The following is a 72,089-nucleotide window of genomic DNA, read 5'->3' as shown; positions in this document are numbered from 1 at the left end:
ATTAAACTAAGTAATGCATTCTTATAGGTATGTCAGTAAATTATTTCTGAAGTGATGAGCTTCACCATGGCATTGTCAAATAACCTACTTTCTCAAACTGGATATAAAATACTTAAGAAATGTTTAATAAAGTTATTGACATTAAAAAGAGCAAAAATAGATTGAATAATATCATGTGGTCATTTAAGCTAATTAATTAGGAGTAGTGAGCTTTGCCATGTGATCTGACTGATTTATGCTGAAGAGAGTTTACTTTACCTGCATGGCCAATTTTCATAAAAATTATGTTTGTTAGTTTTATTGAATTTGTAAATCCATTTTAAATAGTAACAGTGGCCCATGCTCATAGTATTGTCTTAAAAGACAATATAAGCTATTACTACTGAGAAAATAAGTACAGTCATGCCATTTATAATGCAAAAGTAGGAGCATGGCTGTCTTGACAAATACAATTTAATATTAATAAATTAAGTACAAATTTAATTTAAAATCAGTAGATTTTGCTTTATCAGCAACTTCACTAGTATTTAACAGATAACAGCCCATAGAACTGGAAAAGTTCAGTTTTCATTCCAACCCCAAGAAAGGCAATGCCAAAGAATGTTCAAACTACTACACAATTACACTCATGTTACAAGCTAGCAAATTAATGCTCAAAATTCTCCAGGTGAGGCTCAACAGCTCATGAACCAAGAACTTCCAGATGTTCGAGCTGGATTTAGAAAAGGCAGAAGAACCACAGGTCAAACTGCCAACCTCTGTTGAATCATCGAAAAAGCAAGAGAGCTCCAGAAAAAAATCTGCTTCTGCCTTATTGACTACACCAAAACATTTGACTGTGTGGATCACAACAAACTGTGGAAAATTCTTCAAGAGGTGAGAATACCAGACCACCTGACCTGCCCCCTGAGAAATCTATAGAGGTCAAGAAGCAACAGTTAGAGCTGGACATGGAACAATGGACAGGTTTCAAATTGGGAAAGGAGTACATCAAGTCTGTATATTGTCACCAGCTTATCTAACTTATATGCAGAGTACATCATGTGAAATGCCAGGCTGGATGAAACACAAGCTGGAATCAAGACTGCTAGGAGAAATATCAGTAACTTCAGATATGCAGATGACACCACCCTTATGGCAGAAAGTGAAGAGGAATTCAAGAGCCTCTTGATGAAGGTGAAAGAGGAGAGTGAAAAAGCTGGCTTAAAACTCAACATTCAAAAAACTAAGATCATGGCAGCCAGTCCCATCACTTCATGGCAAATAGATGGGGAAACAATGGAAACTGTGACAGACATTTTTGGGGGCTCCAAATTTACTGCAGATGGTGACTGCAGCCATGAAATTAAAAGAGGTTTGCTCCTTGGAAGAAAAGCTATGACTAACCTAGACAATTTTTGAAAAAGCTTTTTACTTTGCCATCAAAGGTTCATCTAGTTAAAGCTATGGTTTTTCCAGTAGTCATTATGAATATGAGAGTTTGACTATAAAGAAAGCTGAGCACTGAAGAATTGATGCTTTTGAACTGTGGTGTTGAAGAAGACTTTTGAGAGTCCCTTGAATTGCAAGGAGATCAAACCAGTCAATCCTAAAGGAAATCAATCCTGAATATACATTGGAAGGACTGAGTCTGGAGCTGAAACTCCTATAATTTGGCCACCTGATGGGAAGAACAGACTCATTGCAAAAGACCCTGATGCTGGGAAAGATTGAAGGCAGGAGGAGAAGGAGATGGAAGAGGATGAGATGGTTGGATGGCATCACTGATTCGATGGACATGAATTTGAGTAAGCTCTGGAAGTTGGTAATGGAGAGCGAAGTCTGGCGTGCTACAGTCCATGTGGTTGCAAAGAGTTGGACAGGATTGAGAGACTGAACTGAACAGAAGTTTTCAAATATATAAGTGCTTTTCCACTCAAAATTATACAGGGATTCTGTTTAAAATTAGGATAAAATGATTACTACAAAAAGAAAACATAAAAATAAAATGTCACTATGTATTTAGGTAAAGTGCACTTATATAATAAAATTAAAAAACTTCAAATTCACCACTACCAGCAACACTATATCTTAGTCAAAGAAATATAAAAGAAATCTAATCATTATAAATTATTTAGGAAAGGAAGTACAAAGACCAGATCCTCCTTGGAGCTGGGTAAATTAATCCCTCACTTTAGCATTTCCCAGATGATACCCAAGATTCCTTAAGTCTGAAATCAATTTGGGGGCCAGAGAAGGCAATGGCAACCCACTCCAGTATTCTTGCCTGGAGGATCCCAGGGACGGGGGAGCCTGGTGGGCTGCTTTCTGTGGGGTCGCACAGAGTCGGACAGGACTGAAGCGACTTAGCAGCAGTGGCAGCAATTTGGGGACATGACAATATGCCTGACAGCACAGTTGTTTAGGGAAACCCTTATTGTAACTTTGGTCAAAGTTATCCAGTGTAAGTTCACTTCTGTCAGTGATTGACCTCTATGGGGCAATCACCTATTTATAATTTGCCCAAAGCTGTGAGATTTCAAGAATAAAGATTAGCTTCATGTTCTTCTGAGTATAAAGAAAACAACCAAACCAGGGGATGGCTCCATTTTTGCTTATTCTACCAACATAGAGCACAGGGTAAGAAGTACATAAAACAAGCAACTTCAGATTCTATAAGGGCAATTTGAAGATTGATTGGGAGATCAGCCTTTGCTGAAGAATTTTAAATAAAGAAGATAAAATAGCAGGAAAGTAAAAGGAAGGTTTGATGTTCAATTTCTTAAAATGCACGTATAACATTTTTAAACATATACATAAAACAAGAGAAAATATAGGGCTTGGGCTTTGGAGCGTATCAAATCCTAACTTGGTCACTACCTGGCAGCATTTTATTTATTCTGTGTTTCACCAGCAAATTGGGAATAATAATTATGAAGTGGCCAAAATTAAAATATATTCTGTGAATATAAAAGACATATTTTCTGGCATGCTTGATGTCCTCAGTAAATAGTAGCTATAATTATTAAAACAGTAATATGATGAATACATGGGTTTCCCAGGTGGCTCAGTGGAAAAGAATCTGCCTGCCAAGCAGGCGAGGTGAATTCAGCCCCTGGGTTGGGAAGATCCCCTGAAGAAAGAGAAAGCAACCCACTCCAGTATTTACCTGGGAAACCCCATAGATAGAGGAGTCTTGCGGGCTACAGTCCATGGTGTTGTAGAGTCGGGCATGACTGAGCGACTCAGCAGCAGCAGCAGCAGCGTGATGAATGCATATACGCTTCAACCCACGAACTACCATCCCTTCATTTATTAAGAGTCCTCTTAAGTGCCACATACTTTGCTAGGCTTTGGGAATAGAGCAGTGGATAGGATGGCTTACCTCTGCTCTCTAGTGCTCAGAGTTAGCAAAGGAGAAATATTCAAAAAATATGTATTAACACAAAATTATATTTGCACAGCTATAAAATATCCTATAAGGAAAAAGAAATACAAGATATTCTTAGAGGCAGTAATAGAGAAATCAAAATGGAAGTATGCTCCAAGACCACATTCATTTGATTTGAACATTTTCTTAATTAAGTTTTTCCTGTTCAAGTCCCTCAGCAGTGAAAAAGTGACATTTGTGAATTATTTCTAGTTTAACTTTGTTCCCAATACTATATGTTATATCCAATATATTAAATTCCACATAACACATAATGTTTTAGAGGGAGGAATGTTTAAAACTGGCTGGATTTTTAGTTGTTTATAATCCCTAGACTGAAAAAGATAGAACTTTCTTTTATGAAAACATCTTGATTTTTTCTTTGTCTTTGTTATAGTAATGTTTTTGGCATTCTTATTGTTGGTGATGAGTTCACATGACTAATTTCCTTGGGTATGACTTTAGACCAGGGAAAAAAGTTTGAATTTGATCTGTATAACAAAGTGTTAGAAGCTCTAAAATTCCTTAAAGATAACATAGAATAAAACCTAGATGATTCTGAGTATAGAGATGACTTTTTAGAAATAACACCAAAGAGATGATCCATGAAATAAATTACTGGTTAACTGAAATTCATTAAAATTAAAAATGTTTGATCTGTGAGATACAATATTAAGAGAATGAGAGAACAAGTCACAGACTGGGAGACAATATTTATAAAAGTCACAGCTGACAAAGGACTGTTATACACAAAAGCAAAGAACCCTAGAAAGTCTTGAACTATTAATACTCTTATTGCTGAATAAAGATAAGCAAGCTCATTTAAAAATAGGCTGAAGATCTTAACATACACCTTACCAAAGAAGATATTCAGGTGGCAAATAAACATAGGAACAGATGCTTCACATCATATGTCATCAGGGAAATGCAAATTTAAACAACAATGAGATAATACTTCACACTATTAGAATGGCTAATATCTGGAATGCTAACAATACCAAATCCTGACAAGGATGTGCAGCAATAGCAACTCTGATTTACTGGTGGTGATAATACAAAATGGTATAGCCACTTTTGAAGAAAGTTTGGCGGTTTCTTACAAAATTCACCGTGCTGTTACTATATGATCCATGAAACATGTGCTCATTAAAACCTGCACATGAATATTTATAGCAACTTTATTCAGAATTGCCAAAACTGGGAGCATTCAAGGTATTCTTCAATAGGTGAACAGATAAATACACCATGGCACATCAGAGAGTGGAATATTATTCAGTGCTCAAAAAATCAAGCCATGAAAAGACATGGAGACAGCTCCAATATACATTACTAAATGGAAGAAGGAAATCTGAAATGGCTACATGCTGTATGATTCCAATTATATGAGTTTTGGAAAAGGCAAAACTATGGAGACAGTAAAAAAAGATCAGTGATTGCCAAGGGTTGGGGATAAACAGAGATGAATAAGTGTAACAGAAAGGAAAGCTATGACAAACCTAGACAGCATGTTTAAAAGCAGAGACATTACTTTGCCAACAAAGGTCTGTCTTGTCAAAGCTATGGCTTTCCCAGCAGTCATGAATGGATGGGAGAGTTGGACCATAAAATAAGCTGAGGGCTGAAGAACTGATGCTTTTCAACTGTGGTGTTAAACTCTGAGAGTCCCGTGGACTGCAAGGAGATCTGACCAGTCCATCCTAAAGGAAATCAGTCCTGAATATTCATTGGAAGGACTGATGCTGAAGCTGAAACTCCAATACTTTGGCCACTTGATGCGAAGAAGTGACTCATTGGAAAAGACCCTGATGCTGGGAAAGATTGAAGGCAGGAGGAGAAGGGGACAACAGAGGATGAGATGGTTGGATGGCATCACAGACTCAATGGACATGAGTTTGAGTAAGCTCTAGGAGTTGGTGATGGACAGGGAGTCCTGGTGTGCTGCAGTCCATGGGGTTGCAAAGAATTGGACACAACTGAGTGACTGAACTGAAGAGTGAACTGGTGATTAACATGTGTCAATATAGTTGTAAGAAATTTGCTAGTCTAGTGGGACAAGTTGATAAAGGGAAAGTCTATGTGATTGTAGAGCAGGTTGTATATGGGAAACCTCTGCATCTTCCTACTCTGAACCTAAAACTGTTCTAAAAAATTAAGTCTTAGAAGACTATGGCTAAGGCTAGGGCACTATCCAACTAGGAGTAAAAATTACCTTTAATTGGTTGCTTTTGATTCTCTTGATTCCCAATTGGTGTAATATACAGGTGGAACCCCATGCATATATGTATGAACATTCCTGTGATCCACTTGGGGAATTTTTGCTGAATGTACCATACATTTCACACATTTCATACTGTCTCACAGGGGAAGATAACTTTCCCCAGAAGGCATAGAATGCTTATGCTGTTAGTGTAGTTAGGCATTTGGACTTCTATTGTCAGTATTCTAACAACAAAGAAAATAATTAAGTTACTGAGAGGGATAATTGTTCTAATTAACATAAAACAGTAGACTTGCTTCTATACAGTGCCAATAAGTAGGTTAAAGTGTGGGACTTAAGTTATCCATGGGAACCATTATTTGAAATCCCCACTTACTGATATTCACAAATTGGTAATCTTGACAAACACAGCCTGTACAAATGTAATAACAAAGAGTCTGACATGTAAGGGAAGAATATGGCATTACTTCATAAAAGAAGCTCACTAAACCTGCAGAAGTATTATCCAAGGCTGAAAATGGTCTAGAAAGGACTCTTTATTGTTGTTGTTCAGTCACTAAATTCTGTCCAACTCTTCAACAGCAGGGACTTTAGCACACCATACTCCTCTGTCTACTATCTCCAGGAGTTTGTTCATGTCCTTTGACTCAGTGATGCTATCTAACCAACTTATCCTCTGCTGCCTGCTTCGACTTTGCCTTCAATCTTTCCCAGCATCAGGGTCTTTTTTAAATGAGTCAGTTCTTCACGTCAGGTGGCCAATGTATTGGAGCTTTGGCTTCAGCATCAGTCCTTCCAATGAATATTCAGGGTTGATTCCCTTTAGAATTGACTGGTTTGATCTCCTTGCAGTCCAAGGGACTATCAAGAGAGTCTTCTTCAGTATCACATTTCAAAAGCATCAGTTCTTTGGCGCTCAGTCTTCCTTATGGTCCAACTCTTATATCTGTACCTGACTACTGGAAAAAGCATAGCTTTGACTACAGAGAACTTTGTCAACAAAGTATGTCTCTGCTTTTTAATATGCTGCCTAGGTTTGTCATAGCTTTCCTTCCAAGTAGCAAGCATTTTTTAATTTCATGGCTGGAGTCACCATCCACAGTGACTTTGGAGTCCAAGAAATTAAAATCTATCACTACTTCCATGTTTTCCCCATCTATTTGCCATAAAGTGATGGGACCAGATGCCAATATCTTAGTTTTTTGAGTGTTGAGTTTCAAGTCACTTTTTTTACTTGCCTCTTTCACCCTCATCATGAGGCTCTTTAGTTCCTCTTTGCTTTCTACCATTAGAGTGGTATCAGTGCATATCTGAGGTTGTTGATATTTCTCCCTGCAATTTGGTTTCCTGTTTATGGGGTTCCTTTGATTCATCCAGCCTGGCATTTCACATGATGTATTATGCATGTAAGTTAAATAAGCAGGGTGACAATATGTGGCATTGTGGTAGTGGTTTTCCAATTTGGAACCAGTCAGTTGTTCCATGTCCAGTTCTGACTGTTGCTTCTTGACCTGCATAACAGATTTCTTAGGAGACATGTAAGGTGGTCTGGTACTCCCAATTCTTTAAGAATCTTCCACAGTTTGTCCTTTATCATGCCCGTTCTTTCACAAAATATTCCCTTGATAGCACCATTATTTTGAAGAGATTTCTAGTCTTACCCATTTTGTTGTTTTCCTCTATTTCTTTGCATTGTTCACTTAAGAAGGCTTTCTTATCTCTCCTTGCTATTCTCTGAAATTCTGGATTCAGTTGGGTATATTTTTTCCTTTCTCTTTTGCCTTTTGTGTGTCTTCTTTCCTCAGCTATTTGTAAAGCCTCCTCAGATAAGCACTTTGCCGTCTTGCGTTTCTTTTTCCTTGAGATTGTTTTGGTCACTGCCTCCTGAACAGGTTTACAGAAACTCTGTCCATAGTTCTTCAGTCATTCTGTCTACCAGATCTAATCCCTTAATCTAGTTGTCACCTCTACTCTATAATAATAATAAGAGATTTTATTTAGGTTACATCTGAATGACCTAGTTTTCCTGAATTTCTTCAATGTAAGCCTGAATTTTGCATTAAGGAGCTGGTGATCTGAGCCACAGTCAGCTCCAGGTCTTGTCCTTGCTGACTGTATAGAGCTTTTCCATTTTGCTGCGAAGAACATAATCAACCTGATTTCAGCATTGACCATCTGTTGATATCCATGTGTAAAGCCATCTCTGGGGTTGTTGGAAAAGGGTGTTTGCTATGACCGCTGTGTTCTCTTGGTAAAATTCTTAGTCTTCACCCTGCTTCATTTTGTACTCCAAGATCAAACTTGCCTGTTATTCTGGATATCTCTCTACCATCTACTTTTACATTCGAATCCCCTATGATGAAAAAGACATTTTTTTTTATGTTAGTTCTAGAAGAATTGATCAACTTCAGCTTCTTTAGCATCAGTGGTTTGAGCAGACTTGGATTACTGTGATGTTGGGTAGTTTTCCTTGGAAACAGAGATCTTTCTGTTGTTTTTAGATTGTACAGAACCACTGCACTTCAGACTCTTCTGTTGACTATGAGGACTACTCCATTTTCTCTAAGGGATTCTTTGCTACAATAGTAGATGTAACGGTCATCTGAATTAAATTTGCCTGTTCCTGTCCATTTTAGTTCACTGATTCCTAAGATGTCAGTGTTCACTCTTGCCATATCCTGCTTGACCACATCCACTTTACCTATGCCAAAAAGTACCACAAATTAGGTATTTTAACAGTGGAAATTTACTCTTTCAGATTTCCTGAGGATGGAATTCTGGGGTCAAGGTATTACCAGGATTGTTTCCTTCTGTGGGGAAGAATCTATTCTGTGTTTTTTCCCTAGATGCTGGCAGTTACTTGACTAGATGCATCACTGATCTCTGCCTTGATGTTCACGCAGTATTCTTCTTAGGTGCCTCTATCTGCAAATTTCTCCTTTTTACTAAAGGACACCAGTCAAATATTATTATGGGTTCACCCTACTCCAGTAATACCTCATCTTGACATTATTTCTGCAGAGTCCCTATTTCCAAATTAAGCCACACTATGAAGTATTGGGGAACAGGACTTCACTATTTAGTTTAGGGATGGCACAATTCAATTTACAACATATGAATATGACTCAAATCTAGGGTTTCAGTTTTCTAAGAATATTATTTTTAATCCAAATGATCTCCAAATGTGTGGCAATTGTGCGAATCACACAGGAACAGTTAATTGAAAAAATTTACAAGATTCCATAGGTTGTACTCATGTAAGGGGTTTGTAAAGATAAAAGTAAGTTATTACCAGAAAAAGGGAAGGCACAAAATCGATAAAGGCCTGAGAGTAAGGTGGTACCTCTTACTTTGTATAGAAAACACTACTGTATCGTCTCCTGGTGTATTAATGGGTAAGAAGGCCACTAGAGAGATTTAGAAACTTTGGCAATATCTAAAGAGTCAAAGTTTTGGGAGATCATCTCTTTCTTCAGGTTCTCACAATCAAGTCCCTGGCTTTGCTCTAATATATCAACCTTGTTTGGACATCCAAATGTCTCTGAAATTCAGATGCTGTGACTTCCAAATCCAGGAGTCGAACTTAAGTTTTCCCTGTCTTCCCTCTTTCTGAGATAAGGGTGTCTTTGTAAACTACATTAAGTTCCTTAAATATGAGTGGATTCTATTCCAAAAGTATATCCAATTTGTTCGTAAGTACAACAAAGTCAGTCTTTGTACCAACAATTGGCTATATAGTACTGTACTGAAATAGTATGTAAGAATGATGGACCTGAGTTTGAGCAAACTCCAGGAGATAGTGAAGGACAGGGAAGCCTGGTGTGCTGCAGCCTATGGGGTCACCAACAGTCAAGAAGACTTAGCGACTGAACGGCATCAACAGCCACTTTTCGCCTCTCTCCACTCTGTCAATTATTTCATTTCTGATTCCATCTTTATCACTTGGTGCTTCTTAGCGTTACCAGTCACATCACAGCTGCTTTTACACTTGCTTCTGAACATCCTGGGCTTGAAATAAAGACACTGAACTACTGTACTCTGTATAGTACTCTAAAGTAGAATATGCAAAAATACTTGCGGAGATGCAGCATATGACAGTGCCCACCACACACATTAACTAACTTACGTGATTGGGCGTGAGAATGCTCGTCTGCATCTTTGAAAGTTCACAACTTGAAGGTTTGTTTGTAGGGGACTTACTCTATTCAAGTTCACAGAGCTATTCTCTGGTTCTCCTAATTAACTTTCAATTGTCTAATAATTGCCCTCAGCTCTCATTATCTCCCTCTAGGCCATCAGTGAAACTTAGAATAACCATCCAATTTCACTGTCCTCGTATTTACCATTTCCCCTTTAATTTCAAATCCCTGAATTATCAGAGGGGCTGGGGCTTCCCCTCTGCTGCTGTACCATACCATCTTACATCCAGATAGAACTTTAAGTTTGGCACCATTTGAACCAGGAGCTGCCTGCACACTCTCTACCAGCAGAGATGTGATCCTAATACTCTAGAACACTCAGTGATCCACTCCCCAAACCACCTCCTAAAACTGCTTTCTCAGATGACTCCTGGTATAATATATGCCAGGCGTTTGGAGACTCCCATACTCAGAAACTGCGATGTAATTAGGAGTAGAATATAGTCACTGGGGGAGTAATGACTGTGGAGAAAAAAAATGGGGCAAACTGGAGTTGCGTAGGGGAGCAGTAATGCTGCATTGCAGATAACTAATGCTGAGCTTTAGAGAAAAGATTGTTTGCGTGAGGAGTGCCTCACTGGGGCTTGCTTGGTCATGGCTAACAGGTCATTGGCAGTTGAAAAGTGGACTCTCAACTAGCAACACCTTGCTGAGCCATTGACTGAGGAGCCAGACTCAAGAACAACATGGCATTGGCTTGAAAATTGTTGTAGAACTTGAGGATCCAACTAACTAACCACACTCTCCATGGCTGGGCAACTCGCCCTTTCTTGAAGGTACATCTGAACAACACATTCCTGTGCCTGACCCAGAGGTCAAGCCCACATCTCCCGCAGCGCCTGCATCGGCAGACGAATGCTTTACCCCTGGGCTGCCAGGAAGCGGAGTGTAAGCGCGTGCCAGCACGCAGTCCTGCCAGACTCCTTGCGACCCCATGGACTGCAACCCACCAGGCTCTTCTGTCCATGAAGTTCTCCCAGCAAAAGAATTCCAGGCAAGGAAAGCATAACAATTCCTTAATGCTTCTGGGGTTCTTGTGATAATTGAATTTGAATTGGTAGACTATGTTTTACAAATACACTCCCCTCCCACCGATTTCTGTCAAATATAGCTCATTTCAGAGCAAATAAAATAGGTATCAATATCTTACCCCTGTGAGTACATACATGGGCGATAATTTGTGTAAAGTATAGCACTTGTTATTTACTAATCCAAAAATTTTGTACTCTTGACTGAAAAGTTACCAAAAAGGGTACTATTAATCATGAATAATTTCTTTCAGGGCTCCTCTATTAAGCTGTTTCATGAACTTGAGAATGTTCAAATAGTGTTGCTGACTTTTTCTTTGTAGAAAGCAAAATAACATAGGCTATTTATCTATTTTATTCTGTTTACCAAATAACTGCATTTTTGCTTAAGCCACCTTCCCTTTCGGCCTTTGGTTAATATCTATTGTGTGAAAAATAAGCAGCAATTCCTTAAACTTGATTGCAAAAAAAAATTTTTTTTTTTTTACTACACCCTGCTACAACGCCAAATTTTCAATTTGTTTTTCTTTTAAGCATTTGATAAATGATCCTAAAAGGGTGTTTTTCCCTCCTCTCTATAAACTGTGTAAAGTATTTCATGTTGTCAGATGTAGTGGTATGGAGAATAGATATCTTCTGTTTCAGGCTTTTCTCATCTGGAAAAATGCTTTTATGATGCTGTCAAATAACCATCACAAACACACGTCCATGGACTAGGGTCTAATAATTTGTTAGATTTTAGGCAATTTAAAGACTTTTTTATTTTCAGGGACCTCGGCAAAATTAGCTAAAACAAAATTGGGAAAATATTCCTTCTGCTTTAAATTTTGGTGTTTACAATGTCCCATTTCACTCCCACTGGAAATGTTTTCCAATTAAAAGTTATTATATAGCATGTATGCTTCCATGCCTCTCTTTGGTCTTTCTTCTCTAAAAAAGAGAACTAATTTAAATCACCAACGTTATCCCCAAGACTTACTGGAAGTAATACAAGGTTTTGATTGGGTTTTTAAACTTACCTCTTTTTCATTGAATACAATTAACTCCACATTAATCTAAGCATTCATTTCTTCTATAGAATGCATTCAAAAGAAAATAATCTGTTGGTAGAAGAAATAATCCAGCATACTAAGTAGTAGAAAATTTATTTTGTTCAGTATTTATTGTCTAGATCAGAAATTATATAAGGGATAGGAAAGGAACTAACACATGATATATCATTATTATCAGCTTACTTTACAAACATACATTCTTTACAGAAAGATAAACATATAAACAAATACTGTTTAAGAATATGATATCTGAGGGGAAAAGAGAAATTTTTAGACCTGAAGGACCTAAAATATTATTGTCAAATAAAGTTAATATAGTACCACTCATAGTTCTTGCATTAAGTAACAGTATTGTGCTTAGTCGCTTAGTTATGTCTGACTCTTCTCAACCCCAGGGACTGTAGTCCACTAGGCTTCTCTGCCTATGGGATTTCTCAGGCAAGAATACCTGAGTGGGTTGCCAATTCCTCCTCCAGGGGATCTTCCTGACCCCAGGATCAACCCACATCTTCAGCTCCCATATTGGCATGTGGAGCCATCTGGTAATCCCCCAAGTAATACTATAAGAAAGACATTAAATAACTATTGTGACAAAAATATTAATAAAGTCATATTTGACTTTACAAAGTTCACATTTAAATGATTGAAAATAGTGTAGGAACAATAGAGATTGGCATATATTAGTAGTAAAAGTCACCAGTAGTTACTTCTGGTCAAGAGAGAGCTTAAAGAGACAAAGAGATCATATTTGGGGTATATTCTTGGGAAGAACATATCTGTAGGCTCAAAGAACCTGTCAACAGTTAATAGTAGATGTTTCCTTATCTTAAATATCTGTTATTGGTAGGTACTTCTACCCTCGGCTCTCACCCATGAAGTGAAGTGAAGTGGTAGTCAGTCAGTCGTGTCCAACTCTTTATGACCACGTGGACTGTAGATTGTCAGGCTCCTCTCTCCATGAAATTCTCCAGGCAAGAATACTGGAGTGAGTTTTCATTTCCTTCTCCACTGGATCTTCCCAATTGTGGGATCTAGCCAAAATCTCCCACAGTGCAGGTAGATTTTTTACCATCTGAGCCACAAATATATTTTTCTACCTATGTCCCATATACTGATTTAAAAATAGATATAAAATAAATTTTGTTCCTTACTACCATCACAGCACACAAATCTACTGCTGTCTATCTTCAACACCCAGCCCACCCTCTATCAATTAAACCCATTCTCCCTTTCTGGTATTTGACGTATTTAACATGCTTTAGCATTTATCTCTATCTAGTGAAGAACCCTTTTGTAACACTGACTTTGAAGACATCTCTGACATTCACAGTTGGTCCTATGAATTGAGGGAATTAAAATAATAGAGAAACTTAAGAGTTGCTTGGTGGGTGAAACATTTCAATATTCTTTTTGGTTATCTTTTTCTTAATATTGCCCACAGTGTTGTCATGCACATACATTTATGTATCAAGATACATGTTAGTAGTTATCCCTAGCATCCCAATCATTGTTATAAACCTTAGAGATTAAATGGAGTTTAAAAATTGCCAAAAACCATGAAGGAACTCTCATATTAAGGGAGGAAATGTTTACACAAAGATAATCTCAGTGTGTATGACAGGTGTAGATGTAAAAAGTTGTAGAAGATGTAGTGATAGTAAAAATGAAAAAAAGTGAGATAAACAGTGATGGGAGAATGCCAAAAATGTTCAAGGAAAACTTCAGTGATAAACTAATGGTCTATATATTTGGCCAAAAAAAAAAAAAGATGGAAACATCTAGCAGCTTGACTTACTTAGGGAACTATATATAATACACAATTGCTGGGATGTAGTAAGTAAAAGGCTACTGGTGGAAAATGAATCTGGGTAGGCAGACAGTGGCAAACTTCCCAGGACTGGCTATGTATGGTAAAGAATTTGAAATTTATGAGTGAAAGAGGACAATAAATAATAACAAAATCTACCATGTTTCACTGTCTAAAATGTATTAGACAGTGTGCCAACCACTTGATAAGTGTTATTTTGTTTAATCTTCAGGAAAACATGCAAGATCAATATCTCCACTTGGATATTTTGCTTTGTCCTATATTTTTAAAAGGACTCTTAGAAAAATAAAGCTTTGCAATTATTAAATGACAGATAACATAATTTATAACATATTCTTACTTCCAAATTAGGGCTTTAAAGCCAGTGTTATGGTACACATGCTGACAAGATTATATTTGTGTTATGGAAACAGTTCTGGTGGTGTAGAAGGAGGGAAAGATTTGTGATATTCTAAGCAAGAGGTGCTCAGTATAAGAACCAAGCCTGGACAGTATGTAAGACAAAGATAAGACACATAGAAATTTTAGAATACATAGTCTATGAGGATTGCAATAATGAATATATTTGCAAATTTCAATAGAAACAGATAAAAATGAAAATTAAGCAAAGTATTAAGACTACTGAGAAAGTTAGAGAAGGTTTTTCAGTCTGTTTGGGTTGAAACAGAGTCAGTTCAGTTCAGTCGCTCAGTCATGTCTGACTCTTTGAAACCCCATGGACTGCAACACGCCAGGCTTCCCTGTTCACCAACTCCCAGAGCCTACTCAAACTCATGTCCATCGTGTCGGTGATGACATCCAACAATCTCATCCTCTGTTGTCCCCTTCTCCTCCTGCCTTCAATATTTCCCAGCATCAGGGTCTTTTCAAATGGGTCGGTTGGTTCTTCGCAACAGGTGGCCAAAGTGTTGGCGCTTCAGCTTCAGCATCAGTCCTTTCAATGAATATTCAGGACTGATTTCCTTTAGGATGGACTGGTTTGATCTCCCTGCAGTCCAAGGGACTCTCAAAAGTCTTCTCCGACACCACATTTCAAAGGCATCAATTCTTCAGTCCTCAGCTTTCTTTATATTCCACCTCTCACATCCATGCAAGACTACTGGAAAAATCATAGCTTTGACTAGATGGACTTCATTAATGATGTAATGTCTCTGCTTTTTAATATGCTGGCTACTTGGTCATAGCTTTTCATCCAAGGAACAAGTGTTTTTTAATTTCATGGCTGCAGTCACCATCTGCAGTGATTTTGGAGTTTCCCAAAATAAAGTCTGTCACTGTTTCCATTGTTTCCCAGTCTATTTGCCATGAAGTGGTGGGACCAGATGCCATGACCTTAGTTTTCTGACTGTTGAGTTTTAAGCCAGCTTTTTCACTCTCCTCTTTCACTTTCATCAAGAGGCTCTTTAGTTCTTCTTTGCTTTCTGCCATAAGTGTGGTGTTATTTGCATATCTGAGGTTATTGATATTTCTCCCTGCAATCTTGATCAAGCTTGTGCTTCATCCAGCCTGGCATTTCACATGATGTACTCTGCATGTAAGTAAAGCAAGCAGGGTGACAATATACAACCTTGATGCACTCCTTTCCTGATTTGGAACCAGTCCATTATTCCATGTCCAGTTCTAACTGTAGCTTCTTGATCTGCATACAGATTTCTCAGGAAGCAGGTCACATGGTCTGGTATTGCCATCTCTTTAAGAATTTTCCACAGTTTGTTGTGATCCACAAACAAAGGCTTTGCCATAGTCAATAAAGCAAAAGTAGATGTTTTTCTGGAACTCTTGCTTTTTTGATGATCCAGAGGATGTTGGCAATTTGGTCTCTGGTTCATCTGCCTTTTCTAAACCCAACTTGAACATCTGGAAGTTCATGGCTTACGTATTGCTGAAGCCTGGCTTGGAGAATTTTGAGCATTACTTTGCTAGAGTGTGAGATGAGTGCAATTGTGTGGTAGTTTGAACATTCTTTGGCATTGCCTTTCTTTGGGACAGAGTAAACGCATAGATATTTGTCAAGTGGGCAAGTAGAGACCTAGCATTCTACATGAGAAAAATTCAATTTCTCCCCTCAAACAGGGGATTCTGGTAGAATAAGACTCTATGTGTAAAGTTCTATACACTGCTAACAACCACAGTTACTATACACTATAGTTACTATAAACTAGTAACAACCAACAATGCTTTTAGAAATTACTCTTTTGCAATGAAATGCATGTTTCTGGTTTGCTTTACTGAGCTTGTAACATTTAGGAGAGTTCTGTACATATTATCAATTTCTGGATTAAAATCAAAATATGGACTTTGTGAATACTTGAAAGATTAATTTTTCAATATGTGTTTGCTATTGCTCCATTAAAGTCTGACATAGTATATAAGACATATTTTGATTGGAAAATAAAACTCTCAAACATTTTAAACTATCACCTAAGAGGGAAAATCAATTTTAATTTTGTTTTATATCTGTAAGTAGACAGTATTTGCAAATATGAAGTTTAACTTGACATGCTTCAAAAGAAAGTAAAGGAAAGTTGAACTTTCTAATACTATATTTCCCATGTATATGGCTGATATTATTCCTAGGTTGTAGTGTTGCTTAAGAGAAAACACATCAAAGAGAATTTTAAAGCCCTGAAAGAGAGGAGAAAAACTAAAGCTTCTGTGAGAGGATTAGGAGAATGTTGTCTGTAAGAGAGAAAAGCATTAAGAACAGAATATCATCAAATATTATTTTTCTGTTTATAAATAAAGGAAACTATCTGATTAAAGAAGGCAAAAATTAGAGGTAAATTTTAATGTGTAAATATAAAATAGGATATAAAGGATTTCTTTAAAAAATGACATCTACTTGGAAGAAACAGATTTGTGAATGAAACATAGCTGGATTATATATAAATTGAAATAATTATTGTAACTTTTATTTATACTTTATACAACTTGAATAAATTTGAATGACAATATTAAAATTAAATAGCATATCTTAAGGAAAAAGTCACATTTCGGTACATAATTGCATAATTGCAATGCTAGCACACTGCTGGACAACATAGTCATGTACCATGGACTATGTCTGGGCACAAAGTCAGGGCTTAAGGCAAGGGCTCACTGCAAGGGAATTTATTTGGAAAACAATGACAGATAACTGGCTTGAATAACTAGGGAGAGTGAAATAGGAAAGGAGGAAAAAAAGGCAATTAGGAAAAGCCAATAAGTTTATTACTATAAAGTTGGCAACCACTGTGGATAATGCTGTTCTGTCCTACTGGGAATATCTAAGTGACCTTACACAATGAGTTTTAGAAATGTTTGACTGGGCGATGAAAGAGAGAAGCATTTAACTACTGGCTTTTAAGTCTTATTGGCTAAGGATTACCCTGGGACAAGAGTGGGGAGATTAATGCCCCACATTTCCACTTTAAGAATATGTGAATTTCAGCTGATCTGAGCAGGGACCCACATGTCTGGAATCATAAAAACCTTCAGTTTGGCAGTAAGAGATACATGGCACATATTTGAAGGGAAGCAAGGTAGCTCCAAATTGCACAAAGCCGGCATGGGACTGTTTCTAAAGCTGAGGCTAAAATCAGATGAGGCCTTAATTCCATGAAGCCAAAAAAGATATAAAGCAGTGTTGAAATGTCCAGGACATCCCACCTGTTTGCGGTACTCATATCTGCTCAGACTCCTGCATGTACCATTACCTCCTGCCCCAACATCAGTAAACATTACAGAAGACAATACAGGATAACTAGTGGAGTAATTATAACTTATTTTGTAATGTATTCACTCTAGTCAGTGTTACCTAAATTATTTTTTAGCTGCATATTTAAATTGTATTCTGTGTTTTTGGGTCAAAGTTATAAATATATTTTGAATTCCATTATAATTTTTTGCATTCCAGATAAGATATAGATGTATACATCTATCTATCTATATCTATCTATCTATCTATCTATCTATCTATATATATATATATACACACACACACATACATATAGATATATAGATATGGATATTTTCAATGCCTAATATTCCTATTGATTCCTTACTTTAATGTAGTATCTATGTATGTATTGTGGTAAAGATGATATCTGGCCTTTTATCTCTGTTGAGGCTTCACTACTTTTATAATATGAAATTTATTTACAAAGAAATTTAATAACCCCAATACACACTCAAGTCTAGTGGAGTTCCAGAGTATGGAGGTAAATTATAAGCTGTATATTATATGAAAGCTCATTAGCTGGATGGTTTATTTACTTAGTAAATCCTAAACAGGAAAAATGAGTATAGATAACTTGCAAGGACATTGGTAGAGAACTAAGAGACAGCCTCTCTGGTTGAGAAAATTTCTAAAGTACCACCAAGCACCATAATTGCCAGACAGAACTGAAGTGAGGAAGTGATTCACTGCTCAGAAAGCCAAAAGTGTAGCAAGGCAAGAAAATAATTGATCAGAAGTCATAAGTTCTAGATCAACCTAGACTGGTAGACCAGCTCTGTGGAGAAAGCTTCAGGATTAGAGTTTCATTTTTAGTGGTGAATCTTAGAACTACGAAGACAGTACTGCCTGGAAGTGAGATTTTAGGTTCTGAAAAGGATTGTTATCTTCTCTGTTTTAGGCTTGCATATAACCAAAGTATTAATGCAAGACTGGAAGATCATGTACTTGATGAATTTCCTGTATGTTTGCAGTAAGCCAGATTTTTTTTCTGAAGGAAATCATGCTATCACCCCAAGTCGTTAACACACTGAACACATGTTTAAATCTAATTTTATCTAACAAAGTTGTTAAGTATTTTGCTACTTTAATATAGTTCACATTTATGGAGCACTAATTTTGCTTTCCATGTAGCAACTTATTTAATTCTCTCAACAAATGCATGTGTTGAATGATAGTTTCCCAGCTTTATAAATGCAAAAAAAGTAAAGTTCAACTGTATTAAGGAACATCTCCAAAATAAAACAGCTAGAAAGTGTTGGAGGAGAATCTCAACACAGGAAATCTAACTTAGAGCTTGTGCTCACTTTTATGTTGGATAGATATTTATGGTAAAGTCAATAGCAGAAAGTGTTATTTTCCACTGAAATGTGATAATTTTTTTTCATATAGATGAAGATAGAGATTTTTATTCTGCTACATTTTTAGCACATCAGTTAAAATATTAGAAATAGAAACAACACTATGCTTCAGGTATATTAGATATAACCCTCCTTTCTCTATTCTACTGAGAATTTGTCACATTTAAAAGAAATGGAGCACAAAACTAAAAAAATAGAGTGCCCAAAGTCACAGTACTATAAAATAGATGTAGAAAGATGCCCACATACCCCCTCCCTCTTTTTTTTTTTACGGTTTAACTAATATCCACAGAATCCAAACTAGGCTTAGCTACTTCATGAACTGCCTTTTGTCTTCGTGTTTATGGAGTGCAATGACACCCCAGACTGACTGCTGGGCAACCATCCAGCAAGACCAAGAACATGTCAGAAGGAGCTACTGAATTAATTACCAAAGCAATTTCAGACAAAAATGAGTCTACCTTATCACAAACATAACCTTCAACTATGTTTTGCTTGTTCTGGTAGATCTTGTTTTTTGAAGTGTCCTTGGCATTCCTCAGCATACTTACAAATCTTATGCCCTTGAACCGAAGGGAGTTTACCTTGCATGATCCTCAGAAAAGCCTAACAATAGACACAACTGATTGAGCATTACTTTCTATGCCCTGACCTCAGGGTTCAAAATGATGTTAAATTGAACATTATTTATAAAATATTCATATTCCACCTTTTTTCTACATTAAAAAGAAGAGCTGAAAGTCATGAGAAATAGTCTCTGGCTTATCTAGTTTCAGCTCAGTGGTCTGAGTTCCTCAGTTAACTATAAAAAATCCATGGTAATTCAACACAACAGAACAATAATTCAACAAAGTAATTTACAGTGATTCAATACAACAGAACAAATTGTGTTCAATAGAAGTAAACAATTCATCTACTGGAATCTTTTCCCTTTCTGATTGGCTTCTTCTTGCTCCAACTTAAGAAAACCACTTGAATGCTTTCCCCTTTGCTATTCATGTGTCAGTCCTACATCCTATTTATCTGCAGGAGTCAAAGCAGATATAACCAGGACTCAGAAAACTTTTCATGTAAAAGTTAGTAAATATCTTTGGTTTTGAGGGCCACACAATTTCTTTCATAAACACTCCATTCTAGGATTGTAGCACAAAAATCATGGACAATATATAAATGGTCTTACCGGAACAGAGCTGTTCCAATAAAATTTTATTTAGGAATGCTGACATTTGATGTTTGTATAATTTTTATGTAACGTAAAATATTACCCTTCTTTTGACTTTTGTAATTATTTAAAAATGTAAATGCTATTCTTAGCTTGTGTGCTGTACAAAAGCAGGCTGTTGTCTGAGTTTGGGTTCATAGGTCATAGTTTTACGACCACTGAGTTAAAGAACAAAATTGCACAAAGAAGCAAATGGGAATTTTATTAAAGGGGACTACTGCTCAGTATTGTTAATTATTACTTTAATTTTTGAACACATTTTCAGATAAAAAATATTTGACATGCAATTAAATAACCATTGGGAGCCTTATTTTTTTTTTTTTTTTTACTGAAGTATGGTTGATTTACAGTTTGTTAGTTTCTGCCATACAGCAAAGTGATTCCATTTTTCATATTCTTTTCCACTATGGTTTTATTACAGGATATTGAATATGGTTCCCCATGGTTTTTTTTTTAATCTATTTTATGTATACTATTTGCATGTGTCAATCCCAAAGTCCTAATTTATGGCTCCCCACCCCCTCTTCTCTTTGGTAAATATGTTTGTTTTCAATATCTGAGTCTGTGTTTTCTAGTTAAGCTCATTTGTGTATTTTAGTTTCCACATATAAGTGTTAATATATGATGTTTTTTTTTCTTTCCTTCTGACTTACTTGTATGATAATATCTAGTTTCATCTGCATTGCTGCAAATGGTATTATTTCATTCTTTTTTATGACTTAGTAATATTCATTGAATATATATACCACATCTTCTTAAGCTAATCATCTATTGTTAAATATTTGTATTGTTTCCAAGTCTTGGCTATTGTAAATAGTGATGCAATGACCACTGAGTTACATATATCTCTTTGAATTAGAGTTTTTATCTTTTTATGGATATATGCCCAAGAGTGGGATCATATGGATCCCACTTGCTGGATCATATGGCATTTCTGTTTTTAGTTTTTAAGGAAACTCCATACTATTTTCCATAGTGGATGCACCAATTCCCATTCCTACCAACTGTGCAGGAGGGTTCTCATTTCTCTACAACCTCTTCAGCATTTACTACTTGTATTCCTTTTTATTTCTTTAATATTTTTTAAATTTTAATTGGAGGATAATAACTTTACAATATTGTGGTGGTTTTTGCCCTACATTAACATGAATCAGCCACAGATGCACACCTTTTTTTTAAAAAAAAAAATCTATTCATTTAATTGTTTTGGCTCCCCTGGATCTTCCTTGCTGTGGGGGGCTTTCTCTAGTTTCGGGGAGGGGAGGGTACTCTGTGTTGCAGTGCACAGGGTTCTCGTCGTGGTGGCTTCACTTACGATGGAGCACAGGCCCTAGGCACATGAGCTTCAGTGGTTACAGGATTCAGGCTCAGTAGTTGTGGCTCATGGACTTAGACTTCAGCATCTGGAATCTTCCTAGACCGTGGATTGAATCTGTTTCCCTTCCATTGGCAGGCAGATTCTTATTCACTATACCACCAGGGAAGTCCTACTTGTAGACTTTCAATAATGGTTATTCTGACAGTGTAAAAATAATCTATTCTTATTTTTTTATGGTTTTGATTTGCATTTCTCTAATAATTAGTGATGTTGAGCATCTTTTCTTGTGCCTATTGGCCCTTGGTATGTCTTCTCTGAAGAAATGTCTAGTTAAGTCTTCTGCCCATTTTGTGATCAAGGTTTGTGGTTGTTGTAACTGAATTGAATGAGTTGTTTTTATATTTTGGAAATGAATCCCTTGTAGGTCACATGGTTTGCAAATATTTAGTCTTATTCCTTTGGTTGTATTTTTTGTTTTGTTTATAGTTTCCTGTGCAAAATCATATATATTTCAAGGTATATTTTTTTATTCTCAGTTATTTTATTTCAGCACAATGAAGGAAAGAAAAACGTACTATTAGTATATCAATTGGAGAAGGCAATAGCAACCCACTCCAGTACTCTTGCCTGGAAAATCCCATGGACGGAGGAGCTTGGTGGGCTGCAGTCCATGGGGTCGCTAAGAGTCAGACACGACTGAATGACTTCATTTTCACTTTTCACTTTCATGCATTGGAGAAGGAAATGGCAACCCATTCCAGTGTTCTTGCCTGGAGAATCCCAGGGACGGGGGAGCCTGGTGGGCTGCTGTCTATGGGGTCGCACAGAGTCAGACACGACTGAAGCAACTTAGCAGCAGCAACAGTATATCAATAATAAATAAAAAATATATATTTGACAATATCAACATATACTGACTATAGAATATCATTATGTCATGGATGTGATAATTTATTATAAAGGATTAATATTCCAATGAAATCAGAAAAAGAGCAAAACTTTCCTGGATTTGGAAAGATATTCAAAACATATGATAAAAGGAACTCCTATCTGAAGAACATATTAAAAGTAAATGTTCAATAAAGAATTTCTGAATGATGAAAAAGCTGAAAGTGTGAAATCACAAGAGCTCTTTCTTCCCTTGTAAAGAATAAGGTGAAAACATTTAAGGATAATGTCTCCATCACTCCTTTTCTTCTTAGTTTATTGTGTTCTTACTCATTACTATGAGTACCAAAGAAGTGAGAAAAAAGCAAATGGCATTTTTTTCTGGTCCATTTGGGTGTTTGAGGCAAGTAAACAAATCTATATCACTAGTAGTAGCCCCATTCAGCCTCACTGATGAACTGGAATGATGAAACAGCTAAGGTCCAAATTTGTGTATCAGAGTCCTGTCCTTCACCTCTGAGGGACCCAGGGATAACATTTGTTTTCTCTTCTAACTGTACTTGAAATGCTGAGATATAATTAAGAAAGCATGGTCCAATTGGGACTTCTGAAATATCTTGGCAGAAAAAAAAATTCACCTCTTCTGGAGTTATTTTCAACTTCATGATGAACAGTTCAAAATGCCTATTTGTTTTGTTTGCTGGATCCTCCTGTCTATCACTGTTGTTAGATTCAATTATGAAAGCACACTCTCATACTTTTGGATTGTTTCATAAGCTGACTTCTAGTTTGGGGCATTAACTTCTACATTGTCTGTCATAGCAACAAAGATATTTGAAGAAGAGTTTGACCTTCTGGCCCTTTGATTCAGCATACAATAAAGTGTTTCAGTTGACCTCTTTGGCTTATCCTCCATGGAACATAGAACCTCATCAATCTCTGTAATAGATGTATAACCGGAAATCTCTTCTTACTCAAATACACATGAAAACTGCTAGTGGACTTTCACCTAATTCAATGAAGTCCGAAGCATCTGTAAAAGTTTAAATCTGGTTTGAGTCTTCATAGTATTTAAATCTTGAATTATATGTATGATGGTTCTTTGGGGCCACACTCACCTGCAATTTTTATTGGAGATAAACACAACTGTGACATGGCATTTTATTTTAATTAGAGAAGTAGGTGGAGAGCAACTGATCAGGAAAATCCAGAAGGCTTACTTCATTTCTTAAGAACTATCTGGTGTTATTTGGAACCACAATTGGCATTCATCTGTGCTATTCTGGTGCTTCTTTGATGAATATTGTCACAATGCTTTCTTTGGTCTACTCCCCTTGAATATTCATGCCATCATTCTTCAAAGCTTAACCCAACTCTTGTGGTTTAAGATAGGTGCCCAGAAGAAATTTGAATGTTGAATAAAGGCTTCACTTTATCCTAAAGAGGAGTATTTAAAATATATTGGAAGAGAGCTCTAAAGCTTTTCTTTGTTTGGGGGAAGCCTCACTAAAGAGCAATGACCAGTATTCTTCTTTTAGGTACATACCTTGGAGCATGTCATTTCATATTGTTAGTGTAACAGATTGTGAAGTTTTAGTATTCTACTCCTAATTTAAACAAGTGCTGAAGAGTACTGTACTCGTATGAATCCCTGTATGCCCCCATTTGAAGATACTTGAATTACCTAGGAGATCATCTTCTGATATAAGTCATGGTGGTACATCTTTAATGAACACTTTCAGTGACACTACTTTTGGACCCTTGGTGGGTCCAGCAATGTAATTGAAAACTGTGGAGTTTCTCTCTTCTAATTTTATTGACATAAATATGTCTAGAATTGTTGCTTCTGAAATATCTATCTGATCCTAAAGAATATTTAGAAATATTTAATTAATGAATAGCAATCTTGATATTTCTTTTACCCCATCTGATGCTATGTTGGAGTGTCTTACCTTTCAATAATTTTGGTCAGATATGTGGTGTTTATCTTTTCCTCTGAGTCAGTAAAAACATGCCTTTGGTTTACTACAGATGGGTCTCCACTTTTCATAATTTTAGAATCTGGACAACCATATCATTCTACTTTTGATACTGTTATAGAAAAGTCTTCATTATACTCCATTTTATCCCTTTCTTCCAAATTATAAATAATCTGCCTTCTATCTCCATGAATGAAATAAGCACTTGGATACTCTCTCTCTTTGTTCCCATCTAAGAAAAACTCTCTCTCTATTTTGGTGGAGCGACATAAATTTCCTGGATATCATGTAAGTGTAGAATAAGTATTTGCCTGTCATATCTGCCCTGATGCCCTCTGGTCTTATAATTACCTGCTGAAGCTTCTATCCTGAATGAAGAATGAAGTTCTCTGCAACATTTTGTTTAAATAAAGAACTTTGCGTACTCTAAGTATTTAATGGTTTAATAAACATATTGCTTTAGATGTGGTGTCTCATAGGTCAGAAACATGCATTCATAAAATTGTACTAAAAATCCTATTACAGGAGAATATTATTGTTAATATTTAATCCCTATTTTTTAAAAATTTGCTTAATATTGTTTCTTAAGTTCTAAAACAATGATCATTAGAGCAAATCGAATCCCATAAACATATTGTAGCATTTATACAATTCTTATTTCAAAGTCTGAAGAAAATTTAATAAAAAATTTTTTATCAGTAACAGAGTGCTTAAAAATAATCTGATATATTCTCAAATACTTTGTCATTTGACTCCATTTTCCTCTTTTAAGTTTTTTTTCCTTTAATGCCATTGTTTGACCATCTTATATAGTAAATATAGGTTTATACAATAATATAGGATATTTCTCTTTTTTTTCCATTTATTTTTATTTGTTGGAGGCTAATTACTTTACAATATTGTAGTGGGTTTTGTCATACATTGACATGAATCAGCCATGGATTTACATGTATTCCCCATCCTGATCCCCCCTCCCACCTCCCTCTCCATCCCATCCCCCTGGGTCTTCCCAGTGCACCAGGCCGGAGCACTTGTTTCATGCACCCAACCTGGGCTGGTGATCTGTTTCACCATAGATAATATACATGTTTCAATGCTGTTCTCTCGAAACATCCCACCCTCGCCTTCTCCCAGAGTCCAAAAGTCTGTTCTGTATATGTGTGTCTCTTTTTCTGTTTTGCATATAGGGTTATCGTTACCATCTTTCTGAATTCCATATATATGGGTTAGTATACTGTATTGGTCTTTATCTTTCTGGTTTACTTCACTCTGTATGATGGGCTCCAGTTTCATCCATCTCATTAGAACTGATTCAAATGAATTCTTTTTAATGGCTGAGTAATATTCCATGGTGTATATGTACCACAGCTTCCTTATCCATTCGTCTGCTGATGGGCATCTAGGTTGCTTCCATGTCCTGTCTATTATAAACAGTGCTGCGATTTCTTTATATAATTTTACATAGAAATTAAGGGTTGCCAATGTAAGAGCCAAAGAACATATAGAATAAATATTTTAATTGATTTTTATTTATAAAAATGTCTTTTTTTTTTTTTTTACTAAATTAGGTTCCTCTATAGTAAACATTATTCTCAGTGTGAGAAAAAAAAATCTACATTGAATTTGGTGTCTGCTTATGATGTACAAGAGGCAGAGAAAGGAACCCTTTTGCTACTTTTTTTTGAGAAATACATAAATTCACCATTTTCCAGATCCCTAGCCAATAATTCTTATTTTTTTGTAAAGTTTGTGATAATTATTTAGATGATTGACAATCTGCCATTACTACCAAGCTACCAATGTTCTTTGTTTGAGCCATATGGAATGATTATAATATTTATCTGTTAGAAAAATATCCAGTCATTACTGTTTCATTTTTAGGCAACATGGCACACCAATAAGATATAGTACATAATATCTCATGCATATAAAGTACTCATAAACTGAGAATGTTTTATGATTGATCTTGAAACTTAGAAATATAAGCTACCTTAATTCATTGACAACCTTCTAATTTATCACAGAAAGATTTTCTACATAAATTAAGCTTTAAGTTTGATGTAATTATGAACAACACCTTATAGGAATAAGTTTGCTTCTGATAAGTATGATGTTTTGAAAATGTTGTTTTTTTTAAATTATAAATTTGTAAACTTTGAGTAAATAAATATCTAAATTTTGTAGCTTTGGAACATATACTTTCAATAAAGCATCTGTGATACTGCATTTCATTTCTCTACAATTTAAGGTCAGTCAGTTTTGATAGCTTACAGCAAAGATTGATAACCCTTAATCTTTGTTAAGCTTCTTTATTGAAGACCATCAAGATTTAATTTTTTTTAATCTTACCACTTGGTAGATAAATGGCTTATGAGTCTCTTTCTTTTCTAACTTTTCTAATTAATCTAAATGTCATTTGAGAGGGCAGGGAATAAGAGAACTTTAAAAACATCTTGTGAGCTAACTCTTACAAATATGTTTTTTATCAATGTCAATTTCCAGATAATTCCATCTGTGCTAATCCCTAACCCTCTCTACTGTAGCGCTTTAAGCTGTCTTTTGCTTTGATTTATCAGACAACTGACCCTGGCCTAACCCTGTCAGCTTTAGTTCAGAGAAACTCTCACAAAAGATAGGCCTCTGATCTGACAAATTGATTGGTTGCAAGGAATAGTTTAACTGGAAAAGGATCTCCTTAACAAGTGATAAAGCCCTTTTATTCCCCCTTTACAGCTTTGGGGATGTGGGCAGAATTTATAAAACATCCAAGAGAAGAAGGAAACCTTATGAGTAATTTGGAAAGCTGAATAAAAAGCAATGCAATAAAAGGCCCATAGCTTTCTGGTTAATGATAGTTCTGAGAGTATCAGTGAGTATACTTTATTTAAAAGCATTTAAATGGATGTTAATTAAAAATGACCATTTCCTAATTAGAAAACAAATATTAAAATTCTTTTAGGATTTCCAAGCTGACTTTACTGGAGCATAATGAGTAGGTATGTGGATAATACATTGCGATCCATAGAAAAACTGTTAATTGAATTAAGGAATAGGTTGACACAATATTCTTTCTCTCATGAAACTGTTGCCCACTAAACTCTACGGCACTTTGGTTCTTGGCACATAAGTTGCCTGTTAGCAGTCAATATTCTAGTAAAATTTTATCCAAAAGAAGACTTATCATCTCATTCCCATCAGATTTTAAAAAGTAGAAAAAAAGAATTTGATAATTTTTTAATCCATGAAAATAATTTAAACATATATAAGAAAGATTTATTCTTTAAAGTACTGGACTATTTTAATTATACCACGCAGTAACGTTAGAACTGTTTCCACCTTGTGTAATTGACATTTCATTTTTGTTTTATTTTTCCTCCATTATTTCCCTCCCATTTCAGACTTTTATCCTTTCTGTATTCCTACTTCATAAAAGGTCTGTACCAAACAAACTGCAGCCTGTATCTCTCTTTTATTCCTGGAGACATTTTCGGCATGCTGTTTCTTGTAATTTATGCCAAAACCTGACCAAGATCAAGGATGGAAAAATTTATTACACCTTTTGATGGAAAGAGCTACAGCACTGATTCAGTATCGGGAGGTAATAGAATATATGTCCTCAGTCTTCTCTCCTCCTGAGATGGAGATATAAGGTCTGGAGAAGGGAAAGTCATCCTGATGTCAAATGGTTAAAAGTTATCCATAATAGTAATATCAGAATTGAGAATCTAGCTGTGCGTCAGCAAGGGTTACATAGAAAATTCTATGGAAGTCTTAATAGCTATCCTAGGACTAGGGTGACTGTGTATGTTTCCACTGTATCTAGCCTGTATTAATTTCTGTTTTTACTCAAGCTTGGTCCTCTGGCCTTCTTGGCAATCATGTTGACTTCATAATAATTTTGTCTTATTCTATTTCTGCCAAAGTTGTCTGGAGTTCATGTGAATTTTTTGTGGATGTCCTATCAGATATTTCTGGACAAGAGAAATGAAGATTCCAAACTGACAGACCTACATTTAAAGGTTAGATATTTGGAATGATGTTGGCGATGCTTTCCATGAGTGAATACATGTCCATTACTTGGAAAGACAAGATATGATGTTTTCAATTATTGTTTTTATCTAATTTTTAAGCAGTTTAAAAAATATAATAACAGCAACGATAAATGAATAAACTCAGTGAAGCACCTTGGATAATCTTGCATGTTGTAGTTTTTCAATAATTCTTCAAAAATTTGGCAGCAGCCAACATATGAAATTGCTTATCTCTTTAAAGTCAGATAAAGGATCTAGGGTCAGAAAACTTGACTGGGACACTATTATGCTGTATTTAGATGAAATATCTGGACAATTTGATATTCACTCAATAATTCTGTTTTTCTTTTTTTTTTATATTGATGTTGATATTATGTTGATTTACAATGTCATGTTAGTTTTAGGTACAGCAAAGGATTCAGTTATATAAATTTCCTTTCAGATTGTTTTCCATTACAGGCTATTACAAAAGATTGAATATAGTTTCCTGTGCTATGCAGTAACTCCTTGTTGCTTATCTGTTTTATGTAGAGTAGTTTTTATCTGTTAATCCCACACTTAATCTATCCCACCCCTCCCCTCAGTGCTTCTGTTCTGTGTATTCATTCATTTGCATTATTTTTTAGATTCCACATATAAGAAATATCATATATTTGTCTTTCTCTGTCCAACTTACCTCACTAGGTATGATATTCTCTGGATTCATTCATGCTCCTGCAAATGACAATATTTCTTTTTTTTTTTTTTATGGCTGAGTGATATTCCATTGTGTATGTATATATATGCATCTTCTCCAGACAGTTGGCTGTTGATGGACACTTTTGTTGTTTCTGTGTTTTGGCTATTGTAAATAGGGCTACTGTGAATATTGGAGTCTATGTGTCTTTTTGAGTTAGTGATTATGTCTTTTCAGATATACACCCAGGATTGGGATTGCTGGATCATATGAAAGGTCTATATTTAGTTTTCTAAATAACCTCTATACTGTTTTTCATAGTGATTCCACCAACCTGTCTTCCCACTAGCAGTGTGGGAGGGTTCTCTTTTCTCCAGGATTTATTATTTGTAGACTTTCTGATAATAGCCATTCTAACTGTGAGATGATACCTCACTGTGGTTTTGATTTGCATTTCTCTAATAATTAGTGAATTATTTACTAATTAGTAATTAGTGAATAATTAGAGTCCCTTGGACTACAAGGAGATCCAACCAGTCCATCCTAAAGGAAATCAGTCCTGGGTATACTTTGGAAGGACTGATGTTGAAGCTGAAGCTCCAATACTTTGGCCACCTGATGCAAAGAGCTGACTCTTTTGAAAAGACCCTTATGCTGGGAAAGATTGAGGGCGGGAGGAGAAGGGGATGGCAGAGGATGAGATGGTTGGATGGCATCACCAACTCTATGGACATGCATTTGGGTAAACTCCCGGAGTTAGTGTTGGACAGGGAGGCCTGGAGTGCTGCAGTTCATATGGTCGCAAAGAGTCGGACATGACTGAGCAACTGAGCTGAACTAAATAATTAGTGATATGGAGCATCTTTTCGTGTGCTTGTTGTACTTTGGAGCACACTTTCGTGTGCTTCGTGTACTTTGGAGAAGTATCTCTTTAGGTCTTAGGCCTATTATTTTGATTGCATTGTTAATTTTTTGATGTTGAGTTATATTAGTTAACTGTTTATATATTTTGGAAATTAAGCCTTTGTTGGTCTGTTGGTTGGTTGGTTGGTTGGTTTAGTCGCTGAGTCATGACTGACTCTTGCGGATCCCATGGACTGTAGCCTGCCAGGCTCCTCTCTCCATGGGATTTTCCAGGCAAGAATACTGGAGTGGGTTGCTATTCCCTTTTCCAGGGATCTTCCCAATCCAGGGATTGAATCCAGGTCTCCCGCATTGCAGGCAGAGTCTTTACCATCTCAATGTTCGAGGTAAAAAGGTGCTTTGAAAATGTTGCAAGATCCCATTGTAAAAATCCCTACTTCCCTGTACATTTGTGATTGCTGCTGCTGCTTCTAAGTTGCTTCAGTCGTATCCAACTCTATGCGACCCCATAGACAGCAGCCCACCAGGCTCCCCATCCCTGGGATTCTCCAGGCAAGAACACTGGAGTGGGTTGCCATTTCCTTCTCCAATGCATGAAAGTGAAAAGTGAAAGTGAAGTCGCTCAGTCATGTCCGACTCCTAGCGACCCCATGGACTGTAGCCTACCAGGCTCCTCTGTCCATTGGATTTTCCAGGCAAGAGTACTGGAGTGGGGTGCCATTGCCTTCTCCAACATTTGTGATTAGACTTCAGATAAAGTCATATTTCTTTTTGTAATAAGGTATAGAGTATTTCTAAATGTAGTAAGAAAGTCTAAAAGAGTTACTCATTGATAAACAGTATTTTGGAAAAACTTATTTTGTACATCAATCATTATGATACTTTGGACTACAAAACTCTGATGGTATTTTATTAAATTTGCAGACTTTTTAGTATATCTATGTCTAGATACCACATTTTTCTCTCTTAAATGGAAAATTTAATGACCCATTTTTTAAAAGTTGCTGTTAACCTCTTTAAAAGCACAGAAATTTAAAATAGACACTGATTATTAAATGTAAATTTTTAAACAAATTTTTCATTCAAATAATTTTTAAAAGAACTAGCATTTTAGTATACTTTAAAATTTTCAAAGTTTTTATTTTATAAACTACATTTCAAAAATTTTCTATCTGATTTTACCACTATAATATATCATGTTGAATCATTCAGTCATGCTAGTTTTGAGACACATGGTTTTCAAGTCGGTTGGGTTATTTTCAGAACAGCATGAAAGAAGAATTTTCACTTTAATCCAAGCTATTTGCTTCACGTAATGTCAGTGTATAAAAATGACAGTGCTAGCAAAGATTTTGCCAAATACACTATGATAAACAATGAAGAAAAGGAAAATAATAAACTTATTTTGTTTTTTGTTTTGAAATCATCTCACCTAAGGAAGGATTTTGAAGCCATACTCTCTGAACATTTTTAAATGTAGGTTTATCCAGTAGGTTTATACAGATTTATTTATATTTTCTTGTACTACTACAAATGAAAGAGAAATGGCATTTGTTTCTGCAGTTCTTGATGCTCTTCCAGGTACATATAGAATGCATCCTGTTCTTCAACATATTATAAACTAATTCTTTATAATGATGCTGTTAAATGTGTATATTTGTTCCTTCTACTGAAAATATGTCCTTGGTTACTTAATATCACTAGCTTCACATTTCACTAGAGAAGAAAACATAAATAGCTCTACTATACCGAGTTTGGCCCATGAAATGTTTCCTAAGAAGCACTGCCATGTCAAATATAAGTGGATTGGCTTTAGAAGATTAGTCAAACTGCTTTACTATTTACCTGTGAAAATTGAGGTCTAAGGTTCACATAACTAAATGAATTCCCTTCCAAAGTATTTCTCCAAGTTGCTAAGTCATAAATAAATGGGCTTTTTTTCAGAAACAAAAGAACATTTTCTTGACTTGTAACATATATTTTCTGAACTTATAACATCATTTCCTTAAGATGCATGCCTTTAGATAAGAATAGACCCATAATAGTAATTTTCAATCATTTTACTGTGCTTTATCTTTGGATCTGGAAATGTTTTACTATTTTATTCTATTCTTAATATTGCTGTAAAAAATGAGAGGAGGATATGACTATTATTCTTGTATAACTAGAGAAATTTTAATCAGGTTTTCAGATGTTTAGTAAGGTTTTAAAAGTTATTTTTTTAACATGATTTTTAGAAAGGGATATCAACTAAAGTAAGAATAAGCTAGTATCTGCATAGCCATTGATGATTTAGATAAGCAGATCTTCCACAGGAGAAGCACATACAAATGACAATATTCTTCATATATTGTTCAATATACTTTACAGATAAAACTCTAACCACTTATGCATCCTAGTTGGGTAACAATACTCTCAAAATTATTAGTCCAAGTTCCCTTGACATATAACTGATTACTTTACAGATACGATTAACTTATTGACATCTAGAAAAATTTATCTTTGCTAGCTGTGCTTGAAAATTATGATTTGGACAATTTTGTATGTGATAATATCATAAAGATACTATAACAGGGATATAAAGCAGGGTTACGAAAACTGGCTTTTTTAAAGTATATTTAATAAATTCTGCCTTCTAGTAAATGTTTTACCAAGTCGTGTATCTAAAATGGACCTTTTGCAGTCATCTCATCAGATACCTATTTCTTATAAAAAAACAAATATGAATTTCTTGTTCTTGAAAATCTCCAGAAAATTAGAATCATATTCTATTCTTCTAAATGGATAGAAATTTCTGAAGAATTTTGTTTTTAATCACAATACATAAAGGAAGTACTTATTATTGATATTTTTAGTCATAAGTTAAACTTCACATCAATTGTTTGCTAATAAATCAAGCAACCTTAATTTTTCTGTTATCACAATTCAAGGAGAAGCCTGAAGACTCACCCTTTATGAAAAGCATATATGCAATTTACAGTCATTGCGTGACTAGTTTTCCCTTGGGCAATGCAATGCTCAGCTGAATGCTGAAGACATTAGACTGTCATAGGAACAAGATGGGATAGGGAAAGTATAAAGGCAGAGATAGTTTTATAAAGTTCAAGGCCTTTACATTCCTCAAAAATAAGAATGTGGCTTGCTGTCACAAGCAGTAAGGAACATGACTAGAGAACATCTTGCTCTTCTAAAATGGCATCAGTGAGAAATCAACTTTATAATATGGAGATAACACTACAAATCTGGCCTTCTACCGGTAATTCAAAGTCCACTGATTTTGCATAAACAATCACAAGCAATTGTTCTATATTCTCATACTGTGTAACATAACGTCACACAGCTACAAACTTTTAATATAATTGAGATAACTTGCAAAGCAGACTTATACATATTTAAATTCTTCCAAAAACAATTGCTTTTCTTTTGGGAAAAATAAAAAAAACAAAACCAGTTGCAACTCACATTCACTATTGTTGCAAAATCATTTCCACCTTGGCATTTGCCAGGTTGTCTCATATTCTGAAACATCAGTACAACATTGTGAAAGGCAATAGCTCCACCACTTTCTAGCTCTTTGAACTGGAATAAGTGAATGAAGTGATTTAACCTACTTTGCTTCTTCAGTTGTTACATGAGGATAATAATGGCATGCTTTGGTGGAACTTGAGTGAAGACAGCAGAATTTGGTATCGTGCTACCAGGGAAATAATGAAAAAATAATAACTAGTGGCTATTATCATAAGTGTTTCTTTTATTAGAATTTATGTAGAAAACATGCATATATTACATAAAATCAAACCTATTTTAAACTTTTTAAATGTCCCCTTTTTGTTTGTTTCCTCCTAGCCATTCTGCTGCCTTATTTCCCCAGTAGTATTTAGGGATAAGATATATTCACTCTATGCTCTTCTTTGAGTAATAACACTGCAGAGATTTATATTATATACAACCATATATACATCACTTTTTCAGTTGTACAAAAATAGGATTTTGTTATTTATGTTTTGCTACTCTCTTTCCACTCAAAGGTAGCTTCTAGACATTTCTCTAGGTCATCTGAAATAGGTCTTACACCTTATTTTAACAACTTCATAATATTCTCATGAATACACATAATTAAGCCTGTAATTCATTGAAAGCTGACATTCACTGGTTTTTTAATTTTGTTTTACCCTTGTTAAAATTATATACTAAAATGCTTAAATTTTAATAATTTTCACTTTTATTTATATTAATTGAAAAATCAGGTTTGAAGTTTCTGTGTTGAAATGCATATGGCCATTTAGTTTTTCCTGATGTTCTCAGGTTAAATACTAGACTAGGATGTAAGATGCACAGAGTGTCATTGCTGTTTGACAATATATTGTGTGCATACAGGAGAGTGTCTGGAATTTTCTGTAACTGTTTAGCACTGCATCATAAATGCTTAGAAGTATGCTTACAATTTATTTTGTTCACTACATATTTCTTGAATGAACAAAAATGATATAATATTTCATACTTTTGCAACCACTACACTAGTATCCATTTTGCTTGATCCCTCCAACTAGTAGATTTTATAACTCTTTTGTAAAATAAAAAATATACATATAAACCTGAGTAAATAAAATCTACTTTATTGTATTTATTTTACATGCTAAGTATATTAGCACTTTTCCATTTTCTTTTGTAATTGGATTGATATTCTATGAATTATCTATTATTTTATTTATATATTTCTCAATTTGGAAAGCTCAGTATAATTGTAGAGATAGTTCTTGATCTTTCAAATGCTTTATTAGTATATGTTAGGCCTATCATTGCTTATGATATCTTTTGCAAAGTAAAAATGTTGTTATTTTTAATTTTTATTGTTTTTGCATATTTGTATGAATGAACTTATTTAAGCCACTAAAATATTATAATAAATGTGTACTTATCCTTTGTTAAATGCCATTTCAATTATTCACTTTGGAAATTTAACCCCAGCTTCAGATAGAAACACGAAGTTCTCATTAGATTAAGCTAAAACATTTCAGTTCTCTTTTTTCACTGAATTATATTTCTTTAGCCAGGAGCTGCTGTGGTGTTTCTGTTGTTGTTCAGTTGCCACGCCCTGTCTGATTCTTTGTGACTCTCTGAACTGCAGCATGGCAGGCTTCCCACCTTTCATTATCTCCTGGAGTTTGCTCAAACTCATGTCCATTGAGTTAGTGAAGCCATCAAACCATCTTATCCTCTGCCCTCCCCCTTCCTCTCATGCCTTCAATCTTCAATCTTCCTTAGCATCAGGGTCTTTTCCAATGAGTCAGCACTTTGCATCAGGGTTGATTTCCTTTAGGATTGACTGGTTTGATCTCTTGGCTGTCCAAGGTACCCTCAAGAATTTTCTCCAGCAGCACATAGTTCGGTTCAGTTCAGTCATTCAGTCATGTCTGACTCCTTGTGAACCTATAGACTGCAGCATGCCAGGCTTTCCTGTCCATCACCAACTCCCAAACTGCTCTAACTCATGTCTGTCAAATCAGTAAGGTCTTCCAACCATCTCATCCCATCTCATAATCTTTCATCCTCTTCTCCTCCTACCTTCAGTCTTTCCCAGCATCAGGGTCTTTTCCAGTGAGTCAGTTCTTTGAATCAGGTGGCCAAAGTATTGGAGTTTCAGCATTAGCATCAGTCCTTCCAATGAATATTCAGGACTGATTTCCTTTAGGATTGACTGGTTGGATCTCCTTGCAGTCCAAGGGACTCTCAAGAGTCTTCTCCAACACCACAGTTCAAAAGCATCAGTTCTTTGGTGCTCAGCTTTCTCTATAGTCCAAATCTCACATCATTCATGACTACTGGAAAAACCATAGCTTTGACTAGATGGACCATTATTGGTAAAGTAAAGTCTCTGCTTCTTCATATGCTGTCTAGGTTGATCATAGCTTTTCTTCCAAGGAGCAAACGTTTTTTAAATTTCATGGCTGCACTCATAATCTGCAGTGATTTTGGAGCCCCCCAAAATAAAGTATCTCACTGTTTCCCTTGTTTCCCCATCTATTTGCCGTGAAGTGTTGGGACTGGATGCCATGATCTTAGTTTTCTGAATGTTGAGCTTTAAGCCAGGTCTTTCACTCTCCTCTGTCACTCTCATCAAGAGGCTCTTTAGTTCCTTTTCACTTTCTGTCATAAGGGTGGTATCATCTAGATATCTAAGGTTATTGGTATTTCTCTCAGCAATCTTGATTCCGCAACACATAAGAAAGTATCACTTTTTTGGCACTCAGCCTTCTTTATGGTCCAAATCTCAAATGTACATGACTGCTGAAAAAAACCATAGCTTTGACTATCTAGACATTTGTTGGCAAAGTGACATCTATTCTTTTTAATGTGCTGTCTAGGTTTGTCCTAGCTTTTCTTTCAAGGAGCGAGTGTCTTTTAAATTCATGGCTGCAGTCACCATTCACAGTGACTTTGGAGCCCAAGAAAATAAAATCTGTCACTGTTTCCACTGGTGGCTCAGACAGTAATGAATCTGCCTGTAGTATGGGAGACCTGTGTTTGATCCTTGGGTCAGGAAGATCTCCTAGAAAAGGGAATGCCAATCCACTCCAGTATTCTTGTTTGAAGAATTCTATAAACAGAGGAGCCTAGTGGGCTGTAATAGTCCATGGGATCATAAAGAGTTGGAAATGATAGAGTAACACTATTTGCCATAAAGTGATGGGACCAAATATCATGATCTTAGCTTTTCAAATGTTGAGTTTTTTGTTTTTTGGTTTTTTTCTTTTTTTTTTCCATTTATTTTTATTAGTTGGAGGCTAAATACTTTACAATATTGTAGTGGGTTTTGTCATACATTGACATGAGTTAGACATGAGTTAGCCCCTTCCTGATCCCCCCTCCCACCTCCCTCTCTACCCAATCCCTCTGGGTCTTCCCAGTGCACCAGGCCCGAGCACTTGTCTCATGCATCCAACCTGGGCTGGTGATCTGTTTCACCATAGATAATATACATGTTTCGATGCTGTTCTCTTGAAAACATCCCACCCTCGCCTTCTCCCACAGAGTCCAAAAGTCTGTTCTGTACATCTGTGTCTCTTTTTCTGTTTTGCATATAGGGTTATCATTACCATCTTTCTAAATCCCATATATATGTGTTAGTATGCTGTAATGTTCTTTATCTTTCTGGCTTACTTCACTCTGTATAATGGGCTCCAGTTTCATCCATCTCATTAGAACTGATTCAAATGAAATCTTTTTAATGGCTGAGTAATATTCCATGGTGTATATGTACCACAGCTTCTTTATCCATTCATCTGCTGATGGGCATCTAGGTTGCTTCCATGTCCTGGCTATTATAAACAGTGCTGCGATGAACATTGGGGTGCACGTGTCTCTTTCAGATCTGGTTTCCTCGGTGTTGTATGCCCAGAAGTGGGACTGCTGGGTCATATGGCAGTTCTATTTCCAGTTTTTTAAGAAATCTCCACACTGTTTTCCATAGCGGCTGTACTAGTTTGCATTCCCACCAACAGTGTAAGAGGGTTCCCTTTTCTCCACACCCTCTCCAGCATTTATTGCTTGTAGACTTTTGGATAGCAGCCATCCTGACTGGCGTGTAATGGTACCTCATTGAGGTTTTGATTTGCATTTCTCTGATGATGAGTGATGTGGAGCATCTTTTCATGTGTTTGTTAGCCATCTGTATGTCTTCTTTGGAGAAATGTCTGTTTAGTCCTTTGGCCCATTTTTTGATTGGGTCATTTATTTTTTCTGGAATTGAGCTGCAGGAGTTGCTTGTATATTTTTGAGATTAATTCTTTGTCAGTTGCTTCGTTTGCTATTATTTTCTCCCATTCTGAAGGCTGTCTTTTCACCTTGTTTATAGATTCCTTTGTTGTGCAGAAGCTTTTAATTTTAATTAGGTCCCATTTGTTTATTTTTGCTTTTATTTCCAATATTCTTGGAGGTGGGTCATAGAGGATCCTGCTGTGGTTTATGTCGGAGAGTGTTTTGCCTATGCTTTCCTCTAGGAGTTTAATAGTTTCTGGTCTTAAATTTAGATCTTTAATCCATTTTGAGTTTATTTTTGTGTATGGTGTTAGAAATTGTTCTAGTTTCATTCTTTTACAAGTGGTTAATGGAACAGAAGAGAAAGCCCAGAGATAAATCCACGAACCTATGGACACCTTATCTTCGACAAAGGAGGCAAGGATATACAATGGAAAAAAGACAACCTCTTTAACAAGTGGTGCTGGGAAAACTGGTCGAATATTGAGTTTTAAGCCAGCCTTTTCACCCCACTCTTTTCTTGTAATCAATGAAGATTTTCTTTAGTTCCTCTTCACTTTCTGCTATTAGAGTGGTATCATCTGCATCTCTGAGGTTGTTGATATCTCTCCTGGCAATCTTTATTCCAGCTTGTGCTTCAATAACCTTGGCATTTTGCATGATATACTCTGCATATAAGCTAAATAAGCAGGGTGGCAATATACAGCCTTGAAGCACTCCTTTCCTAATTTTGAACCAGTGCATTGTTCCTTGTAGGATTCTAACTCTTGCTTCTTGATCTGTATGTACACAGGTTTCTCAGGAGGCAGGTCAGGTGGTCTGGTTATCTCTTTAAGAATTTTCCAGCTTGTTGTGATCCACAGTGAAAGGCTTTAGCATAGTCAGTGTAGCAAAAGTAGATGTTTTCCTGGAATTCCCTTGCTTTTCCTATGATCCAGCAGATGTAGGCAATTTAATGTCTTGTTTTCTGCCTTTTCTAAATCTACCTTGTACATCTGGAAGTTCTCAATTCACATAATATTGAAGCCTAACATGAAGGATTTTTAGCCTTACCTTGCTAGTGTGTGAAATGAATGCAACTGTGCAGTAGTTTGAACATTCTTTGGCATTACCCTTCTTTGAGATTGGAACAAAAACTGACCATTTCCAGTTCTGTGGCCACTATTGAATTTTCCAAATTTGTTAGCACATTGAGTGCAGCACTTAAACAGCATCATCTTTTAGGATTTGAAATAGCCAGCTGGAGTTCTGTCATCTCCACTAGTTTTGTTCATAGTAATGTTTCCTAAGGCCCACTTGACTTCACTCTCCAGGCTGTCTAGCTCTGTGTGAGTGACCACACCATTGCAGTTATCCCAGTCATTAAGACCTTTTTCTGTATAGTCCTTCTGTATGTTCTTGCTATCTCTTCTTATTCTCTTCTGCTTCTGTTAGGTCCTTGCCATTTCTGTCCTTTATTGTGCCCGATTTGCATTAAATATTCCCTTGATATCTGCGATTTTCTTCAAGAGATCTCTAGTCTTTCCCATTCTGTTATTTTCCTCTATTAATTTTCATTGTTCACTTAAGAAGTCTTTCTTATCACTCCTGGTTTATACATCTTTAAGCAATTTAAACAGTCATTTTAATATGAGTTATCAACACAATTGAATCTTAATATGTCTCAATTTATTTTGTCCTTAAGATTAAATGATTTAATTTAAATCATTTTATGGAGCCTGCTTATGCAAATGGCTATTTCTAGCTTCATTTTATCAATGGAAAATCTAGTTTAAAAGATTGTGTATGAAGTTGTATACATTCAGTGAATTTAATTTATACTTATGTGATATAATTAATAGAACAAATACAAATGGGAGAAACATTTCTTTGATAAATTATTATTATTTATAATTTGTTTTTAGATTTATTTTTATAGCATCAATAGCATTTAAATGAATAATGCATTTAAGTTACTGTACAGCAAGTTAATTTCAAACAATTTTTTAAAGAGTTTGTAGAACTAAAATACATACAAATGTAAATATACTAGCACATGTGTGCATACATATATGTATGTGTGTATATGTATATACACACTTTTAGTTTTGATGATACCTAGTAATAGTGATAATATAGAATTTGAATTAAGAGAATCATTAGCCTATTTTTTCAAATAGTTTCTTGCCATTCATTTTATTTTTGTTTGTTTCAGGGCTGCTACATTGACTTATTTAAATTTTTTCTCTGTTTTTGAATTCCTTTAAATACTGCCAGCTAAAATTGCATATAAAAAGAAATAACTGATATCATGAGAAGTGAAAATAGTCAAATTAATACTTTAAACATTGAGCAGTACATTATTTCATAGAATACATAGGTGTTGCTGTGATCATAAGCCTACGTACTTTTATATACCTAATCCTCCCCTCCCCAAAATATCTAGTTACCCTTTAGTTTACCTAGCCATAGTTTGATATCTCAGCTAAGAACTGAATAGACATTTCTGAGACTTGTAAGAATTGTTTTATTTATTTAGTCATTTTTCATTTCATATATGTTTTTTGAAAATAAGCACTGTGTTAATGTTTAGAAATATGAAGTGAAAGTCACTCAGTCTTGTCCAACTCTTTGAACCCCATGGACTGTATAGTCCCTGGAATTCTCCAGGCCAGAATACTGGAGTGGATTGCCATGCCCTCTGCCAGGGGATCTTCCCAACCCAGGAATCGAACCCAGGTCTCCCACATTGCAGGTGGATTCTTTACCAGCTGAGCCATACAGTGTGACCCAAATATAAGTAACCAAGAAGCATAATATCTAGCATAAATCTGGGCAGACATTGAAAAATATGTTTTATAATATGAAAAAAGTGAAGGAAGAAATAGAATTATGGTATCAGATTATTTAAAATAGAGACCATATTTAGTGTGGAACCTAAGCAGGAAATTCCCTGCAGAAAAGTGAGAGAAAAAAAAATGTAGGCATTGATCATGCTTTCCCTTCTATCTTTCAAGAGGAAACAGCAAATACCAGTAATAAAAATATCAAATAAACTGAAACAATATGGTGATGGTGGTTTCGTCGCTCAGTCATGTCTGACAGTTTGCGACCCGTGGATAGTAGCCTGCTAGGCTCCTCTGTCCATGGGATTCTCCAGGCAAGAACACTGGAGTGGGCTGCCATTTCCTTCTCTGAAACAATATAAATGCAAGCATAAATGTAGGACAAATATAAGTATAGATAAAGAAAAAGTATAAATAAACAAAAGAAATTCTTTGCAGTTAAATGGTTAACTGAGAAGAGCTTTGATTTTATCATAAAAACAGTGTGATATCATTGATGAAACAGATACTCTAAGATTTGTATTAGTCATAGCTCACAGTCAATTGTGTGGAGAATGAATTAGAACCAGTAAGAGTAGAATTATCTACTGTGAAGAACAGAGAAAGCATGAAAAAAGGATATCATGTTTTTATTAACCTCTGTGAGTGTGTACTTGTGTCTATATGTAATTTATCTACAAAATGATACATTGTTATTATTGTAATCTATCTACAGGAAAATGTGGATATGAAATGTACATTAAATTCAAATTATACAGCAAAATTATTTTCTTAATAAGCTCCCATTTTGGATTTTTCAAAACAGGCAATTTTGGGATTGAAACATGCAGGAAAATCAGCTTTCTGATTAGATAAGATTTTGTCTTAATTTCAAGGCTATGATTAATCCATTAACCATCACTCATGCCAAGCAATAGTGAATGGATCCAAACAGAAAAATTCTGTTAAATGCATTTAATTTCCAAATCCCCTGCAGTTTTCTTTTTAATGCTGCAGTTATTTACTCAGACACTTTGACATTTAAACAAATTTGTGGGATGATCTCTATTCCTCTTACAAACATAGTAACATTTTGCTCTAATAATTGATTGTTACTCCCAGATGCTAATCAGATCTATTTGAATATTTGATTTTCAAAGACACTGACTTTCATTAAAAAAAACAAAAACAAAAACAAAACAAAAAAAAACCATAAATTTCACTTGAACATATCTATAGCATTATTTTTTGGGGCTCCAAAATCACTGCAGATGGTGATTGCAGCCATGAAATTAAAAGACACTCCTTGGAAGGAAAGTTATGACCAACGTAGATAGCATATTTAAAAGCAGAGACATTACTTTGCTAACAAAGGTCCATCTAGTCAAGGCTATGGTTTTTCCAGTAATCATGTATGGATGTCAGAGTTAGATGGTGAAAAAAAAAAGAAAGCTGAGCGCTGAAAAATTGATGCTTTTGAACTGTGGTGTTGGAGAAGACTCTTGAGAGTCCCTTCCACTACAAGAAGATCCAACCAGTCCATCCTAATGGAGATCAGCCCTGGGTGTTCATTGGAAGGACTGATGTTGAAGCTGAAACTCCAATACTTTGGCCACCTCATGTGAAGAGTTGACTCATTGGAAAAGACCCTAATGCTGGGAAGGATTGGAGGCAGTAGGAGGAGGGACGCAGAGTATGAGATGGTTGGATGGCATCACCGACTCGATGGACATGGGTTTGAGTAGACTCCGGGAGTTGGTGATGGACAGGGAGGCCTGGTGTGCTGCGATTCATGGGGTCACAAAGAGTTGGACACGACTGAGTGACTGAACTGAACTGATAGCACTGAAGAAGCTGAAGTTGAAGGTTCTATGAAGACCTACAAGACCTTTTAGAACTAACACCCAAAAAAGATGTCTTTTTCATTATAGGGAATGGAATGCAAAAGTAGGAAGTCAAGAAATACTTGGAGTAACAGACAAATTTGGCCTCGAGTACAGAATGAAGCAGGGCAAAGCTAATAGAGTTTTGCCAAGAGAATGCACGGGGCATAGCAAACACCCTCTTCCAACAACACAAGAGAAGATTCTACACATGCACATCCCCAGAAGGCCAAAACTGTATTCAGAGTGATTATATTCTTTGCAGCCAAAGATGGAAAAGCTCTATACAGTCAGCAAAAACAAGACCGGGAGCTGACTGTGGCTCCGATCATTAACACCTTATTGCCAAATTCAGACTTAAACTGAAGAAAGTGGGGAAACCACTAGACAATTCAGATATGACCTAAATCAAATCCATTATGATTATACAGTGGGAGTGAGAAATAGATTTAAGGGACTAGACCTGATAGACAGAGTGACTGATGAACTATGGACTGAGGTTCATGACACTGTACAGGAGACAGGGAGCAAGACCATCCCCAAGAAAAAGAAAGGCAAAAATGTGAAATGGCTGTCTGAGGAGGCCTTACAAATAGCTGAGGAAAGAAGAGAAGTGAAAGGCGAAGGAGAAAAGGAAAGATATACCCATTTGAATGCAGAGTTCCAAAGAATAGCAAGGAGAGATAAGAAAGCCTTCCTCAGTGATCGATGCAAAGAAATAGAGGAAAACAATAGAATGGGAAAGACTAAAGATATTTTCAAGAAAATTAGAGATACCAAGGGAACATTTCATGCAAAGATGGGTTCAATAAAGGACAGAAATTGTATGGACCTAACAGAAACAGAAGATATTAAGAAGAGGTGGCAAGAATACACAGAAGAACTGTACAAAAAAGATCTTCACGACCTAGATAATCATGATGGTGTGATCACTTACCTGCAGCCAGACATCCTGGAATGTGAAGTCAAGTGGGCCATAAGGAGCATCACTACGAACAAAGCTAGTGGAGGTGATACAATTCTAGTTGAGCTATTTCAAATCAAAAGATGATGAATTTCATCATCAAAAGATGATGCTGTGAAAGTGGTGCACTCCATATGTCAGCAAATTTGGAAAGTTAAGCAGTGGCCACAGGACTGGAAAAGGTTAGTTTTCATTCCAATCACAAAGAAAGGCAATGGCAAAGAATGCTCAAACAATTGCACAATTACACTCATCTCACACATTAACAAAGTAATGCTCAAAATTCTCCAAGCCAGGCTTTGGTAATTCATGAACCATGAATTTTCAGATGTACAAATGGTTTTAGAAAAGGCAAAGGAACCAGAGAAGAAATTGCCAACATCACTGGATCATCAACAAAGCAAGAGAGTTCCGGAAAAGCATATTTCTGCTTTACTGACTATGCCAGAGCATAGTCAAAATTCTTAAAGAGATGGGAAATTCTTAAAGAGATGGGAATACCAGACCACCTGACCTGCCTCTTGAGAAATCTGTATGCAGGTCAGGAAGCAACAGTTAGAACTGGACATGGAACAACAGACTGGTTCCAAATAGGAAAAGGAGTATGTCAAGGCTATATATTATCACCCTGCTATTTTAACTTATATGCAGAGTACATCATGAGAAATGCTGGGCTGGAGGAAACACAAAATGGAATCAAGATTGCCAGGAGAAATATCAATAACCTCAGATATGCAGATGACATCAACCTTATGGCAGAAAGAAAAGAACTAAAGAGCCTCTTGATGAAGGTGAAAGAGGAAAGTGAAAATGTTGGCTTAAAGCTCAACATTCAGAAAACTAAGATGATTGCATCTGGTCCCATCACTTTATGGCAAATAGCTGGGCAAACAGTGGAAACAGTTGGTGACTTTATTTTTCTGGGCTCCAAAATCACTGCAGATGGTGATTGCATCGATGCAATTAAAAGACGCTTGCTCCTTGGAAGGAAAGTTATGACCAACATATAAAATGCAGAGACATTACTTTGTCAACAAAGGTCCATCTAGTCAAGGCTATGGTTTTTCCAGTAGTCATGTATGGATGTGAGCCAAAGAATTGATGCTTTTGAACTGTGGTGTTGGAGAAGACTCTTGAGAGTCCCTTGGACTGCAAGGAGATCCAACCAGTCCATCCTGAAGGAAATCAGTCCTGAACATTCATTGGAAGGACTGATGCTGAAGCCGAAACTCCAATACTTTGGCCTCCTGATGCGAAGAACTGACTTATTGGAAAAGACCCTGATGCTGGAAAAGTTTGAAGGTGGGAAGAGAAGGGGACGACAGAGGATGAGGTAGTTGGATAGCATCACCAACTCAAGGGACATGAGTTTGAGCAGGCTCTGAGAATTGGTGATATACAGGGAAGCTTGGTGTGCTGCAGTCCATGGGGTTGAGTAGAGTCAGACACAACTGAGCGACCAAGCTGAACTGAACTGTTAATCACTTTTGCAACCTTTTTGATTTTTAATTAATTAATTAATTTTAATTGGAGGTTAATTATTTTACAATATTGTGGTGTGTTTTACCATACATTGACATGAATCAGCCATGGGTACACCTGTGTACCCATCCTGAACCCCCCACCCACCTCCCTCCCCACCCCATCCTTCTATGTTGTCCCAGAGAACCGGCTTTGAGTGCTCTGCTTCATACATCATACTTGCAGTGGTCATCTATTTTACATATTGTAATATACATATTTCTATGATTGTTTTCCAGTCTATACCCTGGCTTATTTAAGTGATGACCAGTCCTTTTATTTTGTTTTCTTCTGTAGCTTCATATTCACTTATCTAAGTGATCTTCAGTCCTTGCCTACAGTTTCTTGCTTCTTTTCTAAATATAGAAAATATTTCAATATTTCTTTTAGGTTAGATTTAGTGGTATAGTCTTTTTGTTTTGTCTGAGAAATTCTTTATTTCTCCTTCTATTCTAAATGATGATCTCCTTGGGTAGAGAATCATACGTTGCAGGATTTTCCCTTTCAGTACTTTGAATTTCCTTCTGCCTTACAGTTTCTGCAGAGAAATCAGTTGATAGACTTGTGGGGATTTCCTTGTAATTGACTCTTTGTTTTTCTCTTGCTACATTTAGAATCTTCTTTATTTCTATCTTTTGCCATTTTAATTATGCCATTTAAGTTGTGAAGTGAAATCGCTCAGTCGTGTCCGACTCTTTGCAACCCTGTGGACTGTAGCCTACCAGGCTCCTCCATCCATGGGATTCTCCAGGCAAGAATGCTGGAGTGGGTTGCCATTTCCTTCTCCAGGGGATCTTCCTGACCTAGGGATCGAACCCGGGTCTCCCGCATTGCAGGCAGAGGCTTTAACCTCTGAGCCACCAGGGAAACCCATTTAAGTTAGGACGGTTTAATTATATCTTGCTATGGATCTGTTTGAGTTCATTTTGTTTGAGACCCTCTGTGCTTCCTGTACCTGAATCTGTTTCCTTCTTTGGGTTTGGGAAATTTTAGCCATGATTACTTCAAATACATTTTTTTTCCCATTTATTTTTATTAGTTTGAGGCTAATTACTTTACAATATTATCATGGTTTTTGTCATACATTGACATGAATCAGCCATAGATTTACATGTATTCCCCATCCTGATCCCCTTCTTTCTCTCTTCTTCTTCTGGAATCCCTATTATGTATGAGTGAGTGAGTGAAAGTCGCTCCGTTATGTCTGACTATTTGTGACTCCATGGACAGTACGCTGCCAGGCTTCTCTGTCCATGGAATTCTTCAGCAGGAACACTGACGTGGATTGCCATTCCCTTTTCCAAGGTATCTTCCTGACGCAGGGATTGAACCTGCATTTCCTGCATTGCATGCAGACTCTTTACCTTCTGAGCCACCAGGGAAGCCCCTCTATTATGTATAGATTGGCACATTTTATAACATCCCATTGGTTTTCTACTTTGTTTTCTTTTTCCATTTCTCTTTTGTTCTGCTGTTCTGATTGAATGATTTCAATTATTATATCTTGCAGATCACTTATTTGTTCTTTTGTATTATTTAGTATGCTATTAGTTGCTTCTTGACTGGCTTATATCTCAGTAATTGATGTGCTTAATTTTGATTGGTTCTTCCTTATAGTTATCAGTTCCTTGTTACAGTGATCTGTATTCCTATTGATAACCTTTCTTAATACCTTTTAGCATTGGTATTACCTCCTCTTTGAACTTGGGTGGTATTAGTCTGGTGATGTCTGTTTCATTATATGTTCTTTCAAGGGTTTTGTCTGTTCTTTTAATTGAGAGTAGTTTCTCTCCTTTTTCATGTTACTTACCTTTTCCATCTCTATGAATTTAGGAGAAACAGTTTTCCATGTGGACTTGAAGGGGTATTATTTTGTGGAAATGTCACTGCATAGACAGTGTGAGTCCAATACTTTTGGTGTGGGGCTGCCACCCTCACACCATATGTATGTATGTATGCCTGCATACATATGTATGCCTGCCATGTCTTTCCTCAGAGTGTCCTGGCTGTTATCACCCCGACAGGGGTTTGAATGCTGTTTTGGTGACCAGAGCCTACCTGGATGTTGACCTGGGACCTGCCTGGGACAGGTGCCTCTATGTAAGACCTCTCCGCATGTCTGTTTGCTCTAGATCCAGCTTTAAGCTGCTATGTGAGGCAGATGTACTGGAGCATTCCCATCAAGTGAGGAGCCACTGTGTGCTCCTCCCCAGGGGCTGTCTAGCACCAGGGATGTGCAATTCTATGATGCCACCTGCCACTATGTGTATGTGCCAACAAAATCCTCTGCTGCAGGGAGGGATAATGGGCTCAGTGACCAGCCTGTCCCTCTCATGTGCATGCTTACAAAGTCTCCTGCCGTAGGAGTCATATCCTGCGGTGAGTACACTTGCAGTGGTACCCTGCTGGTGAACACACGTCCCAGTCTGTGCTCTGCTGATAATGGGGCTCCAGTGGTGGGCCTGTGGCTCAACTTCAGCACGTTAACAATGGCAGCCCAGATCCAAGCCTTCTACCTGTCTCCATGCAGGTATAACCCATCCTCCCCCCACCTTGCAACCTCATTCAACATGCGTTTCTGGCTGTGAAGTGTAGTCAGGTGGCAGCTGCCAGTGTTGGTCTCTCTCCACCCTGGTTGCTAGCAAGTTCGCAGGTGAACACTCCTCAGAAAGAGTCAAGGGCCCAGACATCCCAGCCAGCTGGGGGTGAGAGGGTTTCTGCAGAGCAAGGAACTACCAGTGTGGACACTCCCCACTTCATAGACCCCTCCCAGAGCCACTGACCGATTCTGATGTCTCCCTTTTTCTGTTGTTTTTCTGTTCCACCTAGGTATGTGTGGATCTTTCCTGCAGCTTTGGTTGTTTCTGCCAGTTTCCAGTTGATTTTCTGTGAGAATTGTTTCACATGTAGATGTAATTTTTGATGTATTTGTGGGGGCATTTGAGCTACATATACTCTTACTTTGCCATCATGACCTCTCCCCCAGAGACTTTTTTCTTCTTCTGTGCATTTTAACACTTCTTCTTAATACATTTTAGAACTCAATAACAAGGTATACTTTAGATCTTTGAAGATGACTAAGTAAAGCAAAGATTATTATCCTCCTATCAGAAGTGTGAAAATAGTTATATTTATGAAACAATAAAAATGAATTAAAGGAGTGACTATAGTGAGTAGAGCACTAATATCTTTAATTTATTAATTTATAAAATATCTTGCAAATCTACTTGTATTCATCTATTAGTCTAAGATTGTGTTGTCTAATGCAATAGCTGCTAGGTACATGCGAACAGTGAGCACTAGAAATGCCGCTAGTGTGACTGAGGAATAGAATTTTATATTTTATTTTATTGTAATTAATTTAAATTTGAGGCCTGAGATTTTATAAAATAGTTTTTTCATTAAACACAAATTTATTGTTTTGGTATGACTACATTTCACTTCAATTGTTGCACTCCTGGTGGCTCAAACAGTAAAGAATCTGCCTGGAATGCAGACCTGGGTTTGATCCCTGGGTTAGGAAGATCTTCTGGAGAAGGAAATGGCTACCCACTCCAGTACTCTTGCCTGGAGAATTTCATGCACAGGAGAGTCTGGCAGGCTACAGTCCATGAGTCACAAATAATTGAACACGATTGAGTGACTATCACCCAGATGGTTGTATTATAATATTTGTCAACAAACACTGCTCTAGTAAGTATCATTGTTTTGCTTCAATTTGAATTATTTTTAAAATATACTTATTTAACATGTTAATGTGTTTATATGAATCATTTATGTAGACATGCATAGATTTGGTGATACATACCTAAATTGTTAGAGATTTAATATTATATTTATAAATGCTGATTATTTTGCAAGTATTTAGTATACTGATTTAATTAAAATGTAAGTAAGTTATTTTTCTCATGTAGTCAGATTTGTAAATTTAAAGCAAACTTCTGATACAGAATTGAATAACGATATAGAAGTTAGTGCTACAGTCAGAACACTAAAGCAAAAGATACATGAAGAAGATATTAGTACATTTCATGAGTAATGGAAACTGCATTATTTGCTGTGGCAGAACAAAATAAGAAAGCATTTTGTTTGTTGGGTTAAAATTGAATAAAATAAAGTGAAAAATACTGAGACACTTTAAACAAGTATATAATAAATTTGGTAAGCTTTCTTTCAGCCATCAAAAAAGAATAGGTCAAATTATTTGTGTAAAATTAGAACTAAATGTCTCATATAAAAAATTTAATGATTTTTTAACAGAGTTGAATATTGTAAGGTGGACCAGCTATAAAACAGCTTGCAGCATTGGCATAAAATAGAAAATCACTTTTAGATGGAAAAGGGGTTAAATTATATCAGTTATAGATAACTTCAGGGTTTCTCTGATAGCTCAGTTGGTAAAGAATCTGCCTGCAGTGCAGGAGACCCCTGATCAATTCCTGGGCTGGGAAGATCCCCTGCAGAAGGGAAAGGCTACCCTCTCCAGTATTGTAGCCTGGAGAATTCCATGGACCACAGTTCATGCGGTCACAAAGAGTCAGTCACAACTGAAAGTCTTTCATTTTCACTTTCACTAGACAACTTCAGAAAATTATGACAGAACAAATACATGGGTGCCAAGAGGGAAAAGGGGGAGATGAATTGAGAGAGTGATGTATATACACTATTGATACTCAGACAGCAAGGAGATCAAACCAGTCAATCCTAAAGGAAATCAATCCTGAATACTCATTGGAAGGACTGATGCTGAAACTGGAGCTCCAATACTTTGGCCACCTGACACGAAGAGCCAACTCATTGGAAAATACCCTGATGCTTGGAAAGATTAAGGGTATGAGGAGAAGGGGATGACAATGAATGAGATGGCTGCATGACGTCACTGCCTCAATGGATATGAGTTAGAGCAAGCTCTGAGAGATAGCAAAGGACAGGGAAGCCTGACATGCTGCAGTCCATGGGGTTGCCAAGAGTTGCACACCCCTGAGCGACTGAAAAGCAACGCCACTATTGATCCTGTGTATAAAGTAGATGTGTGTATGTGTTCCGTCACTCAGTCATGTCCGACTCTTGTGACGCCAGGGGACTGTAGACTACCAGTCTCCTCTTTCCACAGGATTTTCCCAGGCAAGAATGCTAGAGCAGGTTGCCATTTCCTACTCCAGGGGATATTCCTGACCCAGGGATCAAACCCAAATCTCCTACAATGGCAGGTAAATTCTTTCCCACTGTGCCACCTGGGAATCCCATAAAACAGATGACTAATAATGTACTGTATACACAGGGAACTCTACCCAATGCTCCGTGGTGACCTGAATGGGAAGGGAATCCCAGAAGGAAGGGATATATGTATACAGATAGCAAATTCACTTTGCTGTGCAGTAGAAACTGACCATGTTTTAAAGCAACTATACTGTAATAAAAATTAAAAACAAAACAAACATAGAAACATGTTTTGCAAAAGTGAATAATGCCAGTTGAGCTAGAAAACAATTGTGTGTAGGATACAAGACACTTTTAAAAAATAATATCAAATGTCAACTGATTCAGAATTTGAGAACGTTTTTTTTTCTTTAGCCTTAAATTAGACATGAGATATAAGATATTGTTGTTGTTGTAGTCACTAGATTGGTCAGACTCTTTTGTGACACCATGGACTGTAGCCTGCCAGGCTTTTCTGTCCATGGAGTTTCCCAGGCAAGAATACTAGAGTGGGTTGCTGTTTTCTTCTCCAGGGGATCTTCCTGCTCCAGGGATCAAACCCACACATATAAGATACACTTCAATGAATATTTTTGTTATATTGTATTTCCAGTTTTACACAGAAATGCTGTCAAACTGTGGCCTATATTTTTAAACCTGTGCCATACATATGTTTGAATTTTAGCATATTTACAAATTTTATTTATTCTCTGTAATATAATTTGGCATCAGTGAGAGACTTATTAAATACCTTTAACCCCCATTAGTAGTTTCATAAAAGAAAGCTTGAGTATATATGTGAGAATTTTGATAAGAACCTTCATTTAAATTTGTATTTTTATAAAAAATTTGTCTGCAAGATTTTATTTTAAGAATCTTTGTTGACAGTTAAGTTTGACTGTTTTCTGTGGGTTGAAGGATGCAAATATTACCTGCAATAGAGAATCCCTGTTTGCTTCTTTAGACAATCTGGAAGTGGAGTTAATTTAGGATTGATACAAGAAAGCATTTCCAATTATACCATTCCAGATGAAATCAGAAAAGATGCATACTAGAAACTGACACTTAAAATGTGGTTCTTTGTATTGCCAAGTTTATTCTTAGAATTACCATAACACTCAAGCCAAACTATCTTATTGTCCGATAATATAGGCATCAGTTTCCAAATCTAGTTACACTCAGTCGACAGGTAGTTATTTAGGGAGACCATTCACAGGGAGTGATTGGAGTCCCGTTTGTTTAAGGACTAGCTGCCAATGATAGAAAAGATAGGGAGTATCCATCATTCTAAGTGAGGGATCAATGGCTGAGAGCATACTGTAAAAAAGCAAGTCAAGAGAGTATTATTTTATACTGGGGAAAGTTCAGAATGGTATTGACCTTCTCTAAGTCATATAGAATCGGACTTAGGGACAAAGTTTTTATTGTGAGCGCTCCATGTTACTTGTTAAAGTCATTAAAGCAGCATGGACAAGGCACTTCGACTGCCTGCCCATCATCCAAAGGAATAAAAGTAGGTCCATTCAGTCACTCTTCAGAGAGAAGTGAAATGTCAGTGTTGTGTGTCTCTCCAGTCTTCCCTTCAGTATCCTTTGAAGTGAAACACGCAACACACATTTAATACTCAAACACAATTTTCTCCTATCAAGAAGAGGGACTGTTCAATCAGTCTTGAAATTATAGAATAGTAAATCAGGAGAGTGCTCAAGATAGCCTTTATAAAATCTCAAATTAAATGTGACCTAAGGAAGCTAAGTGACTGTTTTCATCATTAAACAAACAAAATAAGCATAAAGAAAACAAAGATATGATTAGACCTAAATAATCTTTGATTTAATGTATTTTCTTCTTCTACAATAATGCCACCCCAATTAGCCATTATCAAGTGGTTATATAGTTATTATATATTTAGGAAGATATGAATATCATGTTGCAAACAATAACAAAGTTATGAAATAAAATCCCTTATACAACATACAATTATTTGATACACAATGTTCATCCCTCCTCATGCTATACTGCAAAGGCTGAAAACTGAAAAATTCAATTCCTCAGAATTTTTTGTAACTAGCATTTCATGTGTTATTAGAGCTCAGTCAGTTGGATGAACTCATACATCTTTTAGAAGTTGACAGTAAGGCAAATACTGCACCTTGCCAAGCAGCATCATGGAGGTATTTGATTTTCTTTGGTAATACTAGTCAAGGTCACCATCTATGCATGAATGTTGGGATGCCAGCTTTAATTTTGTTTGGACCTAACAGGCACATTCTGCTTCTAGACCCAACAATTGTGATAGAATCATACTCATGCCTACATTGCAGGTAAAGAGTTCCTCTATCATCAAGTGATTCCTCTACCAGCAGTGGTTCTCCTTGATTGTAGTAGACTCCTTAACCTTCCAATTTAGTGATATTTTCTGATACATCATTCCTGGATGCCCAATCAAGAGAAAGTCTGCCACTCTAAACTTCTAAAAATTTATAACCACATATGTTCCTTTATTAAATTTTTTTCTGCTTAAAATAGTTGGTGAGTTTTTGTTACCTGTAACCAAACCTTAACAAATGTAAAATTGTTTGGCATATCCAATGTTCAGATAAATATTCAGATAAATAAATAAAAAACTAAAATATTCAGATAAAAGTATATGAATTAAAACTTGAATATTAAAAGAATGCTTCATAAAGGAAGGAGATTTAGAGTTTGGCTCAAAAACAGTTAAGAATCTGAAAGCCTAAGGGATAAGAAAATGCCAATTCAGATGTGAGAACTAATCTGAACTTATGGTGCAGGAACAAACTTGACTATATCTGCTTTCCAACCATGTACTGAATGCCCATTATATGCCAATTAGTATGAATACAGTGGGCTTTAATCACTGCAAACAGCGGCTTGAATACAGTGGAGAACACTATATTTTGGAGAGATGAATGTGCAGTTGAATTAATAGGAGGGAATGAAAATAAAGTCTTTAAAAAGTGAAGTCTATCGAAAGAAACAGTGTTTGGAGGGTTTGAAAAAGGAGAGACATGATAAAAACAATGTTTAAAACATAGCATGGGCTGTAATATATAAGACAGTAGAGGAGCTTGACTGGAAGGATATTAAGATTAATGATGCTGGAAAGGGAGGCATAAATACAAGATCAAGGTCTTTTAGGAAGAGATGATGTCAATAGCATAGGGATTCATTTTAGTGAGCGGTTAACTTTAAAGGATAAGTATTAATAAAGATTTTTATGTAAGGACCTAATGGAGACTAGACCACAGGTATAAATAAAGAGCTGCATGGAGGTAGAAAGAAGGCAAATGCGTGTTATATAATATAGCACTTCTCAGAAATGAGAGTTCTCTGCTGTCATGGGCTGTAGTGGGGTGGAAAGCTATAGTAATTGGAATTCAGTGAAATAGAAAGTCTTTGGGAGGGGGGGTTATTTGGGGAGTTCATTAGGAAGATGTTCAAGGATCTGGACCAGAATAAAGCTGGTGAATATAAATTTAATAGAGGTCAAGTGTGCCTGTAGTAGTCTACAGCCCAGTAATGATAACAGAGAAAAGAAATTTAGATACTCTAAAAAATGTATGTGAATATGGTAATCCCAGACAATCTGAAAGATGAATAAGGTGAAACAAATGATGATCTTCAGTTCAGTTCAGTTGCTCAGTTGTGTGAGGCTCTTTGTGACCCCGTGGACCGCAGCATGCCAGTCTTCCCTGTCTATCACCAACTCCCGGAGCTTATTCAAACTCATGTCCATCTAGTCCATGATGCCATCCAACCATCTCATCCTCTGTCGTCCCCTTCTCATCCTGCATTCAATCTTTCCCAGCATTAGGGTCTTTTCCAATGAGTCTGTTCTTCTCATCAGGTGGCCAAAGTATTGGAGCTTCAGCTTCATCGTCAGTCCTTCCAAAGAATATTCAGAGTTGATTTCCCTTAGGATGGACTGGTTGGATCTCCTTGCTGTCCAAGGGACTCTCAAGAGCCTTCTCCAACACCACAGTTCAAAAGCATCAATTCTTTGGCACTCAGCTTTCTTTGGGCTTCCCTGCTGGCTCAGAACCCACTCCAGTGTTCTTTCCTGGAGACTCCTGGGGATGGGGGAGCCTGGTGGGCTGACGTCTATGGGGTCCCACTGAGTTGGACACGACTGAAGTGACTTAGCAGCAGCAGCAGCAGCTGGCTCAGATGTTAAAGAATCCACCTGCGATGTTGGATATCTGGGTTTGATTCCTGGGTTGGTAAGATCCCCTGGAGAAAGGAATGGCTACCCACTCAAGTATTCTGGTCTGGAGAATTCCATGAGACTGTATAGTCCATGGGATTGCAAAGAATCGGACACGACCAAGTAACTTTCACATTCAGCTTTCTTTATGGTCCAGCTCTCACATCCATACATGACTACTGGAAAAACCATAGCTTTGACTAAATGGAATTTTGTAAGCCAAGTAATATCTCTGCTTTTTAATAGGTGAGTAGGTTTATCATAACTTTTCTTCCAAGGAGCAAGTGTCTTTTAATTTCATGACTGTAGTGACCATCTGCAGTGATTTTGGAGCCAAAGAAAATAAAGTCTGTCACTGTTTCCATTGTTCCTCCATCTATTTTCCATGAAGTGATGAGATAGGATGCCATGATCTTTGTTTTTTGAATGTTGAGTTTTAAGCCCGCTTTTCCCCCTCTCCTCTTTCACTTTCGTCAAGAGGCTCTTTAATTCCTCTTTGTTTCCTGCCATAAGAGTGGTTTCATCTGCATATCTAAGGTTATCAATATTTCCCCCTGCAATCTTGATTCCAGCTTGTGTTCATCCAGTCCAGCATATCACATGATGTACTCTGCATATAAGTTAAATAAGCAAGGTGACAATATACAACCTTAATGTACTCCTTTCCCAATTTGGAACGATTCTGCTGTTCCATGTCTGGTTCTAACTGTTGCTTCTTGACCTGTATACAGATTTCTCAGGAGACAGGTCAGGTGGTCTGGTATTCCCATCTCTTTCAGAATTTTCCACAGTTTATTGTGATCCACACAGTCAAAGGCTTTGGTACAGTCAATGAAGCAGAAGTAGATGCTTTTCTGAACTCTTTTGCTTTTTCAACGATCCAGTGATATTGGAAATTTGATCTCTGCTTCCTCTGCCTTTTCTAAATCCAGCTTAAACAGCCAGAAGTTCTCAGTTCACATACTGTTGAAGCATATTTTGGAGAATTTTGAGCATTACTTTGCTAGCTTGTGAGATGAGTGCAGTTTTGTGGTAGTTTGAACATTCATCACATTGCATTGGTATAATTTAGATTTTGCAGCCTTGTTTCAGGCTGATGTATATCTATATGAGCTCTATAAGGAAATGATTTGTTAATCAAATTTAATAGTATACATAAAGTAAAGGCTATTTCCAACTATTTAAGATATTAAGTGGTTTTAGAGCTCTTAAAGCACGTTTGACGCTCCCATTTTCTGTCAAATAATTGAAATGCTAATCTTAAATAGTTCTTATCTAAGCAGTACAACAATTTCCCCAAGGGACTCTACAAAGTAAGGATTCTTCTCAAGATGTACAGTATAAATTTGATAGTATTGTTAGGTAGTTAGAATAGGAAAAAGGAGTCCAGAATGGTGGTTGCTAAAAGACAAGGAAGGGAAAAGTCCACGAAAATTGAACAAAGGAAGGTCCAAAGACTGGAGTGAGGACCTCCGGTAGAACAAACAGCACTCCTGGCTAGACAAATTTACATAGGGCAGGTCCAGGGGGAGGAGAAAAAACACATAAAAAGAGGAGCCTAAGGGCCGGGGTCTCTCTCTCTCTCTTCATGTCTTTTGTGTTGCCATGCCCTCACACCTCGAGGGTGTATTTTTCTTTATTTTCTAAATAAAACTGAGCTGTAACATGGAGCTGTAACACTGATCTGTCTGAGAGCTGTGACACTGATCTGTCTGAGAGCTGTGACATGGTCTGTCCGAGGACTTTAACGTTGGTCCTTCACTTCAAATTTTTGTTGTGATGAGACAGAACTGAGGAAATTACACACTCCCCCTATAGTTTTAGATTAAAACTGTATTTAAAAAAAAGAAAACTATAATTTAAGGAGTACCCAATTTTAGAAAGAAATTTTCTCCAATTCTTAAAATTCATTATACTGTTAGAATAAAAATATTTTATATATACATAAAATATTTTATATATACATACTGGGTTTCTCTTGTGGTTCAGACAGTAAAGAATCTGCCTGAAATGTGGGAGACCTGGGTTTGCTCCTTGGTTGGGAAGATCCCCTGGAGAAGAGACAGGCTACCCACTCCAGTATTCTTGCCTGGAGAATTCCATGGACAGAGGAGCCTGGTAGACTACAGTCCATGGAGTCACAAAGTTGGACCCCACTGAACAACTTTCATATACATACATACATATATACATATATTTAGTTTTTAATTTTTTTATTGGCTTGAACCCTTTTTATTTGAATTTTGTATTTATATTGGGTGGTCCAAAATGTTTGAGTTTTTCCATCACATCTTCTATAGTATTATATTATACATAATATACATTATACATAATATATTATACATTATACATAAATTATACATAATATAATACTATAGAAGATGTGATGGAAAAACTCAAACATTTTGGACCACCCAATATAAATACAAAATATGGGCCAAAGAACTAAACAGACATTTCTCCAAAGAAGACATACAGATGGCTAACAAACACATGAAAAGATGCTCAACATCACTCATCATCAGAGAAATGCAAATCAAAACCACAATGAGGCACCATTACACGCCATTCAGGATGGCTGCTATCCAAAAGTCTACAAGCAATAAATGCTGGAGAGGGTGTGGAGAAAAGGGAACCCTCTTACACTGTTGGTGGGAATGCAAACTAGTACAGCTGCTATGGAGAACAGTGTGGAGATTTCTTAAAAAACTGGAAATAGAACTGCCATATGACCCAGCAATCCCACTTCTGGGCATACACACCAAGGAAACCAGATCTGAAAGAGACACGTGCACCCCAATGTTCATCGCAGCACTGTTTATAATAGCCAGGACATGGAAGCAACCTAGATGCCCATCAGCAGATGAATGGATAAGGAAGCTGTGGTACATATACACCATGGAATATTACTCAGCTATTAAAAAGAATTCATTTGAACCAGTCCTAACGAGATGGATGAAACTGGAGCCCATTATATAGAGTGAAGTAAGCCAGAAAGATAAAGAACATTACAGCATACTAACACATATATATGGAATTTAGAAAGATGGTAACGACAACCCTATATGCAAAACAGAAAAAGAGACACAGAAGTACAGAACAGACTTTTGAACTCTGTGGGAGAAGGTGAGGGTGGGATGTTTCAAAAGAACAGCATGTATATTATCTATGGTGAAACAGATCACCAGCCCAGGTGGGATGCATGAGACAAGTGCTCGGGCCTGGTGCACTGGGAAGACCCAGAGGAATCGGGTGGAGAGGGAGATGGGAGGGGGGATCGGGATGGGGAATACGTGTAAATCTATGGCTGATTCATATCAATGTATGACAAAACCCACTGAAAAAATAAATAAATAAATGGAGTTTCAGCTTCAAAAAAAAAAATTTAGTATTAGGAATAATAAAATGGCATTATTCATGTTCCCAATTGAAGTTAAAAATTAGCAAAAACTTGTAACCATTAATTAAGAAGTAATGATAACATAGCAATAGCAATATATCATATCTAGAAGATATCAGAAATTTAAATGATTAGTAACAAAGTATATAATTTTGAAAAATTTCCAATTAAATTTGAGTGATATTGTTTTTATGTAGTATGTATATATGTAAACAAACAGGGGAAGCAAAATATGTAATCATAGAAATACATTTGATTGAATTATGAAAGAGAGAATAAGATGGAAAGTAAAGAAAGCATTTTAGATTCTAGTGTATAGAAGGACAGTCCCCTTTCTACCAAGTTATTACTTAACAAGGCAAGGGGTCCATCATTCATAATCAGTCTGATATGGCAACCGTAGTCTCTCCCTCAAAAACTGATAAAAAAATAAATAAATAAATAAAACCTTTTCCTTCTCCAGTGGATTTTTCTGACCAGGGATTCAACCCAAGTCTCCTGTGTCTCCTGCATTGGCAGCAGATTCTTTACCACTGAGGCACCTGGGAAGCCCTTCTTAAAGAAGAATCCCTTGTAGATAGGATCTGATTTAAGGCTGCAAAGAGGCAAGGATTTGGACAAAAGTCTTTAAGAAAGAATATTTAAATTAAGGATGTAAAAATCCAGAAATAGTCTAATTAAAACCTCCAAATCAACAAATAATATTTTGTAAGAGTTTCTGCGCATGTAAGAATAGTTTGTGAGCTGAAAGCTTTCAAGTTTAAAACTAATATGAAGCTTAGCGGCAGTATGTTAAAAATGGCTTATAAAGTAAAATGAGGTGGCTGTTTAACCTTTACAGTGATTGATTTTCAGGTAATAGGGGGATTGGTTGGTGGTACTGTTCAGTAACTTGTCATGTCCAAATTTGTTATTCCATGAACTGCAGCATGCCAGGCTTCCCTGTTCTTCACTATCTCCTGGGCTTTGCTCAAGTTTGAGCAACTCCACAACTCATATTAATTGTGTTGGTGATGCCATCTAACCATCTCATCCTCTGCCACTCCCTTCTCCTGCCCTAAATCTTTCCCAGAATCAACGTCTTTTCTATGAGTCAGCTTTTCACATCAGGTGGCTTGAGTATTGGAGCTTCAGCTTCAGCATCTGTCCTTCCAATGAACATTCAGGGCTGATTTCCTTTAGGGTTGACTGATTTCATCTTGCAGTCCAAGGGACTCTCAAGAGTCTATTTCAGAACCACAATTCAAAAGCATCAATTTGATGCTCAGCCTTCTTTATGGTCCAAATTTCACATCCATACATGATTACTGGAAAAATCATAGCTTTGACTATATGGACCTTTGTCAGCAAAGTGATGTCTCTGCTTTTTAATACACTATCTGGATTTGTCATAGCTTTTCTTCTAAGGAGCAGGTGTCTTTCAATTTTGTAGCTGCAGTCACCATCTGCAGTGATTTTGGAGTCCAGGAAAATAAAACATGTCACTCTTTCCACTTTTTCCCTTTCTATATACCATCTGTGGGAAGAGAACTTATTAATAAACTTTCTTTAAGATTATCAGAAGCATTTACAAGAAATGACCTAATTTAAGTTTCACTTAGGTCTATGAAATAAGCTAGATTTAGTTTTGTATATGTCATTTAAGTAGTTTTATCTTCTCAGGGAATTTCCAGTTCTAGTCTGCATTTTGTATTTTAGCAAGGAAATAAACTCCAGGAAAATAAATAGAAAAATCTGAGAAATTCAACTTATTTTAATTCAGCTGGAGATGAAATTAGAATAATAAGATCTTGACATTAGGAGACTTAAAGACAAATTTAAATATAGGCAAAATATAGAGGAGTTAATTTCAGTTCCTTTTACTTCATAAAGAGCCTACTACGAAATAGGCAGTCAGGCAGTTTCCTGGGCTTTGACAGGCCAAAGAAAAATACACACTATTCCCACAACTATTCTTTCTGGGAAAACAACTGACAAATTTATTGATGGTTTCAATATAACATGGTTAGAAATATGATGGAATAACACTTAAGAGACAGAACTCAAAAGCAGTAGCACAGAGCACAGTTTGGGAATACCAAGACAGGCTTCCAGTAGGGAATGTTACCTTCAATGTTTTGTGAAAAGGGAGGTCAGATTAGCTAGAGTGGGAGCAACACATGCTAAGTTTAGAGACACTAATCACCAAAAATGCTGGCGGGATCCCCTTGAGGCCTCCTAGGACACATCTTCCACTTCTTATCCAGAAGCTGTGATTAGGACAAGAACCTCTTTCACATATCGTTCATAGTTGAGAAACGTATGCCTTAAACTGTAGGCTCACAGTATACCTTCTTTATGGTTCCTTATCCATGCATATGAAATCTGTCTTTGCACTGCCTCTTCACAATTGCTCTTTCCTCTATTAAAATACCCACCTAAGACTCTATGCTCTCTCTACTTCCTCATGTATCTGGAGGTTATTTGCCTGAACTAAAGTAACAGTGAGGCAGTGATTAAGAAGGAGGGAAATATACATGCTGTTCTTTCGAAACATCCCACCCTCACCTTCTCCCACAGAGTTCAAAAGTCTGTTCTGTACTTCTGTGTCTCTTTTTCTGTTTTGCATATAGGGTTATCGTTACCATCTTTCTAAATTCCATGGTGAAACAGATCACCAGCCCAGGCGGGATGCATGAGACAAGTGCTCGGGCCTGGTGCACTGGGAAGACCCAGAGGAATCGGGTGGAGAGGGAGGTGGGAGGGGGGATCGGGATGGGGAATACGTGTAAATCTATGGCTGATTCATATCAATGTATGACAAAACCCACTGAAATGTTGTGAAGTAATTAGCCTCCAACTAATAAAAAAAATAAAATAAAATACAATATAAAAAAAAAAAGAAGGAGGGAAATATCCTGGTGATTTTGAAACAATTTTTAAACCTGTAATCTTTATAATTCACAAGGGAAAAAAAAAGTATTATTGTGACTGTATTATCAGCAGAGAGACAGAGCTTCAAAAAGGTAAAATGTCTATGCATGTGCATCTCCGAAATGATTATAAAGTTATAGTGGGAACATGGGCTTCTATATGTCTAAGCCTGTACAAGGATGAAATGAGGTGGATCATCCAAGAAAAGCCTTTCTGTTATCGCTGCAGACTAGGCAGATGCTGTCAGGTTGTTGAACTTTGAAAACCTTATCTTCAAATACAAGTGTGTAGACTCTGCCATATAAAGAATCTTTTATCTCTAAGAGTATCCCATTTCACTTATTTGTAGTGAAGGGATTTATCTTAAGAAAACAGAGAGGGCTCAGGGGCCAAGAATATGTTTGAGGCATCATGTAAGGCCTAGGAAAATAAGTACTGCTCAGGAAGAAGAGTGTATAGGTAGTTCAGTGGCAGTTCAGGTCCTGGGGGATTCCTGGCTGGGAATCAGCAAACCTGGATTCCTTTTGCAATGGTTAGCACCAACAACACCACCCAGCCCTTTCCCATCTAAGGTGTAGTAGGTTTCAGTTCAGTTCATTCACTATGTCATATGTTACATATCAGGGTAGGAGTCAGCCTGCCCTATAATTAGAGCAGCTCTAGCATCTTGGTGTTTGTCAATTACTAGATCCTAATCCACTGAAAACAAAGCCTGGATTCTTGAATGTGTAAGGGAAATCAGGGAACACTCTTCACCTTCAGTAATTGCGAACAACATATCGGAGAAGGCAATGGCACCCCACTCCAGTACTCTTGCCTGGAAAATCCGCTGGAGGGAGGAGCCTGGTAGGCTGTGGTCTATGGGGTCGTGAAGAGTCAGACACGACTGAGTGACTTCACTTTCACTTTTCACTTGCATGCATTGGAGAAGGAAATGGCAACCCACTCCAGTGTTCTTGCCTGGAGAATCCCAGGGATGGGGGAGCCTGGTGGGCTGCTGTCTATGAGGTCGCACAGAGTCGGACATGACTGACGCGACTTAGCAGCAGCAGCAGCAGCCTAAAATATCTTCAGGTTGCCGTTCATTTGGGTTAAAAGATTGAGCCAGTCTGTCATGGATTTCGTAGTAGAAATCACAGGTTACCTTAGGGAAATGGTTCATCCTCGTTTTGTATCACTTTACTCTTCACATGTATTCTACTACAAGGGTTTTTCTTTTAGATGTTAAACAAACTGAATTCCTTATAATGCCATCTTTTCTCATATTTTCTAGGTCTGATATTGTCTCTCTCTCTTTATTTACCTGAAACACTCCTCATTTATCAAAGTTTAGATGAGCAATGTCCCTAGTGAATTATCTCAGGTTGCCGTGGAGAATATTCTGGCATCAATTCTCCTTTGATATGCCAACTTTATGAATAACTACATTTAAAATATATTATATTTTATTTTACTGAAATCTGTAAAATAAAAAGCTTTTCATTTTTATTATTTTGCATGTATTTTAATACATGTCTAGATTTGAAATAATTTGTGTCTCCACCCTTATTAGCAATATGTATTCTGTTTTTTAAAAATCAATTTAAATTTTCAACAGGGATTCTGATTCATAATGGTACTTCATTCTGATTCATTAAAATCAACTGTACATATATGGTGAATGCTACAAACTGAATACAAACGTCCAGCTCACTCCCATTATGCTTGTCATATGGTATATTATGTTACTGCAATATATAATTTCTTATTCAATCATAAGTAAGATGGTGAAGAAAATCTCAAAGATGGTCAAATATTAGTAGGATCTGATTCAAATTTGATTTTGCAATGGGGAAATTTACTTAACTTCTAATAAGCACTATTTACTTTGAATATTAAAATTATTGCTCTTTCCTTTGATTAAATGCTATGACTTGCAATATATATAAGAAATATGACAAAGTAAACATGAAGTATACTGTTTTTTAGTTTACATACAATTTTTTTTTTACTAACTATAAACTACAAAAAAGTGTGAATGTAAAAGTGTTAGTTGCTCAGTCATGTCCAACTCTTTGCAACCCCATGGACTGTAGTACATCAGGCTCCTCTGTCCATGGAATTCTCCAGATAAAAATACTGGACTGGGTAGCCATTCCCTTCTCCAGGGAATCTTCCCAACCCAGGGATCAAACCTGGGTCTCCTGCATTGTAAGCAGATTCTTTACCTTCTGAGCCATCAGGGAAGTCCTAAGGAAACTGATAATGTCTCTTCAGCCCAGAGTTCTCTACAATCAACACTGTATGGCCATATAGTAAGGTAATTTATACTATTGGGAAAAGTTGTATTCAAACTAAAATAAACAGGGGTAATACTAGGAATTTTGGAACTTTTCCCTGTGACAAGTGGACAGTAATTTAGGAAGCCAAAGACTTTCCGTTTCATCTTTGCTACATGTTTGCTGCTTGGTTTAAAACATTTAAAAAAGATTCAGTTTCATTATCACCATCCTCCAAATATTAATAAATATTCTAAGTAAACCATATAACAGTAGAACTGAAAAATGTTTTAGGATGAAGATATGAGCAAGACTGGTTATATAAATGGGAGATGTTATACACAAATAAAATTCATTTCATAATGTGTTTATGGGATTAGATGGTACAATGCTTTTATATAATTATTGTTATCATAGATATGAGGTAGTTCTTTTCAGAGTAAGTTTTGGCAAGAGATTTAGAACTGAGGTAGAGAATACAGCAGGGAGAGTATACAGACATTGATTCTGAGTTATCTAGGAGATAAAAGTTTATCCCATCACTAAACTTCCTACATATGCCCAGTCAAATTAACTTCTCAATTACAATGTCTTCATGGCAATTGCAATGAAAGAACTAATACTGCCAACTAGTCTGTTTCCTGCTCGCAAAGGATTCCCTGGTGACCTAGGCATCTCTATTCTGTGTAGATGTGGATGACTATAGATGTGAAGGTAGTGATTTATCTTAGCTTATGATTTGTTTACTGCTGGGCTTCAGATTTCAGTTCAGACTTTCACGGGAGAATCCAAGTGTGGCGCAATGACCAAGTTAATACGACATTTGCACTGATTGTTAGATTTTGTAGTTCTTGGTAGTCTTCAATAATTAAAGCGTAATGAAAAATCAAAAGATGCTATCTCTCTTACAACATCACTACCAGGTATATTAAAAGGAAAGTAAAATATAAAACTGAGTTTTTAAAATAAATTTAACCGTTTATTTAAAAATAGTTTGGACATGCATGCATGCACATACATGCACATTCATTAGCTTCACCATTTCATTTACAAGCTTTTTGTAGTCACTTACTCTTTTCTTGTAGACACTGTCAAGGCTCTAGGGGGGGAAAAAAGTTTTGTTTAAGGCAAAGAAATAATGGTTTAGTTGTACATTTCAACAAAGCTTTATTAGAGTCAGATGACAGTCCCTAAATGTGAAATGATCCTGGAAAGATGTATCTTAGACAGAGGATAATTTCCATGGAGGGAGTCATTTTGTGCCCTAAGTAGCCGATAATTCCAGCGGCCTCAGTCCTGAAGGAGAATCTGGGTAAAACATGACATTATTTGCATTTTGAATCAGTTGAATTCACTTGTAGAGTAAGTTCAATACATCTGGGAAGGCATCTTCAGGCATTTTCGTTAGTCTCTTTTTCTGGAGAAACTTAAAAATATAAATTTGATGGGGAAAACCGCAGCCCTCAGTACTAGAGCTGGTTTCGAGATCCTCACCATCCCCGTCTTCTTACATCAAGTCTAAATTCCCCTGAACCTAAGCTCTCACCTCTGCTCATCTAAGTGGCTCTCCTGGTAGATTGACCCAGACTCTCATCTCTGTACTGTCTAAGCTTTCCGTCACCAACCCCTTCTCATTCTGTGACTGCTGCACTGAGTGATTTAAAACTAAAACAATAAAAATAACATTAGTCAAGGAAGTAGGAAGAGATGACCCAGAAGCTCACCTGGATGAAATGTGCTGACAAAAGCAAATGTTTAACATCTGTGTGTGTGTTACTGCTCAGTCATGTCCAACTCTTTGTGATCCCATGAACTGTGAGCCCGCCAGGTTTCTCTGTCCATGGAATTCTCTAGGCAAGAATACTGGAATGAGCTGCCGTTTCCTTTTTCAGGAGATCTTCTCAACCCAGGGATCAAACCCGGGTCTCCCGCATTGTAGGCAGATTCTTCACTATCTGAGCCACTGAATCTGCCTGCGTTTAACATTTAGTTTCTGGGGAAAAAAAAGAGAGAGAGAATGAAAACCCTGCTTTATAGCACTTTCTGATTTCTGTAGTACAATTCTCCAGCCATGGCTAGTATAAAGCTACAAATATTGAATGAGAGGTGAAGAAGAGATAAAAATAACAAACTTGGACGAGCAAGTCAGAGAACCACACCACTACGCCATTGCCCCACGTCAAGTGTCTTCCCGCCTCCCTGCTGTATAAGAGCCGCTGTATTTCCTTCTGATGACTGGAGTCAATAATCTTCCAGGGTAACGTCTTCTTTCCTTGCTGCTGATCCCTTGGCACAAAGGGCCCACATAATTGGGAGGCAGCCATAGCATAAAGTTTAATTCCTGCTCTATCCACTGATAGAAGACATCCCCCTCTGGGAAAGAAGAATTTTAAATCTTCTCAGTCCAGAATGCAAAGACAGGAAGCAAAAAATCTTAATGCATCATAAGGGATTACCAGACCTTGTGTTACACCTATTAGGATACAGAGCTATGCAGTTACCAGTGAGCTTGACAGCTAATCCTCTCAAGGAGTCATCTCCAAGCTGGTGCCACACTGATGTCTTCAAAAGGCTTACATTGCTTTATCAGAATGGCAGATTCTCTCTATCATATGGGATGCAGAAGAAGTAAATCCCATAATAATGTATGCAGCACCACACTTCCTTTAAGAAATAGTTTCACTGATCTGTATTTGTGTTACATAAGATCCCTTGTCAGTAAATCAAATGCTCTGTAAATATCCAAATTGTGGTACTCTCAGAACTGTGAGAAGGAATGTCAAATCCATGTCTAGAAATATGTATTTATTTCAGTCAAAATGAATTTGTCCTCCTTCCAGTGCAGAGAGGATCAGTATAATCAACTTTAGCAAACGACATCTTTATCTGAGAAGCTGAATTCAGGGTTTACCATTCATTAGCCTTTGTTGCTGGCAAGTTGACACTGTATTAGTTAGATCAGACTTGGTGACTAGGCTGTTAGGGCCATTCATATCATCCACTTCTACTCCGCAATGTGCCTGTATTCATGAACCTATTGTAACTGCAGAACCAGCTCAAACTGACCCTATCTTATTTCTAACCTGAATGCTGAGTTTCTAGTTAAAAACAGAACAAATACATAAATCATGCAGCAATCACATATGCAGAGGAGACAATTTTGACTGAATACCTGCAACCAAAGTTTCACCTCTCCCCTGGAACTAAAGGGCCTGAATATGATCGGAACTTGAATGTCAGATCCCTTTCAGAAGCAAGAGATTGGTTGTATCAGAATATACTGTGTCAAAGTCCCTTTACTACCTTTACCATAAATGGCTGAGTTCCAAAGCCCTCCAAAGGAAACCTTCAGCATACCTGTCCATCCTCACTCACTTGGAAAAACGTGAACAGTTCGCAGATCTTGAAGACAGATTTGAGCCCTGCCTGTCTTCTTGCCTGTTGACCTTGCAGCAAAACTCTCTTTTCTCAAAAGCCTGTGCCATAGTATTGGCTTCCACATGCATCAGAACAGTGGGCACCTTGCTCTGTAACGCCACATGCCAGCCTGCAGTGGTCATTGACAGATCGCTGATATCTACTAGCAGAGTCATTCTGCCTACCTGGTTGTTTTGTGGCTCGTGTATGCTTTCTGGTGGGTGATAACATATGATAAAATGTTCACATTTTGTGGAGATGACACTCAAATTCAAACATATTCTTACATTTAAAAAACCAGCAGTCAAGGCCTTTTTAAGACTTAATAGGCCAAGTATACTAACAATTGGAAGCATCTTTCCATATTAAGCATATCAAATAAACCTTTATTAAATAGTAAGGCTATATTGTTAGAAAATATTAAAATTATTTTTATAGCTTCACTTCTGAAATTATTTGACTATAAGTTACATTAAATTCGGTTAATTAACTTTTGGCCATCATTTTACCTTTTCAGAAATTGTTCCAAAGTAAGAACAATGGAATTAAAATTAGTTTCAAATTTACTGACATACTTAAAAAATTAAAGTAATTCATATTGCATCATATTTCTTTTTGTAGACCTTTCCTAGTTTACATTATTTTAGTTGTTAAACTACTTTATGTATTCCAAAGAACATAATTCATTTTTGAAGCCCCAATTTTTTTGTTTGTGTGTTTGTTTTAGAAGGGCATCAATTGCTCAGAGTCCTATGCCCGATATGACGCAGAGGTGGATTTTCCTGTTTGCAGGGGTCATGGCCTTCCAGTTTGTTCTTTTCTCTTGGCAGTTAATTATTCACATTTTATTTTATTCACAATGAAAGTGTATCATTTGATTTTTCAGGTTTTTTGCAACATTAAATAAATCATAATGCAGCTTGTTGACTTTGGCAAACATATCAAAAGTGAATTTTCTCTTTATAAAAGCCCCCTTTTAAATTTTAAAAAGTAATCTCTAAAATATGCATTGGAGAATAATTCACTGTAATATACTATTATTTTCTGAAGTCAGTTACCCCTTTTTTAGTGGTATTGAGGTTTCTCTGTTTGTGGGAATAATTACATTCAAAAGTAGGAAGAGTTGATGCAAAAACAGAATGGGCCTGCTCTGAATTCTTTCTTCCTTTGAGTTAGCAGTTGTTGGTGTCTTTATGATGTAGGTTTGTTGATAGAATTCCTCTGGATGACCTACAGCATACGTGAAAACTTTCACATATATTATAAAACTCTTCATAAAAGTGTCTCCGGCTCTATAAACCATATATTACTCATGTTCTGAAAATGCAAAGATGAATAGAGGGAAGGGTTTACTTTGGGGATCAATAGCAATGCCAAAAATATAAACTGCCCAACACCAGTGTACTTCTAATAGCAGTTTGTATAGTTAATCAGCAACATCAAAACATACAAATTAAATCATTGGAAATAATAACTTCATTATATCTTAGCCACAGCTATATGCTACCATATATATGTATATATACACTCTCCACCCTCCATAAGATTTTATGTTTGTTTATGATGACTGGACTAAGGGGGCACATCTTTTTGAAGACTACATTTAGAACTTTTGTTCTTTTATGACAAAGTAAAGGTTTTGTCTTCTAATTGTTTAGATATAAAAAGATAAATAGGCTAAAAATAGGGTATGCTAGTAATAGAAATAGTGTTTTAACCTATCAAGTTTCATCCTGTGGATAATTAATAAAAGGGTGTGTCCTTAACTACTGTTCCATGTCAATGCCATGGGAAACTGGTGGCATTAAACACATTGAACATGGAAGAATTTATCGTGAATAGCTAGACCAAGAACTAGAGATTTCCATATATATTGTTGTAGAAATTTGTAGTTATAAAGAAACACTATCTATGTGCAACAATCTATGGATTATTTAAAAGCTTCTCTCTTAAAGAATGAAAAATAGTATATGGGCTTATTAGCAATATGAAATTTTGCAGTTCACATTATCTCTATCAGATGATCTAAGATTCTAAGTAATTAACTAATATACTGCAATTAATGGCAATATTAAGAAGACTGTTATTAGAATAGCATTTCTTTGTCATTTACTCATATATCCTACATTCAAAATAATTTTCAAAATATTTATTTGGTGACTTTCATAAATACAAAATAATAAATTGTTTCCTGGGAGGGCTATAAGTGAATAAACTCAGTTTTATAACTTGTAATAAATTATTATAGTTTATATAAATATACATTATACAAATATAAAATGTATAGCTTTTAAATTAATGTAGTGGAAATTAAATAATAGACTGAATTGACAGTGACACAAATCAGAATGTGATATACATTGTGAGTGAAAAAACCACAAGAAGTTGAAAAGGAAGAATTATTCAAGAATGAGTCAAGTAATAAAGCTATAAATGAAAAAAGGGGATTTTACATTGCCACTAAATAACAGGATCATTTTTTAATTGTAAAGATACTCTAGTACAAAAGCAGGTAAACAAATACACAAAGATGAGAAAGTTCAGGGTGTTTTAGAAACAGCAAGCTTCACGATTCATCTTATGTTTTGAAAAAAAGTAAGTAAATGGTGGTTGAGCCCTGACTACTGTCATGAAGAGGGGAGAACATTTAATATTATAATAAGGACTTATCTTTATTTTTTTTTGGTCTTGGGAAGTCACTGAAATATTTTAAGGCAAAAAATGTGTTCTTTCACATTTCACAAATATTTATTGAAAAAACATTGTATTGAAAATCCTATAATTTTTTTGAAGATGGAGAGGGTCTCAAAGTAGGCAAAATGTATCCTTCTCCATAAAAAACAAAGAAAACCCAAAGAACTTGTGGTAGGAAGGCTGGTCCATTTCACAGACAACCACAATGTAAGAAGCATGGCAAGAAGTCTCACAAGAGGAGCACAGAGATACCCGGGTGGAAGAATCAGAAAAAGTTTTTTCAGGATGAATATCTGAGACAAATGAGGATTTTAAAAGTTGATGGGAGGTAGAGAAGAGTGGTATATTTCAGGTGCAAGAGGTAATCTATACAAACTAGCAGGAGGTAAGCTTTCAGGATGATATTAGGTAACAGTTAATGGCTCTAAGGTTAGAGCAGAGGTTATGTGCAGAGACAGAGGGCAATAATTTTGGAAATTGGTGTTCGGCATACTGTACATTTATTTACAGAAGGACCTGGAATAATTCAGTTATTGTAAAATGAGACAATGATGGAAATTAATCTTTTATAAAAATTTAATAATCAAAGAACACATTAGAACTTGGAGAATTCTTCTTAAAAATGATTATGGGTTTCCCCAGTGGCTTAGTGGTAAAGAATCCGCCTGCAATGCAGGAGAATCGGGAGATGCCTGTTCGATCCCTGGGTCAGGAAGATCCTCTGGACCACTTCAGTAATGTTGCTTAGAAAATTCCAAAGACAGAGGAGCCTTGTGGGCTACAGACCATGGGGTTTCAAAGAGTTGTACACGAATGGATAACTGAGCATGCACACAAAGCTGAATCACAGAAGTTTCTTCTAAAACCTAAAGAATCAGTAAAAAATTGGTAATACCACTACTACTAGTACCAGCTATGAATGCTTGCTTAAATTTTTATACAACTTGTTTTATCAAAACAGTGGAAAAAAAAAGAAAGAAAAGAATCTGCTGGCACAAAGGTTAATTTGGAAGTTATTATATAATATGGTGGGTAAGGGGTGGGGGAAAGTTTATACTGAATAGAAAACAGCCCATAATTTTAACATGTAGTTCAAAGGATAGAAATACCTTTAATAATGGACTAACAGATACAAAAATTGGATAGACTAATAACGAGAATTACTACTATGGAAAATTTAATTAGTGGTGGTAAGCAGGATTCTCCCTAAATGTGGAAGAAATATAGACTAACAATGAAAGCCAAGAGACAGCATATGATAAATATGTAGAGATCTAACACAGCTCAAGTATTTCTAATGAAGAATTTTTAAAAGAAATTAACAACAACAAAAAAATTAGAATTGGAACAGAAGAAAAAAATAAAAATGCTTAAGCTAAAATAAGAAAAAAAAAAATTCCTGAGACAAAGGAGAGGCTGAAATGTGGACAGGGACAGGAATCACAAATATATGGACTAATTATCCACCAAGTATGAAAATCTAAATGGTCATTTCAGAAGACAAAGGAGGGAAGATACTGTTATCCATCAATCGTATTATCATTCAAGTAGTCTTTTATGGGTGAAAACAAGATAAGATGTTTTTAAGATAATTAAGGCTTCAGAAAACATCTTACCCACAGGGAAATATGTGAGGCGCAGAGCACAGGCATTTATTTTATTTATCACTTTACCACCAGCTAACGGTGCGGAACGCTGGTGGCTCAGATGGTAAAGAATCCGCTTGCAGTGCAGGAGATCTGGGTTTGATCCCTGGGTTGAGAAGATACCCTGGAGAAGGGAATGGCTACCCAATCCAATATTCTTGCCTGGGAAATACCATGGACAGAGGAGCCTGGCAAGCTATAGTCCATGGGGTCCCAGAGTCAGACACGACTGAGCGATTAACACTCTCACTTTCACTGTAACAAAAAACGGCTCTCTCTAACCTCTTTATTGTATGCTACTTAGGTTTCCTGTTGGTTATACTGTCAATGCTTGAGCTGCATATGCTCTATCTTTGCTTTCATTTTTATTCTGTATTTCTTCTGCACTTAGGGAGAAATCTGCTTACCACCCAGAATAAATATATAAAGTTTCAACAGTGATAATTTCCAGGCCAAAGATGGGGGGAAGGCAGGGCAAAGGGGACACGGAGTACTGTAAGCAGGAGAAGATTGTATTTAATAGAGAAGGGCCAGGAAAAGCAAAATAGGTGAAGTGACATTTGAGTAGAAATAGGAAGAAAATGAGAATTCCAACCAAGCTAGCCTCAGGGTTCTTCAAATGGACAACATATTAGACACATTTCTCTCTGCCTTTAGACCTCTGAGCTCCCTTCTCTTAGAGTATATAAATTTTTTTCTATAAAAAAACTTATAAATCCTTTTGCTGTTCCTTTGAGACGCAAATGCAAATCTTTTCTAAAAGCTTCCTTTCAACCAGGAATGTCTCTCCCAAGGACCTTGAAGGCATCCCTTTGAAATGCACTCATCCAGAAAGACAGCACCCCCATCTCCCAATTTTTTGGGGAGATTAGGCACGAAACTTTGGCAGATACCTTGCTCCAAGTTATTAATATAAGGCTACCTCATGTCATGAAGGTAGGACAAATTTTACTTTTAAAGTTTCTACCTGATTTGCATATAGCAATTCTTATCCTAGTATTCGGAAACAAGTGCTAAATGTAAGTCACAGTAATTCTCAAAATATTGTTTCTTACTGCAGAAGCATGTTAGTAGTGAAACCGTTAGGAGTCATTTCCAAGGCTCCGAAGTACTCTGGCACCACAAAGCAGAAAGGAATTCAGCAAGAGGCAAAGTGATTAATAAGAAGTCATTTATTAAAATAGGACGCTGTGAGACTGACAAAGCCAGTGGGTAAGAAATGCCAGAAATGCTGTGCCCTAGGAAATTAGTGTGTTTCAGTTTTATAATCAAATGAAAAGTGGGGAGGGGGAGAAGAACTTTCTTTTCTTTCTTGAGATATGTCATGTTTCCATCATTAGTTCCTCATTCAAATTGAGCAGAGGAATTTTCTTTTCCCTAAATGGTCAAGCTAGGTACGCAGATTATTCTTTTTATGTGAGCAGAGAGCATGTTCTAGGGATCACTAACTTGCTGAGCTCACTGGGTAAGATGTGGGTCTCATGCCACCATTGTTTTATTGTTTGGGGCACTCCCCATGCTTCTGTTGCATGGTTTTTTGCTAAGCAAGCTTGCTTGGTTTTGTGATTAAGCAAACTTGCTTTCTCAAATAATCATTAACTTACAGGGGTCTCCCA

This window comes from Cervus elaphus, chromosome 31 (genome assembly GCF_910594005.1).
Source record: "Cervus elaphus chromosome 31, mCerEla1.1, whole genome shotgun sequence".
In the NCBI taxonomy this organism is placed as follows: domain Eukaryota; kingdom Metazoa; phylum Chordata; class Mammalia; order Artiodactyla; family Cervidae; genus Cervus; species Cervus elaphus.
The sequence above is the reverse complement of the archived record's forward strand: the minus strand, read 5'-3'. Positions refer to the sequence as shown.